This window comes from Xenopus laevis, chromosome 1L (assembly GCF_017654675.1).
Source record: "Xenopus laevis strain J_2021 chromosome 1L, Xenopus_laevis_v10.1, whole genome shotgun sequence".
NCBI lineage: Eukaryota > Metazoa > Chordata > Amphibia > Anura > Pipidae > Xenopus > Xenopus laevis.
Window position 1 is genome coordinate 12604187 of NC_054371.1, and position 68646 is coordinate 12672832.

The following is a 68646-nucleotide window of genomic DNA, read 5'->3' on the forward strand; positions in this document are numbered from 1 at the left end:
AGTGTGACTGTGGGATAGCATGTAGTACAATAGCGTACAGACAGCAGTAAGAAGTAACTGAATTATAGAATGTGTTTAGACTGCACAAAATGGCCTTGCAGCTGATATGTAGAGGACAGAATGAGAGAAGGGATTCAGTGATGTATATAATATAATATAATATAATATAATAGACATGCGGCTGTCTTGGAGATAAAAAGGAGGTCAGATAAGTCAGTAGGGAGGGGGATAGGTATTGTATTGTGTGAATCATATGTTGCACTCACAGGTTTATCATCCCTCAAAGACCACGAAAAAGCAGAGATATCTTTTAGTTACACAGGACACGCCGGGTTGCATTCATGTTTGGGCAACTATATTTTAGGAAATAAATGATGACATTATTATTAGGAAAACTTTCCATGTTAAAGCGAGTGGGTAAGAGCTACAGGTTATTTTCTTGCTGTGAATCAGTTCTGCAGGGATCCAATTAAATGATGGATTGTTATATTTTTTCCAAGCTGAATAACCTTAATTCTACTGCCCAATACAATAAGTGAGTCATAGATGGTCCTTCACGAGATCAGAATATGCTTTTAACGACCTAAATTGTCCATGAACTGCCAGTGATAGGCTTTAGGTTCTTATGTTTGGGCATGAGCACTATTTCTGTGGCACACAGGAGACTGATTTGCCTTGGGAGGAACCAGGAACTTGATACAGAACTGATTGGTTTGAGTACTTAGACCAGACATGCCAGTAAGATTGCAGTAGAATAGATAATGAGCATATTTACTCCAGATGTGCTAATAAGATCCCTGCAAGAAATGGGCATTAAACAAATGAACCCCAGACAAAACAGTAAGATAACTTCAGAAAATGAATACATTGAAAGCATTACCTGGCAGAATGCCACAAGCTTTTCTTCTTTCTTGGTGCTCTCGTGATGCTTTGCCGACTCCCGCATAGCTGAAACTCCCGCATGATGATTAAAGATGGCCATATGTTTCACAGTGGGATGCACATCCATCTTTAAATATTTTCATCTGAAAGAAAGAGTTTTCAGGAAGCAAATAGGCAGTCAGTGCAACTCAACAGAGCGGTAAGAGGGCGGTCAGCTTTCTAGTAGGGTAGTTAATAAGTGGGGGTCAGACATTCATCCCTATGACATCACATAAGTAAGCGTGACCATGCTCTGTGATGTCACCCATGGACCTGACCATTTTATTTAACCTCACATAATTGCCACGGTCATATTCATGACATTAAAGAATGGATACTTCTTATATTGCCAGACATGTACAGACAAACAGCCAATGAATAAATAAATAAACGATAGGTATGGTATTTACTTGTATCATTGAGCTGTACCCAAATCTTATCCCTTTTACCTGCTGATTGTTCTCAGAGCAGATAACATTTTACAGTCACTTTCTACAGTCATTTTTAGATGCCTCATTTCCCCCATAATAAAAGTTCTGTTCGGCACATGAGTCATCTCGTTTCGGCCAATCACGGGGTGTTAGAGGAACAAAGCAGGCAGACATCTGAGATACGTGTGAGTGCACTATACCGAGTACAATCAGTACATGGCATTTGCAGAAAGAAGGCCCTGCTGTGATACAAAACAATAGTTATTTTAGGATTATTAATGGCTGAGTCCTACAGAAGCTTTTAACAGCCTCCCTCAATGTTCTTTTTTGTTACATTAGTGCCAGTGCTGCTGAGAGGGACTCATAACAAGGACCAGAATGGAAGGGGATATATTTCACTCCCCACGGATAATATAGCAGTGCCATTAGATTTCTGCTTGAGATAAGTAGGGGAGAAATGAACCCAAGACAGGCCTCTTCCTACTGAGGAACATATTGCAGAGTTATTAGGTATATATATATTATAATTATCATTACAAGATAAGATATAGCGCCACGGAGTGAATCATCTGTGAGATGCACTATTAAAGGGCAACTATTGGAAAATGACAATTTAATATAAGCTTTAGAATACTGAAATAAGAAGTTTTCTAAAAATTGTAAATTAAAAATGTTATATTGTTTCTAAAATAATCAAGTTTATCTTCACTATCCCACACTGAGTATTTGTTTCTCTTCGTTCTGTCTTCATGCAGGAGTTGGGTGTCAGATATTCATTGACAGTTAGATCCAATATATCTTATAGGGGGGCTCCTTTTGCCTAGAAGATGTATTAGAGCTCACTCTATTAAAATCACCAGACATCATGTCACTCTACATGCAGAATTTATGCAAAAGGCAGTTATTTTGTTTGTACTGGAATCCATTATTTGAGTGAGCTCTAATACATCTGAACCCCCCTATAAGATATATTGGATGTAACTGTCAATGAATATCTGACACCCAACTGCTGCATGAAGAGAGAATGAAGAGAAACAGATGCTGAGAGAGGGATAATGAACATGAAGTTGATTATTTCAGAAGTGATGCAGAATGTTTAATTCATTGTATTTAGAAAGTTTCTTATTTCAGTATGATGAAGATTCTATTAAATTATCATTTTCACAATAGTTCCCCTTTAGAGTTTAGGTGGGAGCTGTCCATGGTACTGAAATAGGAACCATGCATGCCCTAACACAGGAGCTAGCCCTGGTGCTGAAACAGTAACTCAAGAAGCTATTAAATGCCTGTACACTTCTATGTATGTATGTATGTATGTATGTATGTATGTATGTATGTATGTATGTATGTATGTATGTATGTATGTATGTATGTATAATACACAAAAGCCATGAATATCCTGTAAATTATATCCTTATAAACGGTGAGTTCTGATGTCATCAGTTATAAACGGTGAGTTCTGATGTCATTTCTGTCACATGACTCACTGAAACTTGTGTATTATAATAAATAAAGTACCCCCAGTTGTAAAATATGAGGATATTAGAAGTTACCTCGGAGTTCCATGACCTGTATAAAAACACTCGGCCTTCGGCCTCGTGTTTTTATATGGTCATGAAACTCCTCAGTAACTTATAATATCCTTATATTTTACAAGAGGGGGTACTTTATTCACTATTTATTAGTATTTATATAGCTCTATGCAGCAGTTTACAGCAGAGCAATGAATTAATATAACAAACAGGGGGCATTACAATTATAGATATAAAAAAATACAACGTACAGTTGCCTTAAAGATTAAGAGCTTAGTGTCCAAGAGACAAGAGCATGGAGGTCCCTGTCCCATAGAGCTTACAATCTAAGTGGGTAGGGAACCCAAAGAAACTGAGGGAGGATTCTCTCTGAAGGAATTCAGGGATGGGATTCGAAATGTATGGAGCAGCAGGTAGAAAGGGTTAAGTTGGAAAACAGCAATAGTAGTAGGGGGTGTGAGCAAGTGGTTGGCAAGGAACTTATAGAGGCACAGAGAATTAAGGGCTTTGAGGAGGAGGAGGAGTTTTTCTGAGTTATTCTTTGCTTTATGGAAGCCATGATAATAACTTCAGCAGTGGAGGGACCTGTACACTCTTGGATGAGAGGAGGAGAATTCTGACAGCAGTATTTAATACAGACTGTAGTGGGGAGAGATGGGAGTTGGGGAGTAGAAGGTTACAGTAGCATAGGTGGGATAGGATGAGAGCATGCATGCCCTTAGCTGTTGCAGGTGAAAGAAACAGACAGATTTGGGTAATATTGTGTAAGAAAAAAATGGTGTTAATAAGGTCAGAGAAGGAGAGAGAGGAGTCAAAGATTATCCCCAGACAATGTGCCAAGGTGACAGGGTTAATAATCATCAATACTGATAGTAAATGGGGAGTAGGACCAGATTTAGGTGGAAAGAGGATTCATTTCGTTTTTTGTTAGATTCAGTTTGAGATGGCGTTGGTTCATCCAGGTGGAGATTGCTGGGAGGCATTTAGAAATCTTAATGAAGGGGCTGAACAATATATTTGGGTATAATCAGCATACAGATGACATTTACAGCCAAATGAGACCTACAAAAGACAGTGAATAACAGGGAGAATAGCAACAGACCAAGTACAGAGTCTTGCAGCACCACTACATTAAGTGGAACTAGAGATGAGGTTCTAATGATTGCTTAGAAAGCTTAGAAGAAAGCAAGGATACAGCCTGAGTAACCAAGTAAATACAGAATTTAGATCAGGAGAGGACAGTCATCTGAGGATAAGTCAAGGATTAGCATAGTAATCTGGAAAGTGGGAATCCAGAGCAACTGCCATGTCTGCCCAAAACTCAAATATCCGTATAGGCTCCTAATAGTCACATACGTGTATTTGATTAATGTAGAACAGACCCTTCTGCTCCGGGAAAGGATATAGTGGCAGAGAAAACTTGTGAGCAGCAGTGATTAACATTGATTTTATGTTGTCCAACAGAAGCGCCCAGTATACTGCCCATTCCCAGATGATTGGCATCATTACAAAGAGTTGTTTACATTAGGATTCACTTCATATTTTCAAGTGCATCCAGAAAAGGAGACATAAAGATCCAAAATTATGTCTATTTAGGATCTGTTGGTTAGTAGTAGCACAGGGAGGGACCTGTGTATGTATATTTGTAACTCTGTCCTTGCCATTTTAGTATATGATAGAGCTTGTATAGCAGAGTCTTCAGAAGTACAGCAAATAGTGAGGCTGCTGGAATTCTTTATGCCAACAGCTGGGTATCTTCTGAACGAAAAAACAACACATATTCTTCACATCTTCACTATGGGGACAGGACCTGTAATAGATGTGTAAATAACAGCTTCCATTAAGTGACCTTGTCTCTCAGACAGAATGTCTAGCAGTGTGAGATGGTGCCTATAGTATCACTTACTATAGGCACCATCTCTCCCTACTATACCTGCTATCCCACAGTCACACTCCCTTCCCAGAGACTATTATCCACTGTTACTATAGACACCATCTCTCCCTACTATACCTGTTATCCCACAGTCACACTCCCTTCCCAGAGACTATTATCCACTGTTACTATAGGCACCATCTCTCCCTACTATACCTGCTATCCCACAGTCACACTCCCTTCCCAGAGACTTAGCCCCTTACTATAGCACATCCTCCCTACTTACCTGCTATCCCACAGCACCCCTTTCCCAGGACTATTATCCACTGTTACTATAGGCACCATCTCTCCCTACTATACCTGCTATCCCACAGTCACACTCCCTTCCCAGAGACTATTATCCACTGTTACTATAGACACCATCTCTCCCTACATATACCTGCTATCCACAGTCACACTCCCTTCCCAGAGACTATTATCCACTGTTACTATAGGCACCATCTCTTCCCTACTATACCTGCTATCCCACAGTCACACTCCCTTCCCCAGAGACTTTATCCACTGTTACTATAGGCACCATCTTCTCCCTTACTATACCTGCTACTCCCACAGTCACAGCTCCCTTCCCAGGGACTATTTATCCACTGTTACGTATAGACACCATCTCTCCCTACTATAACCTGCTATCCCACAGTCACACTCCCTTTCCCAGAGACTATATCCACTGTACTATAGGACCACCATCTCTCCCTACTATAACCTACTATCCCACAGTCACACTCCCTTCCAGAGACTAGTATCCACTGTTACTATAGACACCATCTCCCTACTATACCTGCCTATCCCACAGTCACACTCCCTTCCCAGAGGACTATATCCACTGTTACTATAGACACCATCTGTCCCTACTATACCTACTATCCCACAGTCACACTCCCTTCCCAGAGACTATTATCCACTGTTACTATACACACCATCTCTCCCTACTATACCTGCTATCCCACAGTCACACTCCCTTCACACTGTTACTATAGACACAGGACATAGTAGCAGTGGGAAAATAGCCTCAGGGAATTTCCTATAGAAGGGGGCATAATTCACTCATATCCTATTGTATAATTTATAGTATATATTATAATTCCTGTTTCATAATTGGACCCCCTTTGCCCTAACCTTGACCCGGGATGGGGCCACTATACTTTCCGCTCTTCAGTAATTGCTATTTTCTCATCATTATTCTATGACTGCAGCTCCTCATTTTCTTCCGAATAAAAATAACTCACTGTCAGGTGTCAAATATAGCAGAAACGGGAAATTGGAATTAAGCGTTCCATTGTTCATTTAGCAAAGGGACATGCAAATCTGAGGCACATTTATATAGTTTTATATTCAGTTCTTTAGGTTTAATCCTAGATAAATTCTAAATGTTTCTGAATATTCATCATCTAGATACTTTATGTGAATGGAGATTTGCTGAAGCCATTATAGTGAGACTGGAGGTATAGTCTGCAAATAATGAAATCATACAAAAATTAATTAGATCCATAAAATCCGATGCAAATGCGCACCTCTGTATCTAACTGGTGGTAAAATCTGCAGGTACCAAGGTAAATAGCCATAGTACAGGTGTAGAAATCCTTATAATTAGTAATATATTAGAATATATATATTATACATACCTCCTAACATTTTGGAATAGAAAGACTGACTTGCAGCTTAAAGGGCAAAATTGGATTTGCCATGCCGCCACGGCAACATTTTTGACCACGCCCATTTTGTGGCCACACCCTTTAATTACCATGTTCATTTTACAAAATTTGGCAGGTTATGAATGTTTGAACACATGTCTGTGGTTTTTATGTGTTATTACAATTTTTCTAATGAAGGTGAATTGCCCTTTAAGCTGCAAGTCACAGTTTCCCCAAGAGACCTGCTTATCTTAAATAGTTTCTTTGCTTATCTTGAATTTTTTCAAATGTATCTAAGTGCACCTGCCATGTATTCTGGGCTCTACCAAAAGCCAATTAAGTTAGTATCTTTTTTTGGCTCTTCAGTGCAGGAGATCAAAGAGACATTCGGGACATTTCAGTACAAATCCTGGACTGAAGGTTGAGCTGACAAAATCAGCACTGCCCCTCGAAAAATGGGACAGTTGGGAGGTATGATATTATAATGTTATATTTATGTCTACTTATTCCAGAGGAAGGTGAGACAGCCCCTCTGAAGGAGTCATTTTGGCCCCAGAAGGGCAACAGAGAAAAGCGAAATAATTAAGTCTCCACACTGACTTTCTACTGTTGGAAAAATGAGCAATACATTAGCAGCCGCTGAATTATGCTATTTATATTAAAGATATTATTATAACTAAGTATCCTCAAGTCTTTGCCTTTTATGTTTGCAGCAGGATGGCAACAACCCATGGGGTATATTTATTAAAGAGTGAAGTTAGAGATCGCCACAGTCCCCTAGAGTGAAATTCCACCACTCTCCATTCATTTCTAAGGGATTTTGAAAGGCGTATTTATCAAAGGCTGAACTTTCACTTTCACTCATTGATAAATACAGGTATTGGCAGTGGCGGAACTACCGGGGGAACAGGGGGTGCGAGCGGTCCTGGGCCCGCACCCCTTCAGGGCCCCCCGGCAGTCCGTGCGCCACGGACAAATGCGGCCAAATGCGGCCGTACGGAGGGGGGCGGGCCCGGCTGCGCGTCACACACCAGGGCCCGTCCCCCTCTAGGATCACTACTGGGTATTGGACCTGTTATCCAGAATCCTCAGGACCTGGGGTTTTCCAGATAATGGATCTTTCCATAATTTAGATCTTCATACCGTAAATCTACTAGAAAATCATGTAAACATGAAATAAACACAATAGGCTGGTTTTGCCTCCAATAAGGATTAATTATATTTTAGTTATGATCAAGTACAAGCGACTGTTTTATTATTACAGAGAAAATGGAAATCATTTTTAAAAATTTGGATTAATTTATTAGAATAGGGTCTATAGAAGACAGCTATTCCTTAATTCAGAGCATTCTTGATAATGGGTTTCTGGATAACGGATCCCCTACCTGTACTGTTTTAAAAATCCAATAGAAATGAATGGAGAGTGGCAGAATTTCATTCTAGAGGACTGTGGCGATATCATTATTAAATAAAGGAGTCATCATCTGATTCATTACATAAGACATTCGCTACTATAATTGTTGGCCCCAGGGGCCACACTCTTTACAGCTTCCAGACTACAACTTCTAAACAGGCTCCATGGGTAAAGCTAGGGCAGGAGAGAGAGAATTAAACAGGTGAGAATATGACACAGACTCTTGTCAAGCAGCCCCCTTGGGTTCTATAAAAATGCACAGATTATTCTTGGGAGTCATCTGTCGCTGGATTCGAAGAGCCAGAAAGAAAACATCAGATGGCTTGTGGGTACTCAGAACACAGCGCTTCTGCCAAGAGAAGTGTATGGCGCCTTATCTGCTCACCGATCTGTCGTTCTGCATTTAGAAGGGACCTTAAAAGCTCTACATTCCCTCCCTGCTTTATGCTCGGCACAGCGGAACCCACGACTGCACGAGACAAGGCAACTGCAGACTAAACATCTCACTGAAGCCGATGTTGTTACTACTTAAGACTGTTAATATGTTCACAAGAGCTTACAATCTGAAGAAGAAGGGAATTAAGAAGTGGGGGGGGCTGTGAGTAGAGGCCCTGTCTATCTAGAAATTGCCAGTAACTCTATAGAGAAAATATGTAAACCAGTAATTAGCCTGAGTGCATGGGTGAAGGGTTCAGGGGTTAGTAAAGATGATCATTATAAGCTTATAAATGTGGGTAGAAGAGTTGGAGGCTTTGGGAATGTCTCAATGGCTTTGGGGTGGATTTAAGGGAATCCCACAGGGCGTATGCAGCATGTAAACAGACATGGAAATGAGAAGAAGTAATAAGGGAGGACAAAGAAGGCGATCAACTGCATTAATAAGATTAAAGAAAAACTATACCCCCAAAATGAATACTTAAGCAACAGATATAGTTTATATCATATTAAAGAATCTTACCAAACTGGAATATATATTTAAGTAAATATTGTCCTTTTATATCTCTTGCCTTGAGCCACCATTTTGTGATAGTCTGTGTGCTGCCTCAGAGATCACCTGACCAGAAATACTGCAGCTCTAACTGTAACAGGAAGAGATCACCTGACCAGAAATACTGCAGCTCTAATTGTAACAGGAAGAGATCACCTGACCAGAAACACTGCAGCTCTAACTGTAACAGGAAGAGATCACCTGACCAGAAATACTGCAGCTCTAACTGTAACAGGAAGAGATCACCTGACCAGAAATACTGCAGCTCTAACTGTAACAGGAAGAGATCACCTCTCAGTATTTTGGTGCAACATTTTGCTTTGTAGAGAGGGCAGCACTTTCAGAGCAGAAGGAGAGCTACAGTATATGGCTGCATCACTGGGGTTTGTGATGGATTAGAGTGGATTGTTTCAGTAATCCACTGGTTGATTTATTTGGTTCCCCTTGGAGGATTAATCTTTGCTCATAATAAGGTTAAAAATACTGGAAATCATTGGTGTTTAAGACATTCAGCCATAGCCCCAAGAATATCTAGGACAGCAACTAGGTCTGCAACCCAAATTTCACCCTAATTGACTTTTGAACAAGAGTGTATAGATAGCACACAGACATCAGATCATTGGCTACAGGTTCATACTGACCCCAAAAAAGTACAAATGACACTTCCTTAAAGAGGAACTATCACAAAAATGAAAATTTTATATAAGCTTCAGCATACTGAAATAAAAAACTTTCTGAATACCATAAATAATACATTTTTACCTGTTTCTGAAATAACCAAGTTTATCTTGACTATTCCTCTCTCAGCATCTGTTTCTCTTCATTCTCTCTTCATGCAGGAGTTGGGTGTCAGATATTTATTGACAGTTAGATCCAATATATCTTAGAGGGGGGTCTCCTTTTGCCTAGAAGATGTATTAGACCTAACTCTATTAAAATCACCAGACATCATGTCTCTCTACATGCAGAATTTGTGCAAAAGGCAGTTATTTTGTTAGATTTTGCACTTGAAAGTAGTTATTTGAGTGAGCTCTAATACATCAACTAGGAAAGGAGCCCCCCTATAAAAAATATTGGATCTAACTGTCAATCAACATCTGACACCCAACTGCTGCATGAAGAGAGAATGAAGAGAAACAGATGCTGAGAGAGGAATAGTGAAGATAAACTTGATTATTTCAGAAACAATGCAGAATGTGTAATTTGTTGTATTTGGAAAGATTCTTATTTCAGTATGAGGAAGCTTATATTAAAGTTTAATTTTTTCCGCGATAGTTCCCCTCTAAGTATCTTAAAATTATCTTTGTCTGAATGTCCCACATTTCTTTGCAGATCATTAGATTGTCCCAACTTATTAGAATCACAATATTGGGCAGTAAGTGCAATTGCCAGTTCCTAGCACACAGCAGGTCGCTACTGTTTCCAGCGAGACAACAAAAAAGGAACAAAAGTATTTGTCATTGACGTCTCACTGTTACTTCCATAGAGCCTTAATATTGTTCTTTCCTTCTGATTGCAGCCCACAGATTATCACTGGTTTGTAAGAAAATCCACAGGAAGCTTCTTTGCCTGAAACCTTATGCGTGTGATGAAATGTCAGGCTCTCTGTGTTGCACTGTATAATTGGAAGTGGCTGCCGGCTGAAATCAGCCTAGTGACTGAGAAATTCAGAAGAAGAAAGTTTACAGATGGAGACACAGTAACTGGCGTCCCTTCAGGCAACTGAAACTGCAATGTAGAGATGTCTATACGGGGCGACTGCAATGTGCCCCCACAAATAATGTCCCACAGCAGCTGTCATTAGGAAGAATAGAAACATTCCTCCAGATATTGGTCTCTTTACTCTGAAGCCAGCACTGCAGAGCCTATAGTAGCAATAGGAATAATACCATCAAAAATACAGATTGTAGGATAGTAGGTATAGTAGGGAGAGATGGTGCCTATAGTAACAGTGGGATAATAGTCTCTGGGAAGGGAGTGTGACTGTGGGATAGCAGGTATAGTAGGGAGAGATGTGTCTATCGTAACAGTGGATAATAGTCTCTGGGAAGGGAGTGTGACTGTGGGATAGCAGGTATAGTAGGGAGAGATGGTGCCTATAGTAACAGTGGATAATAGTCTCTGGGAAGGGAGTGTGACTGTGGGATAGCAGGTATAGTAGGGAGAGATGGTGCCTATAGTAACAGTGGATAATAGTCTCTGGGAAGGGAGTGTGACTGTGGGATAGCAGGTATAGTAGGGAGAGATGGTGCCTATAGTAACAGTGGGATAATAGTCTCTGGGAAGGGAGTGTTACTGTGGGATAGCAGGTATAGTAGGGAGAGATGGTGCCTATAGTAACAGTGGGATACATTTGCCATATGATTTACTTAATTTCTGAAGAACTTATAGGCATTTTTGTTCTGGTACAGTTATGGGACCTGTTATACAGAATACTCTAGACCTGGGGGTTTTCGGATAACAGATTCTTTTGTATATTTGATCTTCATGCCTTAAGTCTACTAGAATTTCATATAAACATTAAATAAACCCAATAGGCTGGTTTTGCTTCCAATAAGAATTAATTATATCATCGTTTGTCTACGAGTTACTGTTTTATTACTACAGAGAATAAGAAAATCGTTTTTTAAAAATTTGGATTATTTGATTATAATGGAGTCTATGGTAGACAGCCTTTCCGTAATTCGGAGTTAACTGGATGATGTGTTTCCGGATTACAAATTCCATACATGTACTCATGGGATTTGTACTTCTTTATGAATTCAGGATTGTCTTAAGTGTCTCAGAAGGACCAGGGCTGCATCAATTATTACTTAGTCTGAGCCTTATTTTGCATTTACAGCACTGCTGCCTGGAGACGACTGTGGCTGATTTAGCCATGAGTATTATAAGAGATGAGAAGGCTAAACTGAAGCAGAATAAACAGACTGAATACAAACTCTGAAATTAATTTTACTTTGGAGGACATACATAAATACAGGTAAAGGATCCCTTATCCGGAAACCCGATATCCAGAGAGCTCCAAATTACGGAATGGCTTTCTCCCATAGACTCCATTTTATCCAAATAATCCAAATTTTTACAAATGATTTCCTTTTTCTCTGTAATAATAAAACAGTCGCTTGTACTTGATCCCAACTAAGATATAATTAATCGTTATTGGAAGAAAAACCAGTCTATTGGGTTTATTTAATGTTTAAATGAATTTCTAGTAGACTTAAGGCATGAAGATCCAAATTACGGAAAGATCCATTATCCAGAAAACCCCAGGTCCCGAGCATTCTGGATAACAGGTCCCATTCCTGTATATAGGTTTTATGCAGAATAATTTGCCAGTACAGGTATGGGACCTGTTATCCAGAATGCTCGGGACCTGGGGTTTTCCGTATAACAGATCTTTCCGTAATTTGGATCTTCATACCTTACGTCTACTAGAAAATCATGTAAACAATAAACCCAATAAGATGGTTTTGCTTCCAATAAGGATTAATTATATCTTAGTTGGGATCAAGTACAAGCTACTGTTTTATTATTACACAGAAAAAGGAAATCATTCCAAAAAATTTGGATAATGTCTATGGGAGTCTATGGGAGACAGCCTTTCCGTTATTCTGAGCTTTCTGGATAACGGGTTTCCAGATAAAGGATCCCATACCTGTATGTGAATATTTCAAACTCTAGACACAAATAAAGAATATCATTTAATGAAACTTTCTCATTTATACCGTGCCATATGGTATCAGGGAAACAAGTAAGAGCTGTTCTATGACCTACTTATCATTATAAAGCTGAACGTTGGCAGATAAGGAGATTGTGACTCACAGATTTGCTTTTGTCATCCAGACGGTCGGAACTTTCTATATTTTTTCTGATCTGAGGGAAAGAGATGAGTGTTCTGTTCCCAAACTCCGCTCATTGTATTAAAGTGCAAATCTGTGCCATTTCCTATCCAATTTGGGAGGTACATTTGTATAACAATGACGGGGGTAAGTCTAACTGGGTTCTTATCATTGAGTCATTGGGGGAGCTGTGTCAATCAGTCCATAATACCCCCAACCCGGCAGGGACCTTTATTTTTAATGAAACAGAATTATTTCTATATTTTCATTATACTAAAAATATATTTGTGCTGTACAACCCTATACTGTCTGTCAGAAAAGCCTTGCACACATATTTCACTGCAATTGTAATAATTCTAACTATCTGTATAACAAAACATTCTGTCCCAGTGGCTGCACAGATCCTATCTGATCCCCATTGTAAGCAGCAGTCCTGTCCTGCTTTATGGCAGCTGAGATTCTAGCTATCTGTATAACAAAACATTCTGTCCCAGTGGCTGCACAGATCCTATCTGATCCCCATTGTAAGCAGCAGTCCTGTCCTGCTTTATGGCAGCTGAGATTCTAGCTATCTGTATAACAGAGCATTCTGTCCCAGTGGCTGCACAGATCCTATCTGATCCCCATTGTAAGCAGCAGTCCTGTCCTGCTTTATGGCAGCTGAGATTCTAGCTATCTGTATAACAGAGCATTCTGTCCCAGTGGCTGCACAGATCCTATCTGATCCCCATTGTAAGCAGCAGTCCTGTCCTGCTTTATGGCAGCTGAGATTCTAGCTATCTGTATAACAGAACATTCTGTCCCAGTGGCTGCACAGATCCTATCTGATCCCCATTGTAAGCAGCAGTCCTGTCCTGCTTTATGGCAGCTGAGATTCTAGCTATCTGTATAACAGAGCATTCTGTCCCAGTGGCTGCACAGATCCTATCTGATCCCCATTGTAAGCAGCAGTCCTGTCCTGCTTTATGGCAGCTGAGATTCTAGCTATCTGTATAACAGAACATTCTGTCCCAGTGGCTGCACAGATCCTATCTGATCCCCATTGTAAGCAGCAGTCCTGCATAAAATGATATAAAATAAAACATTCCAGGATTAAGGTGCGGTACATGGATGCTTATGGATATGGATCTCTGCAAATGCAGCTCAGAAGTCTTGGAGTATCTACATAACCCAGGCAGTGAATTATTCGGATAATTGGCACATTAGATGGAGAGCCACTGGCTGTGAATAATAAAGATTACATGCAGAGCTGGTTGGAACTGGCACAAATTGTTTATTTAATTCTGACAATCATGTCTGACTCCCAGAAGCTAATGGCTGCCATATAATTGTGTTCTTGGTCCAATAAACTGATTCCAGTGCAAATCAAGCAAGTTGCAATGTCCAATTCCCAACAGTAAACTATTTACTGTCTCCAAAACTCAGCCTTTTGGCGGTTCCCCTTCATGTATTTTAAATTGTGTGTCCCAAAGGACGTCTCTGCATTGCAGGAAAGTTGATTAATTGATGGATCTAATTAAGTGTAAGAGCATTTGAATGAGTAATTGTGTTGTGCAAGTTCATTAGCAGCTCCCGTGCATCTGCCTGGTCTGAACTGCTCCCCATTCCTCTTATAACCTTAAGAACAAGCTTAAAGGGGTGGTTCACCTATGAGGTAACTTTTAATATCTTATAGAATGTCCAATTCCTAGCTACTTTACAATTGGTCTTCATTATTTACTGTATGTGTTATACTTATTGAGTTATTTGCTTTTTTTTCTTCAAATCCTTGCCAGCTTTCAAATGGGGGTCACTGACCCCATCTAAAAACAAATGCTCTTTAAGACTACAGATTTATTGTTATTGCTTCTTTTTATTACTCGTCTTTCTATTCAGGCCTCTCCTGTTCATATTCCAGTCTCTTATTCAAATCAATGAATGGTTGCTGGGGTAATTTGGACCCTAGCAACTAGATGGCTGAAATTGCAAACTGGAGAGCTGCTGAATAAAAAGCTAAAAAAAAAACCCACAAATAATAAAAAAATGAAAACCAATTGCAAATTGTCTCGGAATATTGCTATCTACAGTATAAAGGTAATTTAAAGGTGAACAACCCCTTTAATGGCAGCACTGATACTGAATGTTGCTTTGGGTCCTTAATATGCTGCTGGCTGGAAAAAAAACTAATCACTAATTGGTTGCTATGGGTTACTGCAGGTTACTACAGGTGTAAATTTACCCAGACTTTTTGTACATGAGCCCCAGTCTCTGTAATCTTCAAGCTCTCCTTTAGCATGTGGTCACTTTAAATGGTAATACTCACTCCAGAAGTCTATTTGGGTGTTTTACAGATATGCAGTGCAATATACCAGATATAATACACAAAAGCCATGAATATCCTGTAAATTATATCCTTATAAACGGTGAGTAGTGATGTCATCAGTTATAAACGGTGAGTAGTGATGTAATTTCTGTCACATGACTCACTAAAATTTGTGTATTATAATTAATAAAGTACCCCCAGTTGTAAAATATGAGGATATTATAAGTTACCTCGGAGTTCCATGACCTGTATAAAAACACTCGGCCTTCGGCCTCGTGTTTTTATATGGTCATGAAACTCCTCGGTAACTTATAATATCCTTATATTTTACAAGAGGGGGTACTTTATTCACTATATACCAGCATGTGCAGTACAGATATACCAGCCTCTTTAGAAACTCTGATGGGGATCCTTCTGCAGGTGGCTGTTCCTCCAGTCAGGACTCCTCTCAGGATCTCTCTCTCCCCTGTATCAGCCTGATACAAAGAACTGCTTCTGGTGGGGCCTTCCAGCTCTCTGGGCCACATGCAGCTCCCTGAACTCTGGAACCTTCTGTCTCCTCCTCTTGGCTTCCTCTGCCAGGTTTTCCAGCTTCCTCTTCCTTCAGGCCACTCCCAGGCTGCTTTGCAACTTCCTGCAACGCTGTGATTGCTGTTCAGCTGGTTGCTAGGCAGCTGCTGTTATTATTACTATTAACATGTTTTTTAGAGGGCCAACATGGGCCAACATATTGTGCAGCACTGTAAAATGCTAACAACAGACTCTCGTAGGAAGACACAGGCTCCGTGCTAGTGTTGCTATCTTTTCTGAAAGTAGGGTTGCCACCTTTCCTATTGGGAATCTGGGCAGTGGGCGGTACCTGTGATGTCAGAGGCAGGGCCAGTGACATGAAGAGGTGGGCCTGTGACATAAAGGGGCGGGCATGTGATGTAAAGGGCGGACCTGTGATGCATAGGGTTGCCACCTTTTCTGGAGAAAAATACCGGCCTTCCTATATATTTATCTTTTTTCCTTATTAATAACATTGGGATCAACTATCATGTTTACCAACCAGGCCGGTAAAACAACTAGCCAGGTGGTAACCCTAGTGACGCGTTCGGTTGCCATCTGGCCACTATTTTACCTGCCTGAAAAATGATGCTTGACCCCAATGTTACTAATAGGGAAAAAGGAAGGTCAGTGAGTCAGTGATCACTAGGAAGGTCGTGATCATGTTATTATAGGAATAAAGATAAATATATAGGAAGGTCAGTGATTGTCCAATGTTATTAATAGGGAATACAGATAATATATAGGAAGGTCAGTGTCCCAATGTTATTAATAGGGAATAGAGATAATTTATAGAAAGGTCGTGATCCCAATGTTATTATAGGGATAAGATAAATATATGGGGAGTCATGTGATCCCAATGTTATTAATAGGGAATAAAGATAAATATATAGAAGGTCAGTGATCCAATGTTAATTAATAGGGAATGATAAATATATAGGAAGGTCAGTGATCCAATGTTATTATAGGAATAAAATGATAATATATAGGAAGGTCAGTGATCCTAATGTTATTAATAGGGAATAAAGATAAATATATAGGAAGGTCGTGGATCAATGTTATTAATAGGGAATAAAAGATAAATATATAGGAAGGTCAGTGATCCCAATGTTATTAAAGGAATAAAGAATAAATTATAGGAAGGTCAGTGATTCCCAATGTTATTAATAGGGAATAAAGATAAATATATAGGAAGGTCAGTGATCCCAATGTTATTAATAGGGAATACAGATAAATTTATAGGAAAGGTCAGTGATCCCAATGTTATTAATAGGGAATAAAGATAAATATATGGAAGGTCAGTGATCCCAATGTTATTAATAGGGAATAAAGATAAATATATAGGAAGGTCAGTGATCCCAATGTTATTAATAGGGAATAAAGATAAATATATAGGAAGGTCAGTGATCCCAATGTTATTAATAGGGAATAAAGATAAATATATAGGAAGGTCAGTGATCCCAATGTTATTAATAGGGAATAAAGATAAATATATAGGAAGGTCAGTGATCCCAATGTTATTAATAGGGAATAAGATAAATATATAGGAAGGTCAGTGATCCCAATGTTATTAATAGGGAATAAAGATAAATATATAGGAAGGTCAGTGATCCCAATGTTATTAATAGGGAATAAAGATAAATATATAGGAAGGTCAGTGATCCCAATGTTATTAATAGGGAATAAAGATAAATATATAGGAAGGTCAGTGATCCCAATGTTATTAATAGGGAATAAAGATAAATATATAGGAAGGTCAGTGATCCCAATGTTATTAATAGGGAATACAGATAAATTTATAGGAAGGTCAGTGATCCAATGTTATTAATAGGGAATAAAGATAAAATATAGGAAGGTCAGTGATCCCAATGTTATTAATAGGGAATAAAGATAAATATATGGGAAGGTCAGTGATCCCAATGTTATTAATAGGGAATAAAGATAAATATATAGGAAGGTCAGTGATCCAATGTTATTAATAGGGAATAAAGATAAATATATGGAAGGTCAGTGATCCCAATGTTATTAATAGGAATAAAGATAAATATATAGGAAGGTCAGTGATCCCAATGTTATTAATAGGGAATAAGATAAATATATAGGAAGGTCAGTGATATGATCCCAATGTTATTAATAGGGAATAAAGATAAATATATAGGGAAGGTCAGTGATCCCAATGTTATTAATAGGGAATACAGATAAATTTATAGGAAGGTCAGTGATCCCAATGTTATTAATAGGGAATAAAGATAAATATATAGGAAGGTCAGTGATCCCAATGTTATTAATAGGGAATAAAGATAAATATATGGGAAGGTCAGTGATCCCAATGTTATTAATAGGGAATAAAGATAAATATATAGGAAGGTCAGTGATCCCAATGTTATTAATAGGGAATAAAGATAAATATATGGGAAGGTCAGTGATCCCAATGTTATTAATAGGGAATAAAGATAAATATATAGGAAGGGTCAGTGATCCCAATGTTATTAATAGGGATAAAGATAAATATATAGGAAGGTCAGTGATCCCAATGTTATTAATAGGGAATAAAGATAAATATATAGGAGGTCAGTGATCCCAATGTTATTAATAGGGAATAAGATAAATATATAGGAAGGCCAGTGTCCCAATGTTATTAATAGGGAAAAGATAAATATATAGGAAGGTCAGTGATCCCAATGTTATAATAGGGAATAAAGATAATATATAGGAAGGTCAGTGATCCCAATGTTATATAGGGATAGGGATAAGATAATATATAGGAAGGTCAGTGATCCCAATGTTATTAATAGGGAATAAAGATAAATATATAGGAAGGTCAGTGATCCAATGTTATTAATAGGGAATAAAGATAAATATATAGGAAGGTCAGTGATCCCAATGTTATTAATAGGGAATAAAGATAAATATATAGGAAGGTCAGTGAAATGATCCCAATGTTATTAATAGGGAATAAAGATAAATATATAGGAAGGTCAGTGATCCAATGTTATTAATAGGGAATAAAGATAAATATATAGGAAGGTCAGTGATCCCAATGTTATTAATAGGGAATACAGATAAATTTATAGGAAGGTCAGTGATCCCAATGTTATTAATAGGGAATAAAGATAAATATATAGGAAGGTCAGTGATCCCAATGTTATTAATAGGGAATAAAGATAAATATATGGGAAGGTCAGTGATCCCAATGTTATTAATAGGGAATAAAGATAAATATATAGGAAGGTCAGTGATCCAATGTTATTAATAGGGAATAAAGATAAATATATGGGAAGGTCAGTGATCCCAATGTTATTAATAGGGAATAAAGATAAATATATGGGAAGGTCAGTGATCCCAATGTTATTAATAGGGAATAAAGATAAATATATGGGAAGGTCAGTGATCCCAATGTTATTAATAGGGAATAAAGATAAATATATAGGAAGGTCAGTGATCCCAATGTTATTAATAGGGAATAAAGATAAATATATAGGAAGGTCAGTGATATGATCCCAATGTTATTAATAGGGAATAAAGATAAATATATAGGAAGGTCAGTGATCCCAATGTTATTAATAGGGAATACAGATAAATTTATAGGAAGGTCAGTGATCCCAATGTTATTAATAGGGAATAAAGATAAATATATAGGAAGGTCAGTGATCCCAATGTTATTAATAGGGAATAAAGATAAATATATAGGAAGGTCAGTGATCCCAATGTTATTAATAGGGAATAAAGATAAATATATGGAAGGTCAGTGATCCCAATGTTATTAATAGGGAATAAAGATAAATATTATTAGGAAGGTCAGTGATCCCAATGTTATTAATAGGGAATAAAGATAAATATATGGGAAGGTCAGTGATCCCAATGTTATTAATAGGGAATAAAGATAAATATATGGGAAGGTCAGTGATCCAATGTTATTAATAGGGAATAAAGATAATATATAGGAAGGTCAGTGATCCCAATGTTATTAATAGGGAATAAAGATAAATATATAGGAAGGTCAGTGATCCCAATGTTATTAATAGGGAATAAAGATAAATATATAGGAAGGTCAGTGATCCCAATGTTATTAATAGGGAATAAAGATAAATATATGGGAAGGTCAGTGATCCCAATGTTATTAATAGGGAATAAAGATAAATATATAGGAAGGTCAGTGATCCCGATGTTATTAATAGGGAAAAAAGATAAATATATAGGAAGGCTGGTATATTTTTTCCAGAAAAGGCCAGAAGGAGGGTTTAGGGTGGTGGCACACGGGCAGATTAGTCGCCCGGAATCTTCTCTACTGTAGGCAACTAATCTTCCCAAATGCCTTCCCACTAGCAAGAATGCGAATCACTGGCGGGATGGAATATGTATCACTTCTGTTTTCTGAAGTCGCCCATTGTTTGCTCTTGAGGCAACTTCGGAAAATGAAGTGATACGTATGCCTTCCTGACGGTGATTCTTGATTGCGGGAAGGCATTTGGGGATATAAGTTGCCCACAGTAGAGAAGACTTGTCACTGGGCGACTAATCTCCCCATGTGCCACGACCCTTAGGAGCAGATTCCTAAACAAATAAATAGGGATGCACCGAATCCAGGATTCGGCCAGGATTTGGCCTTTTTCAGCAGGATTCAGATTCGGCCGAATCCTTCTGTCCAGCAGAACCGAATCCTAATTTGCATATGCAAATTAGGGGCGGAAAGGGAAATCACGTGACTTTTTGTCACAAAACAAGGAAGAAAAAAATGTTTTCCCCTTCCCACTCCTAATTTGCATATGCAAATTACAGTTCGGATTCGGTTCAGTATTTGGCCGAATCCTTCGTGAAGGATTTGGGGGTTTGGCCGAATCCAAAATAGTGGATTCGGTGCATCCCTACAAATAAAGGTAACATTGTGGTGTATCAGGGGCAGGTCAAGGGCTAATCTTAAGGGTATTCAGGGGTGCTGTGCCCATGAAGTCAGTTGGAGAACCCGCCTCAGGCAGCAGCGCCGAACAGGTTGCCAGGAGCAGCAGAATGTCAATCGTGGTAACTTTAAATAACAAATTTCTGTTTTTTAATAGGAAATTCAGCTGTTCTAGTACGAGAGAGTGCAATTGTGCTGTCTTTGCTGTCTGGACCCCTCTGGTGCAGTAAAGGTAAGCATTGGGGGGCATCACATACTGGTTTAAAATCAGAAATTACAAATTTGTTGGCAGCACATTTTGGCCTTGGTGGGTGTTTTTACCATATACCAGCCAGGTGGCAACACTACTCAGTGCCTGTTACACGGCAATTCCTCCCTAAATTCAATCTGTAATAACGGCTCTGGCCTTGGCTGGTAGCAACCCTAGTAGTAGAGAAATTGATGTAAAGAATCTCTCTCCCAGGGTGACCAGAGGTTGGCAACATGCTGCCCCAGTGATTCTACCTTTCCTTGCCCTTTACGGGATATTTTGGGTAGAACTCTTTAGAAATAGGGCAAAGCCGGACATAGTTGAAAAAAAATGCTTAAAATCTGAGAACTTTGACCTCCTACTGCCTATAGGTCAACTTATGTTAACACTGCACACCCCCTGAGCACTTGCAGTTCGTAAGATTATCTACTTTATATGGGAAGAATTCTATAAGGCCAGGTTTTCTTTCTGCCCTATTAACCAGCTCTGCTAAATCAGATTTAAAAGCAGGGCTGCAACGAAAGGGGGCTCCCCAACTGTAACAAAATCCCTGTTTGTGCTGCTATTATCTGGAAACCGCTGCCCCATTATTACTCCGAGAAGAAGGCTGGCCATGTCACTGATATATCCACTCAAAAACCAAATGGATCTCCCTGTGACAAATGCACTGTGCAGCCCTTATTTGTACCTTGAGAACGATGAAAATTGACACTAAAATATTAAGTGAAAATCATTTGGTCCTAGTGAGAAAAAGGGAGGTTATCCTCTCTACCCCCAGCCCACTGCTGAGTGGTGATTCCAGTATTATTGGGCGTACAGGGGAGTAACACAGAGAACACAGATCTCATTTGGCTTTAATGATTTCTTCTACCCCTATGGCGTTGCCTGGCCAACCTCCCTCCTCCTGAGAAAATATTAGTTATTTTCTGTATGATTGTGACCTCCGGGACCTTGATGGTTGCTGTTAGTGATTTCTTTGAATTTGTACAGAATCCCATTAAATAATAGGAACAGGGTGGATTAAAAATATGTCCTTAACCAAGATGGTTTTATTTCTCAGACATCGATACTTGAACTAATGGAAATCATTTTATGGTTGGTGGAAACGAGTTGTTATAGGAATATTAGGACACCAGAAGGGATTTGCACCAACTGAAGCTGAGTTTGGGATAGTTTTTATTCTTCATCCTTCCCCCCTTATATCTAGTTATTTGTTTATACCATGTGACACATTCAGATAGGGCGTTAGGTCTATAACCAGTAGCTTGACAGGCTACATAACAGCCAATCAACCTTTTAAACAGGTGAGACCAGAATATACTCTACTGTGGGGTATTAGTGTGCCCAATATTGAGCTACCACCACCCTGAATGTGGCAGTAGCTTCAGAACAGGCCAATTCTATGCAACTTTTTATTTGGCTTTCATTGCTTCTTTTTTATAGTTTTTGATTTATTTGCCTTCTTCTAAGTCTTTCCAGCTTTCACATGGGGTTCACTGACCCCATTTAAGAAACAAATGCTCTGTAAGGCTAAAAATGTATTGTTATTGCTACTTTTTATTACCCATCTTTCTATTCAGGCCCCTCCTATTCATTTTCCAGTCTCTTATTCAAATCAATGCATGGTCGCTAGGGTAATTTGGACCCTAGCGACCACATTGCTGAAACTGCAATGTGGTCAAAAATGGCAAATAATAAAAAATGAATACCAATTGCAAATTGTATCAGAATATCACCTCTATATAATTTTAAAGATAATTTACAGGTGAACAACCCATTTAATTTATTTGCCATGCTTTTTACCCACAATGCAGCTTTTTCAGAATTCCAGCATAAGTGGGACGGCAAGGGGAGTTGCACTCAACATATTTGCTTTCAAGGTGGCAGTTTCAGGGTTCCCCTGCATCTAGGGTTGCCACCTTTTGCAAAAAAAATTTCCGGCTGTTGGGGGGCGGGTACAAAAACCCCAGGCCCACTCGTCCCAGCCACAAATCCCCCCTCTGTTCCCCCTTTCCATCCCCAGTTCCTCATTCGCTGATGTGTGTTTTTTTGGCTGCAATTGGAAGGGGGGAGGCCAGCAAGGAGCTTAGGTAAGAAGCAGCTCTGCCAGCCTTGGGCAGCAGTCTGGGCCACCAAGGTTTTCCAATCCGACCCTGTTTAACGTAAGTACCTTTAATGAATAGCTTCAATTCGCACAGCAACTGTGGCCAGTTTTTGTGTGATCACAACTTGTAGTTGCAGCCGTAATTGAACCCCAGGATCTCCATAACTTTTTTGCCCCAGATTGAAACCATATGAATCAGTTGCCTGCACTATGAGGTGGTGTTTAAAGATGCTTTGTGTCCCCTTTAATGTGACATGAATAACCTTAATGTGAAATAATTCTATACTGAAGCAAAGATTGGGCCCACAGTTATATTTAAACCTGAAACACACACACGTTCAGTTCCGACCTTCAGAAAGTCGTTTCCGCTCCCTCTGCCTCACAGGAATAAAATAGTCGGAGCAGGTTTGTCCTAGAACTGAAGAACTTCCTTCCCTAGGTTCTACACCACAATCATATCTCTCCATGGATCAATATCATGCCTGTGTTTAAATGAATCTATTTTTCATGTTTCATTCTCTCACTGTCAATAGCCCCTTTCTCCTTTCCTGTAAACTTGAGTAATGGTTTCCTGCTGCCTCCCCTCAGAGCAACATAAATGTCCCATGTCGTCCCTGACATTGACTACAGGTGCATCGAGCAGCTATAATATTCTTTATTGCAAAAGAGCACAGGCACCATGTGTATTCCCTTTATTAATTCTGTTGATTATCTCTGTCATTTCATAATAATAATAACAAAAAAACTTAATGTTTTGGATAGGGATCTGTTTTCAGACACAAATTTAATGGCAGTTCATTGAAGTTTGCTATGGGTGTAGTGGGTTGGTGACCTAAAACTGAATATGCGTTTGCTGTAAAAAAATGCTTGAGAAGCCCAGCCTAATTGAACAGCCCTGGGTGGTACATTCTATGACAGTGGTTCAGCTCAGCCAGGGTTTGTTCTTAAAGGGATACTGTCATGGGAAAAAACATTTTTTTCAAAATGAATCAGTTAATAGTGCTGCTCCAGCAGAATTCTGCACTGAAATCCATTTCTCAAAAGAGCAAACAGATTTTTTTATATTCAATTTTGAAATCTGACATGGGGCTAGACATTTTGTCAATTTCCCAGCTGCCCCAAGTCATGTGACTTGTGCTCTGATAAACTTCAATCACTCTTTACTGCTGTACTGCAAGCTGGAGTGATATCACCCCCCTCCCTTTTCCCCCCCAGCAGCCAAACAAAAGAACAATGGGAAGGTAACCAGATAACAGCTCCCTAACACAAGATAACAGCTGCCTGGTAGATCTAAGAACAACACTCAATAGTAAAATCAAGGTCCCACTGAGACTCCTTCAGTTACATTGAGAAGGAACAGCAGCCTGCCAGAAAGCATTTCTCTCCTTAAGTGCAGGCACAAGTCACATGACCAGGGGCAGCTGGGAAATTGACAAAATATCTAGCCCCATGTCAGAAAAAAAATCTGTTTGCTCTTTTGAGAAATGGATTTCAGTGCAGAATTCTGCTGGAGTAGCACTATTAACTGATGTGTTTTGAAAAAAAACATGTTTTCCGATGACAGAATCCCTTTAAGGGCAGGGTGAAATTTCTTCAGAATTCTATCTTCCCATTCTGGAATATTCCCACCATTTTGTTTCCCATTAAACCCTATTGCAATAGTGAAGACTGGGTCCTAATCTTTTGCGGCTTTGCTGGGTTCTGGAAAGTGTATCAAGAAGCAAGAACGTTTTAATATGGACGTGTTCAGTAGACTTTCTCAAATGGACTTTCTAAAAGAAGTGGAATATAATTGCGTTGTTACTGCACTTGACCAAAGGTTGGCACTGGGCAGCAGTATGTGCTTTTTGTTCTGCGGACATTACGGGGCAGATTTATCAAAGGTCGAGGTGAATTTTCTAATGAAAAAAAAGAGCTATTTTTGTGTACTTCGACTAGGGAATAGTCCAAATTTGATTTGAATTAAAAGAAAATTAAAAAATTTGAAAATCCAAATTTATCATTTAGTGTCTCTTTAAAAATTCGGGGGTGCAATGAGGGTGTGACCACAAAATACATAAAGACAAATACAAGATTCCTCTGCACTCAACCCATTATCAATATATTTAAGACAGAGACATTTTGTGCTACTGCTACTGAAAAATGCCTTACCCTTTAAACAAAACAGGGATTGTTTGTCCATATATTGCAATATATTTAAGCTGGCCAACTACGTCACAGTCATCCCATATCTGGCCAGTCCTACGCTTAATTTTCATCTGATTCATTAAGAATTCTATGGTTTAATTATACATTTTATAAAAGGGACGAATACGTTTTACCTGCAACTTACTAGCTGCTTTCAAAGTAAAACTCCCAAACTTGGCTGCCCTTTTATTGGACACCAGTGGGATCACCTGACTATAGTTGGAGGGGGTGGGAGCTACAACATGGAGCTGGTCACTGCTCTTGTAGAACTATAACAAACAAGGGAAAGTTGTGCTCACCACTAGTTTTTAAAATCATTAGGCGGGGGTGCAATGAGGCTGTGACCACAAAATACATATAGACAAATACAAGATTCCTCTGCACTCAACCCATTATCAATATATTTAAGACAGAGACATTTTGTGCATACTGCTACTGAAAAATGCTGCTACTGAAAAATGCCTTACCCGCCTAATGATTTTAAAAACTAGTGGTGAGCACAACTTTCCCTTGTTTGTTATAGTTCTACAAGAGCAGTGACCAGCTCCATGTTGTAGCTCCCACCCCCTCCAACTATAGTCAGGTGATCCCACTGGTGTCCAATAAAAGGGCAGCCAAGTTTGGGAGTTTTACTTTGAAAGCAGCTAGTAAGTTGCAGGTAAAACGTATTCGTCCCTTTTATAAAATGTATAATTAAACCATAGAATTCTTAATGAATCAGATGAAAATTGAGCATAGGACTGGCCAGATATGGGATGACTGTGACGTAGTTGGCCAGCTTAAATATATTGCAATATATGGACAAACAATCCCTGTTTTGTTTAAAGGGTAAGGCATTTTTCAGTAGCAGTAGCACAAAATGTCTCTGTCTTAAATATATTGATAATGGGTTGAGTGCAGAGGAATCTTGTATTTCTCTTTAAAAATTCGACCATTCGCCATTTAAAACCTGACGAATTGCTATTTTAGCCTATGGGGACCTCCTAGAACCTATTTGGAGTCAATCGGTGGACTTTGAAAAATCTAAGTTTTTTTTTTCCGAATTAGATCGTATGTGATATTCCTTTGATTCGAATAATTTGAATTTAGCCGAATACAGACCTATTCAATCGAAAATGGACATAGTCAACCCAAAAAAACATTCAACTTAATTTCAGTTGGTCTCGAATTTCTAGGTTTTTTCAATTCGAAATTGGACCCTTGATAAATATGCCCCTACATATATTCCTCAAAAGCATGAGTCTCTTTCCATTCCATCCTGGGGCCAAATCATGCCAAGGAGCAGTGGATGCCTGTCAAGGATTTTGAACTGTTTTTGGTAACTCGAGCTCTTGCACCAACCACTAGCCACCTTCTTCATCTGAGCCTGAAATATTTACATCACAAATATTAATATTACCCCAAGGCCACTTACAATGCTGGCTTATTTTAAGGAAGTTATAATAAAACAGGAGGGTCATGTGAGATGAATAGACAGGCTTGAAAGGGGAAGTAAAGTCTAAGATAGAATAAGGCTAGAAATGCTGTATTTTGTATACTAAACATAAACATGAACTTACTGAACCACAAGCCTAATCAAACAAATGATTTATGTTTACAAAGTTGGCCACAAGGGGTCACCGTCTTGTAACTTTGTTAAACATTTTTGCAAGACCAAGACTGTGCACATGCTTAGTGTCGTCTGGGCTGCTTTGTCATAAATGATCAAAACAGCACAAGTCACATAATATCTGCCAGAAGCCGAAACAGCAAGAATATATATAATCAGAATATACAGACTGCACTGGGTCCTGTGTTATGTAATCTAATGTGGATTTTATAGTTTTTGTATTGTTTAATACAAACTTTCTCCAACTCTGCAGAACCAGTGGCTGCAGCAAAATAATCCTCCAAATAGAATCCCAGTTTATCTGTTTAAATCTGACTCCATGATCTTTGTCCCTGCAGTTAAAAACAGTAAAGGGGATGTAAAGGCAAAAAAAAAAAATCCAATAGAAATCTCTACACAGTCGCCAACTGCTCTACAGGGAAACAAACAAAGCTGCTTGAGTTCTGCGTGGCTGGGAAGTAAGGCGGGGGCTCCCCCTGCTGTTCATAAGTAGGATCGTTTCCCTGCAGAGCAGTTAGGAACTGTCTGACAATTCCTATCTACAGCAGTCAGAGCAAGTAAATAAAGGGAGAATTTCACTGCATACAGTCAAGTTTCTTATAAAAATGGTACACATTTTTAAATTAAAGTATATTGGCGATAGATTTCTTTTTCATTAAAGAAAGTAAAAATTGGATTTTATTTTTTTACCATGCGACCTGGAAATAATGGAGGCATAGGTAAGGCTAAACTGCAAGCTGGTTTGGTAGCAATGGGAAATGGTGACACATTTACTTATTTTTTGATAAAATACAGTAACTCATTAGCCAGGTAGGTGGGCTCTATAATACCTCTTCTCCTCTTTTCTGTCAAAATTTCCAAGGACGTCATCATTAATATCACCCCCCCATGACCCTATGTAAGGGCAATCGCTCTCGCTTTCAGCTACAGTTACCAATGCTACAGGCACAACATGGTGCCCCTTGAGGTGCATAGGGTGCCCTCTGAGCTACAAGGACAACATGGTGCCCCTTGAGGTGCATAGGGTGCCCCCTGAGCTACAAGGACAACATGGTGCCCCTTGAGGTGCATAGGGTGCCCCCTGAGCTACAAGGACAACATGGTGCCCCTTGAGGTGCATAGGGTGCCCCCTGAGCTACAAGGACAACATGGTGCCCCTTGAGGTGCATAGGGTGCCCCTTGAGCTACAAGGACAACATGGTGCCCCTGGGGTGCATGCACGTTTGCCTGTAGTATTGCTTTGGCAGAGGGCAGGTAACCCAAGGTCAAGGTCAGTCATTGGTTCCTCCCCTTTCCCCGTGTTCCCCAACTTACATGTTCCAAAGGGTGAGTAGGGATGTAGCGAACTGTTCGCCGGCGAACTTGTTCGCACGAACTTCGACCGTTCGCGTCCGCCGAATGTTCGCGAACGTCGCGCGACGTTCGCATTTTGAGTTCGCGTTCGATTCGAATACAAATCGTTCGACCATTCGAATTCCTTCGGCCGCTAAAAAACGAACGATTTCCATTCGTTCGAACGATTGTAAGCATTCAAATGAATGAAAAGCATTCGATCGAATGCTTCGATCGTTCGATTCGAATGAAAATCGTTCGATCGAACGATTAAAATCCTTCGATCGTTCGATTCGAATGATTTTAGCGGGTGTTCGAAGTTCGCGAACTGTTCGCGAACGTTCGCATTTTTTGCCGGTGTTCGCGAACGGCGTTCGCGAACACCAAATCGCCAGTTCGCTACATCCCTAAGGGTGAGTAAGCGAGGAAGTCTCCCACCCATTGTAAGAGTGAAAAGAGTGTCATAAGTGTAACCAGCACAGGGCGACATTTTTTAAACTCTGTTTTTTTTTTGTTTTTTTTAATGAGCCCTGACATCAGTACAGTATAATAAAAGGGACATGCAACGTGTTTACGTGATAATATTCCATTTTACTTGTCGACAGTATATACAAATGTACATTTATTTTGTTCTTTCGCTTTGTGTTTATTTTTTATATTTTTCCATTTTCAGCACAAGGGAAGTCAAGGGAAGTAACAAACTTGGTGGTGGAAGGTATTTCTAACATTTCCCACTCTCACATTCCCATCCACGAGCCAATCACTGCACAGGGAATCTTCAATGTAGAATTCATTGTGCCAACCAACAACAATCAGGATCAGTATTCCAGAAATGAGCAGATCTCTAGTGTGATCAGTGCAAATCAAGCCGTTCATACCAACAAAGTCTGAAATTAATGAGATATTTGTTCATGTGAAGTGATTCTCCCACTGTGAGATTTCCATTGGTTCTTGTTGGAACAACGGGTCAGATGGATTCGAAGAACTGACCACTGATTGACTCTGTGCCTTAATTTGAGGAATCACAGTGATGTCCAAGTAGGATTTACTAAATTGCAAAAAGCATTGTATTTGAATTTTACATTAAGGGGGTTATTTATTTAAGGTTGAGTTGGGAAATCTTGAAAAATTCAAGTTTTTTCACTAGTAAACTTGTTTTTTTTACAGGGAAAAAAAACTAAATTTTTTCGAGATTTATTATACCCCAATGCTGCAAAAAGCATGAATCTGAAAATCCGCCATCTCACACCTGTCGAGGTCCTGTATAAGTCAATGGGAGAGGCACCTATCTCAATTTGAAGTTCTCGTGGTCTGCGATGGGTTTAGTCCAAAAACTCAAAATTAGCAATTAGCAATTCTGGAAAAAGTTCAGAAAAATTTGAGTGATTTGGGTTTTCAGTAATCCAAAAAAGTATTTTTTATTAATAATAAGCTAAAATCAGGCATTGTAGTTTGGTTGTGTTTTTTTTTTTAAATAAAATATTTGATAAATTCAGATTTTAGTAAATAACCTCCTAATTGTTTTCATCATCTAGTACAGAACCATGTTCCTCAAGTGGTAAAAGAGAACCTTCTAGAAAAGGCAAATCTTTGGCCGCTATTTGTAAAAGCACGGACGTTAAAAATACATTTAGTTGAAATTGACAGATTTCTGATGATTCTGAAGAATTCAGATGATTTCTAAAACTCCAGCGGAAACCATTCTGATGTGATTCAACGTTGATATTTTTTGACTGTTGCATATTTACAAAGGACTGTCATATTGAGTTTGACCAAAAATATCCCCAACATTTGTTTGGCAGCTCAGCAGTGTTGAAATTCCATTTTTTTTCTTATATTTGGAGATGTTTTGCTGTCCATTATTTTCTTTAAGTTATTGAAATGCTATTGAAGTGATTTTTTTAAAAGTAATATTTTACTACTGTAACAGAATTTTCCCTGTGACTTTCCCTATAACATCAACGTCACTTGAGATATTTGCCATGGGCCAATGGCTTAGGAGGCCTATGGGCAGATTTATCGAAGAGTGAATTTACCCCTCTCGCCAGTATATAAGAATTTCTATGGGATCCGGGTCCAACTGGAGCATTGGGAGCCAACTGGGGCTGCAACATGAAGGGCCCTCCTGGCAGTCACTGGGGGCCTCCTCCCAACTTCTAAGCCACCAGTTGTGCATGCAAATCAATCTGGGGAGCAGGTCTGGGCCTGTTTGGGATTTTAGAAGCATATTCAGAAAATGGTGAGCTCTTGCTTTCACCCATTGACAAATATGTTCCCAAAACTCCCAGAAACATTTTAAATATTTGACTCTAGTGGACTGCGGCGAACTCTAATTTCACTACTTGATAAATATGCCGATAAGCCCCATAAATCAAAATCAATGAATTTCTCTTCAGCAAATAAGATAGAGGATAATACAGGTGAATACCCATAGGCATTTATCCTGCTATATGTTCTGGGGGTTATTTTACATAAAATTAACACTGTAATTATACTACTAGGTGTTCCAGGGGGAAATATATGTTGAATTGCCACTGTATTGACCCTGCCATGTGTTTTGGGGTATTATATATGGAACTGGAACACTGTAAAAGGTCTTTAATCAGCTAATTACACACCCCTCCCAGTGCCTATGGGTAATAACCTGTACTAAACAAAATTCAGCAGCAATATTCCAGGTAGAGCAGCTTTTTAAATAGGGGTTTTAACCCCAAACCTTACACATTTCCTAGCTCAAAGCACTTATTATCTGAACATAGCAGAATGCTAGAGTTTTACTGTACAGGGTTTGCATCCTTTTAATCAAAATCACAAACGAAAACACAATACTCAGTTCAGTGTCTGTTTCAGTTTGAGTTCAGTTGTAATCACGTCTATTTACATGAATGTTCTTTATGGTCCCATAAAACCCTTTCTGATTCTGATCCTGATCAGGGGAAGCGATATTCATTTCCATGCATTCCCATAGCTCGTGGTGCTAATTATTCACTGTAGACAGGGAACAGATTTTTTAAGAGAAATGCGCTAAGAAAACACAGATGTATTGCCGGAAAAAAAAAAAACACTTTGGTGAAGATTTTCCTTATGTAAAGTCTATATGTGACTGGGTTGCTTTCCTGTACAACCGCAGCGATGAAGGAAAGTAACGAATCCAATTAATTTCCCAAGAATTGTCGTGAATTTGGAAAAAAAATTGAATTCAAGTAAATATTGCATTTCTTTGTACTGCAAAAAATTTTCACATTTCAGCGGTATAGTTTTAATAAATAATTCAAAAACATTTTTCATTGCCCCCTCTCATGTGCGCTGGGCAGTAGGTGGATATCTTTGTAGGCTTCTTGAGGTTCCTGAAAACTTTCCCAGTCATGTTAGTGGGCTACAGAATGCCCTCATGCCTCTCTGTGACCTTCAGTGCTTCATGCATGCTGGCCGCCGAAAGCCTCCTGTTTATGTTGGTGTATTTGCATCTCAGGAGGTTCCAGAAGGTAGTCCTCAAGTCCCTGTTGAAGAAGGCATAGATCAAGGGGTTTATGAGAGAGTTGGTGTAGCCAAGCCACAGAAGAGTCCTCTCCAGTCTGAGGGGCATGCAGCTGCACATGATACCACAGATGAACGGCCGAGCAGTAGACAACAAGAAGAAGGGCAACCAGCAAAAGGTGAAGGCCCCGACTATAATTCCCAGTGTTCGAGCCGCCTTCTGCTCTCGTTTGAAGATGGAGATATTTTTCCGATCTTGGCGTATGAGCTTGGACAAGGTGGCAAACTCTTCAACTGCTTTATTCCTTTTGGAAATCTTCTTAGGTGGGAGCTTCTCCTCTAAGCAGTATATCCCTTCTTGCTCATAAAGCCGCGGGATGTTCACAAATTTGTGCTTCTCGGCACTGATTTTGGCAGCCACAAAAATCCTCTGGTACATGACAAGCATGACCGTCATGGGGATGTAAAAGGCCACCGCAGTTGAGTAGACGGTATAGCCAAAGTCTTGGCTTATCAGACACACCCTTTCCACGTTTACGTTTTTTGCCCACCCAAATAATGGCGGAAGAGTTATGGAAGCGGACAGAAGCCAAACAATGAATACCATCTTAGCCATGAGTTTCCCATTTTGTCTGGCGGGATACGTCAAAGGACGAGTTATTCCAAGGTATCTGTAAGATAAAAAAAAGACAGAGATAGAATTGCTTTAAATGTATAACTGAGTGTTTTCTATTATTCAGCTTTGAACAGCTCTGTTAACTGTGAGAACTGTGCCAATTGTACCAACCTATGCCAAATGTACTACTAACTGTACCAGCTGAGCCAACTAACAAGGCAGAGAACAGCCCAAATGCAAATAGGCTTCACTTGTTGTACATCTCAGATACGTGGATCTTGCATTTGCTCCTGGATACAGTGGGAGTAATTTCAACACTGGCCAAATTTGTCCATGAGCAGTAACCTATGGCAAACAATGAAATTGATTCATTGATCTAGCTGGCTAAACAAAGCCCATCACTGATTGGCTGCTATGGGTTACTGCCCATGCATTAGGGTTGCCAACTGTTTCAGCCTTGTGAAACCCAAACAATAATCTAGCCAATAAGCACCTGTCAAAACCAAATGTCATAACCCCACCCCCATATTGTAATGCTCCACCCCAATACCATCATCCCGCCCTCTTGTTCGGTTTTTGCTTTAGTCAAAGGTGGCAACCTTACCATGCACAAGTTTGACCAGTGTTGATAATTGCACCACAGTGTTTTCAGCTATAAGATTAGTATAGACAACATTGCCACTTACCCATCATTCTAAGTGCATAGGTCACATAGTAAAACACAGCTAGATATGAAGTACCCCTCCTACAGACCATTACAGGCCCCTTCCACATACCCATATAGTATGGTATAACTGAATCAGTCATGGGAAAACATCTAGATATGAGGAGCCTCCTCATATCTCATATAAACTTCCTGAAACTGATGACAATGGTGCTCCCATATTTATAGCATCTGAAACATCATTTCTTCATGTCTGAGATCCTTCACTCCCTTTATCAACTTAATCGGTCATCTGTGTACTATCTCAGTTTCAATAATAGTCTTCCTTTGTCGTGGAGACCAAAGCAATGACCCATATTTAGTGAACACTGCATCATACAGAAAAAGTAATGCCTCTAGGATAATTCATTAGCTGGTAGCCCTTGACAGGCTTTCAATTATTGTCTACCAAAAGTCAAAAACAAGCAAATAAAGTGGCAACAACAAATGAGTGAATGAGACCTACTGTTATCATTTAAGGCTAGTAGTTTCTTTAATGACTTCCCCTTTAATTATGTTAAACCATTGACATAATGTGTAATTTTTTACCCTGCCTAGATCAGTAAGGGGCACCAAAGCACTTGTGTCCAGGATCTGGCTGCGCTCTGCACCCAGCACCCAGTTGGATATTAATTATCACTGTAATGCATTGTGTTATATCTTTGTGTTATATTTAAAATTTGTTGAATTAGAGACATTTAGAGAAGCGAGTCAGACTGTGAAGAACGAAGAGAATGAATGCAGGCTCATGGGCTCCGTGAGGTCACTTGGTTTTAAATATAGAATTCCGAGTGAAAAGTCAATAATCCCTTAAAGAAGAGAAACAAGATTGATAGACAAGATTTGCTGTAATGACTTCAATAGTCAAGCATTCATCTGGCCTGCGTTGGTGAATAGGAACTGATTGGTCCATTTCCCAGCTGTGATTTGGAATGGGATATTTGAATAACTCTCCGTAATAACTTCCTTATCTGAACCTCTACATATTCAGCAGCAGCGGCCTGCCAATCTGCATTATGGGCTGAACGGAACACGAGATTCACAGCGACATAAAAAGTCCATTATAGGAGAGAGTGAGAGAGACGTGAGACAAGCAAATGTACAATGGAAATAGAAGAAGAACCATTGATCAGCTTAAGAGTACATGCTCAAGATCTATATGAGATGGAGTGAGAATAACTGAATGCAAATATACTGTCCACTGAATAGCATGGCAGGAATAAGTGCATAGAAGCCTGTTGCTTGGCACATACCTGAATCAACTCCAAACAAATTACCCAGTGATTGGTGTGTGTGTGGGCTCTTACTGTGGTTGTTTCCAAGATTTTGGACCTAATTATAAAACATATTCTGGTAGTGAGATGAGCTCTCCCTGGTCATTCTACTTTGGTACCTTCTTCTTTCTCTTCTTCTGCCTCTACTCTTCAATATTCTCTTTTTATAATGTTCTTTTACTTTTCATGAGTTCGATTGTTTTCTCCAACAGCCATTTTTTCTTTCCTCGACCCAAAGCTTTTACATTACCGATGTGTTCCACCATGTTCCTCTATGAGGGGGCTGCCATATTTGTGCAGCAGTAGACCGTGTTAGCATTAGAAACTCTAACTGGCACATTGAGACGTGACAGTTGGGTTGACAAAACACCTTTTTCTTCTTTATTCTCTCCTCCATCATTATTATTCTTCTCTTCTCTCCTTTTGATATAAATTTGCCCTTTCCTTTTTTCTCCTTTTCTCACCCCTGTTCCCCCTGTATTATATTCTGCATTTCTCAATCCTAACTTGTGTTGCTACCACGCTTGCTTTAATCTTTCCTTACCCCCAACCCTCCCTTTAAATAAATTCTACCACTTAAATTGCAACTTGTCCTATTTAACCTGTTGTGAAAATTCAGAACTTGGAGATCACTTCAAGTAAAAAGACAAAAGTTTGACACAACAAGCTCCATAGATTCTGACCTCACAAAGAGTCAAACCCCAAACAAAGGTCATGTAGAGCCTTATAGACTTGAGAACATATGACATGAGTCTGTATAGGAGTAAAAGGGAGTTACCAGTGAAAAAGTATAGATATATCACGGAAGAACAAAGAGCTGCTCTTACAACCAAGCAGCAGGTTCTGCTTTAAGACCAGGGTACTAGGAACCAAGGCTAACTTAAGAACAGAATCCTTCCAAGTCAACAGGGGATTTTATAAATGACCCTGTAGTCTTTTAGTCTCTCACCTACTCCTGGTGCTGTTCATAATCTGCCTCTTTCCCAATGTGCTCTTCTTACTTGGAGCAGTTAGCAGAGGATTTAGCACTGAAACTACCTTTGTCTAACCAATCGCAATGCACTAAGATATATATATATATATATATATATATATATATATATATATATGTACCCAGGTACCTTACATGAAGTGCAAATCTCATATGCCAGAACGTAACACATTATTCAGATTCATGGGAGGGACAGCCAAAAACATGCCATGTGCCGCTTGCCTCCAGGGTCGCTACTTGATTATTTATTCCCCCAAAAACTTTGTGTTCCTATTAAGGACTTGCTGGTTGTGCTAACTGTGACTCATGCTGCTATTTTATTACTGAATTCTATTTATATAGTCATTTCTGATCTATTTTTGGTGACTCATCTGGTACACTTATATGCCTTTTAAATTGAAGATAAAATGTCTTCTTTTCTATTCCTGTCAAAATTTGTCTCAAGGATTAGCCCCCGCTTTCAGCGCCAGTCAATTTCAGTCTGTTGCTGTCGGGCATCATTAGCCCCAGCCCCTTTGATAGTTCTGCTTATGTTACTAACAGCCTGGGGCAGGGGATTTGCATAGTTAATGTTCTAATCAGCCGCTATAACAAGCGCAATTTAATAAATTCTGTCCATTATAACTGTCTTTTAATATGAAAACAAAGCGGCTGATGGCAGTAAAGGATCTGTCGTTCCAACTGGTCTCATTTAATGCAGTTTCATATTTAAAGCTTCCATTGTGCTAAGTCCTTTGGAGACCCACTTGGCAATCACATTGTCTATATATATATATACGTATATATATATATATATATCCCCTAACTTTGCTGAAATGAGAAACACATCATATTTATATATTTATGTACATACAGTATATTGAATAAAATATTATTATATGGGATTGTACAAACCAATTGTCGTTCTTTTCTATTTATTTACTTTTCAGTGGGGAAGATAGACGTCTTACCTCCTTTGTGAGGGTTATCAGTCCCTATTAAAGAGGTGGTTCACCTTCAGGTTAACTTTTATAATGTTATAGAATGGCTGATTCTAAAAAAAAAACTCATTATTTCTTTTTTTATAGTTTTTGAGTGGTTTGCCTTCTTCTTCTGACTCTTTCCATCTTTCAAATGGGGGTAACTGGCCCCATATAAAAAAACAAATGCTCTGTAAGGCCACACATTTATTGTTATTGTTACATTGTATAACTCATCTTTGTATTCAGGCCTCTCCTATTCATATTCCAGTCTTTTAAAAAACCAACTGTAAATTGTCTCATATCACTCTACATAGTAAAATATAACTCAAGGTGAACAACTCCTGTAAGGTATGACCTTAGGCAGGGCACTGGTCTAAATAAGCATGGATGGGAGGAGGTGTAGCCCCATTCAGGTGTACACAGGTGATGGGTAAAGTTATCCATCCATATGCCGATAAAAGTTGACAGCTTATTGACACGTTTATGGAGCCCTCCAACGGGCTTCCCTAAACAATATCTAGCAGAAAATCGGCCACATAAAGTTCAAACGGGTTTTAAAATCCAGAGTAAGGACCACAATAATTCATTGATGCAGCCCTCACTCTAACCATCTGTATCTCCTTTGCTGTCATCCAACTCTAGGGCCCAACAATTGGATCAGCCCAATATTGCCCAAGGGCCCAAGGTGGGTATATTGGGGAAATATCTGCTCCTTAGGTGACCTCGCCAAACGAGCAGATCTTCAATTGTACAGCCAGCTTAAGTCAGATGGAAGGTCAGAGGTATGGTGGAGGCCATACTTCTTTTTATAAAGATTGTATGCTCTGTCCCTTTGAGTCCCACTAAGGTTGCAGTTGTGCGTCCTGTAGCTCACTTTGTCTTTTTTTTTTTTACTATATAGGTTGTGAATGGTACTGAAAATGCTCAACTTTCCAAATTGACCAGATAACATTCCACAGTGAGGTTTTCCACTTTCAGCTGTCTACTCTGGAATCAATTCATGCTGCCTATGGACAGGTTAATGGTCAAACTACTAAAATGATCTAACCTGGTGACGTAGTTGGTCCATGATGTGAGTAGAATTAATAATTGCATCTGGCACCTATTAAGAGGATTTATCGGCCCATTTTGTAGGAATTTAAAGAGGCTTCCAGTTGCTCTTTTGGAACAAGAGCAACAAGCCTACCAAGCAAGTATTAAGATTAAAACAAGTTGCTTTTGTGATAACACAGGAGTTCTTATCACATATAAAACAACATGGACTTTGACTGCAGATTAGAAGCAACTGATTTCATCTCTTTTTTTCCTTCTATTTTCCATCTGTATCCTTGTATGTCGTTTCCCACAGTTCTGTTACCCTAGTTATCCAACCGCAGGTGCTGAGAAACAATGACAAGCACAGGCAACTGCTGGTATCTAATAAATGCACCATTTAATTAGACGTGTAAAAAGATTATCACACACCTATTGTATATGGGTTATGTTATTTTTGTCCATTTGCACAAAATATTTTCTGTTTAAATTGTACAGGCAAGTTTGTCCATTTCTGTGACTGTTCTAATGGTCTTATTGGTTACAGGTTGCTCTAGTTTTGGGAGTGTTGCATTGCTCCAAAGAGACAAAGTACATTTTGTCGAGCCTAGATAGTGAAAATTGGCAATACTTATAGGCCAGTCCTGCAAGTTCTGTAAAGAGTATGGAATTGGGTTAGCCTAGATATAAGCAGAACCACAGAATTGGGTTAGCCTGTGTAGCACACCCGTGAGTGTACTGTGACCAAAGGTATGCTGCTTGCCCAATGCCACTGACCTGTTTTATCTATGGGATGAGGGTTTCAGCCAACTAATTCCAGAATAAACCCCTGTTGGCTCTGTACCATCCAACCCTTAGTGATCCAGATCACAGATATTTATTGCAGCAATAAAATAATTTTATTACCGTTACATAACAGCTGAAGAATAAAAAGTCAGTCGGCACTCCTTTGAGATAGATCAAGTTTAGCTTAGAACATTGCCTCCCAGAGATGAGAAAAGGGTCAAGACCAGTGATCCCCAACCAGTAGCTCGTGAGCAACATGTTGCTCTCCAACCCCTTGGATGTTGCTCCCAGTGGCCTCAAAGCAGATGCTTATTTTTGAATTCCAGGCTTGGAGGCAAGTTTTGGTTGCATAAAAACCAGGTGTCCTGCCAAACAAAGTATCAATGTACAATAGGTTGGCAATCCACATTGGGGCTACTAAATGGCCATTCACATCCTTTATTTGGCACCCCAGGAACATTTTTCATGCTAGTGTTGCTCCCCAACTCCTTTTACTTCTGTGTGTGTTTTATAACTGTATTACTAGTGGGGGTCATCCGTAGGTGCATTCCTGGATCCCACTAGGTGGAGGCACTGCGCTAGTAAGAACCAGGTACCCAGTCTCTCCCAATACCACTGTGGAGTGGCTAAGGTTTGTCCTATGTCATAAGGTAAGAGTCACACATGGGGTGTAACATAGACAAAGGGGTGTCGAAAGGCTGAGATTACGGCTGGGACCTGGTCACAGAGAAAGTGAGACAAGATGTCATTATCTGCTGAGAGTCCCCAGAGTGTTCTGGAGTGGTGCAAGAGTTTGGGCCTGAACCTGAAAAGGACTGCTATAGTAGGCCCTGTGATACCCAGAACAAAAGATGAAGTTATTTACAAGATCCTAGATGTGGATGGATCTATTTAAAGGCCTAGAGTGGTAGCTTCACAACGAGACGCAAACAGTGTCCGGTTATACATGCTTGTGGATAGTCCAGCTGAGATTAACAGAGAGTCCAGTGCATGTGGTGTTGAAGCAGAAGAGGACAGTTATTGGCAAATTGTCTTGCCGTGTGTTCCAGAGGAGAAGGAACTTAGTGACAGTGAGGATGAAGTGGGAGATGATTTGGAGGAACCAAACCCCCCTTGCATTGGCGTGCCATAGCTACCTGCCACTGGTTACAGCTCAGTGACTAAAAGACTGTTTGAAGTGACGCCTGAGACACACTGCATCGTGTGAGAGTTTGAATTCTTCAGGGAGGAACCGACCCTTAAGTGATGTCTTTGAAGCAGCCCAGCTTGTGGAAGTATTGACACAAGTCAGTAAGAATTTAAGTCAGCTGGCATATAATGGCAATTATAAGAGACTAAACATATTTTCAGGTGTTGAACCCACTCCCCCGGGTGAAGAGACCTTTGAGGTCTGGTGAGATTCTGCTTTGACCACAGCTGCGGATTGGTCTGGGTCTGGACCTGCTTTGTGTCGAAAGATTCAAGAGAGTTTGTGAGGGCCTGCATTGGACCTCATTAACCTACACAGAGAGGTGTGCCCACAAGATGGTCCTGAGAAGTTAATAGAACTGTTGGTAGATACCTATGGACCAGTGGAAAATGAAATTCAGATGCTATACAAGTTTCAGTCATGCAGAAAGACAAAGATAGTCTATCTGAGTATGTGAAGAGACTGCAGCAGATGTTAAAGTTACTTGTTTGCAGAAGGATCATTGCTACTGATCGTGTTGATTCTATGGGGAAAATTTATGTACTTCCGAATTTGCGCTAGCGTTGCCTTCGCTGCACTTTGCCGCAGGTACCCTAAAAAAAAAAATTCTCTATTTTTCAGCCTATCACCCTTAAAAAAGTAAAAGACGCCAGCGTTTTTTGGCACTTATAAAAAATGTCAACTTTTTTTGGAGCAATCCCTATCTACTCTATTGCACTTCGCCGAGTCTGAGGTGGCGAAGTAAAGTCTGGCGCAATAGGTAACGTTCACGAAAATCCGCAACTTAGTGAATTAGTGTAGGTAGGTCCCTTCGCCATAGCTGAACTCCGCCTGGCGTAAGGGTGCGAAGTAGCGCTAGAGTAGGTCCCCTTCGCTAGCGAATTTACACCAGCACCTGTTAGTAAATTGGCAAAGTAACGAAATGACGTCACGCTGGTAAATTTTCACTAGCGTTAGCCACTTCGCCCCTATAAGGCTGCAACAGTTATTCTGAGGGGCTTTGTCTATGGACCCCACTGCTGTGATGTTGAGATCTTTCTACAGAGGAAAGAAAGAACCCACTTTTCAGGAGTTAATCTGAGAGATCTGAAGTTAATGTTCCATGTCGAAGAAAAATCGTAGTTCTGAAAAGACTTCCAGTGATTCCCTAAAGGAGAATGAGATTACTGAGTTGAAAAAAGAGATTGCAAAGCTCAAGGCTCGAGTGTCTGAAAGGGATGAGATGCCAACTATGTCTAGACCGGCTCCCTCTCCTAAAGTAAGTGGTGCTATCAGAGAACCACCCAATTGTTTCCTTTGTGGTCGGTTGGGCCATATACAGTATCTACAAACTGCAATAAGCAACGTGAAGAAGTTGCGGCTGCAGAAGTGACTTCATCTGGATGTGATGTGAAGAAGTTACCCCAAAAGAGATCAGAAAAGACGTAGCCAGGTGAAGTGTTACACCTGTGGTTGGTACGGTCATACTTCCCGCTCCTGTGATTGGGGATTAAATGAAGAATCTTATGATGGATATGTGACCATGTGAAGTGGATATTCCTGAGGAGAAGTCCTGTGGCAGGAGGATGGTCTCTGAGCACTCTGGCACCCCCGATAAACATGAGAGTCTGGGCCTGGGAGAGCGCAAGCCTTCAGTCAGGGGAAATGTCAGGGTAGTTAGCAATAAAGTTTTTCCCTGTGATTTTTCCCCAGTGGTTAGGGAGAATGAGGAAAGGCAAGCGAGGACGTTGCCCATTCAAGCAGGGGGAGAATGTAGGGAATCGTTGCAAAAGCATTGCCCTTATCCCTGAAAGAGATCAAGTACAGAGCCTGTGTCTGTGTGGTGTAAGCTGTTACCTAGCAACCAGCTGTTCAGTGCTATTAGTGCAGCAGGAAGTGACACAGCAGCTAGTGCGATACCTCCCAGCCCTTTTATACTGAAATCCATATCTCCCAACTGTCCCGTTTTGAGTGGGACAGTCCCGCTTTTGACGGCTCAACCCGCAGTCCGGGATTTATACAGAAATGTCCAGAGTTTCTCTTTGATCTGCTGCACTGAACTGGCCAGTGCAGAACTACATTATCCACCCGGGGAGTTTTAATCAGCCTGGCGAACTCCATCCCGGCAGTGAGAAGCGGCGCTGACAAGAACTCACAGACCAGATACCCTCAGGCTCATTGCTGTCACTCAGTCAGCTCTGCCACACAGAAACCCTGCAGCTCCTGCTTCCTCCCAGCGCAAGCGCCACCACCGAGCCGGAAGTTTACAGCGCCAAGGCGGAAGAGGCGAAATTCCTTTGCTCAGTGTCAAAGATCATGTGTCCCCACTCACTTCTCAGTCAAGAATACTAATGTCTCCGCGCACCCCACACGCAAGGCCTCACCCCTGCAATCTTCAGACCGTCATTCATAAGTTATTCTTCAGACCGTACACTCATTATACACGTTGAAATCAGTATTATTTATTCCTTTAAAGGAGAAGGAAATTCCCTGGGCACCAAAACCCTCCCTCCTCCCCTGTGTTGCCCCCCTCCCTCCTCCCCCCTGGCCTACCTGTCCCCCCGGGCAAATGCCCCTAACTTGTTACTCACCCCTCTGCGCAGGTCCTGTCCACGGAGCTCACAGGCGCCATCTTCTCCCAAGAGGTCTTCTTCCTGCTTTGATCAGCGTTTTTGGCGCATGCGCAGTAGGAGCATTTACCGGTACGGATCTACTGCGCATGCAACGAATGTCACAAAGTGAAATCGGAAAACTTTGTGACATTCGGCGCATGCGCAGTAGATCCGTACCGGTAAATGCTCCTACTGCGCATGCGCCAGAAGATGCCGATTAATCCAGGAAGAAGAGCGCTTGGGAGAAGATGGCGCCTGTGAGCTCCGTGGACAGGACCTGCGCAGAGGGGTGAGTAACAAGTTAGGGGCATTTGCCCGGGGGGACAGGTAGGCCGGGGGGAGGAGGGGGGGCAACACAGGGGAGGGATTTTTGCATCCAGGGGGTTTCCTTCTCCTTTAAGCTCGCTGGGTCTGAAACAATATTGCTACAACACTTTTTAACCAAAAAGCCTTCAGTCCCCTGCAAAGGCTTTGCCCAGACCCACATGTCGTTGAGTTTTAAGTTAGAACCAGCCCTAAACTGTCAGTTTTTGGATTCTGGCAAAACTTTCAAAACCTGCCAAATTTTGTAAAATGAACATGGTAATTAGGGGTGTGACCACAAAAATGGGCTTTTGTCCTTCTTTCTGTTTCCAAAATGAAGGTATGAAATACACTTCCACCTACTGGGCATATCTTAGTTTAGAAATAAATGACACTTAACCCCAAGAAAGGGAAATAGCTGCCTGGGGAACGAAAGGACCACTTAAGGTGTCAAAAATAACCAAAAACTGCCTGAATGGAACACACTTAATTCTCAGGGTCTCTACACCAAGATATAAGCAGAAAAAAGTCAAAGGTCAGAATGGACAACAATAAAGAATGCCAAGGCAAGTATCAACAATCCAAAATCCAGCTTTAGACTACATGGGGCAAGCAAGGACATAAATAGTGACCCTAAGACCTTTTCCTGGAGGCAACTTGTAAGGGGTCATTTACAACTGCATCAATTGATGCAACCAACTGTAGGAAATAAAGAGCTACCAACACTTTTGATGGGGTGGTTGGTGCAGCTGAAGGGTTCCCTAGTGTCAATAGGCACGAAACACAACGGGAGGTGGGACAAATGCACCAGTGCAGCAGTGTTAAGAGCATGTTTGGATGCAAATACCCAAGTAATGAACTATGTCTAATTTAGCATGACTGTGATTGTGCTCTTAAATTACCCCTCATGTCATCAAATAGTTTGGCTTACAGGACTGCAACTGGGCATCACATGAGAGTCACAAAACAATTTTATGAAACTAATCATTTTCAATAATATTCAAAATTTGTTATGAAATAATGATTAATCCTCCTTGAATGATATTGGGAGAGTCATCAGGTCTGGAGAGAGTGGTCAGATCTGCAAGGGAGTGATTAATGGATGTGATTCATGTTGTGAGTCACTGCTGGCAGTTAGGTGGGTTAGGGGGAGCGACAGACGCCGCAGATCAGGCATATCCAAAGGTAAATTGATTAGTCATATTGCAAATAAAAAATCAGCCATGGGAAAATGTTATTATTAATCCCAAACGGGGGCTGACATTCATACGACGAGGGAAGTGCTTATTTCACAAGAAAATGCAATAATTATGGTAATCATTCAGGCCTGACGGCTGCTGTACAGCGCTCCATATAAAAAACATTGCATTCTGATTTCTTTTATTGTTCTTTCTGTCAAAATTTCCCCACAGTACCTTACATGCTTTTAGAAATCAGCTGGCCTTTGCTACATGGTTTCATTAGTCATAACCTGCAGTGCAGAGAACAGGAAGGGAAAGACCACTTTAAAATGCAATTACATTTACAAGTACCTTTAAAAACATTAGAGAGACACCATCTTGCCAAAGGTTTGGGAGGTTCGGACCTAAATTGATTAAGAGCAAGGCCCAATAAGTTACAGCCATTGCTGCAAATTGCTGCCGGTTCACTTTTACTGTACGTCTCATATTCCTACTGCAGAATCCCGGATACAACAAAGATTTGTGAAAAGGTTATTTGACCCCAATTAAACAGACAGGGATTGGGCTGACGTGCCCTTTGCTTTTCACTTACAAAATCAATTTAGAAAAGCCAGGGAAATGCATTTAGCCTGTACCAGTTATTGTCAGTGTAAGCAGTTTATAACCATCATGTTATGACAGTTTTGCTGCCAAAACAATATCAGCGGCCGGAATGTTATTTTTACAGGAACTGCAGCAACAAAGTACCCCAAATGCACACGCAGAGGCCTCTGTATTCAGCGCTGGGATTAGAAAAGTGCTCAGAACATTTCCAATTATTTCCAACTTCACCGATTTATAAATTGTAAAACTTCGACAGAAATGATTTTAGGTCTTCTGTGGCCCTGTGAATAGAAATGACCCCCAGGCTGATGGTGGACACCAGTGAATTTGCACCCCCAGTGAAGAAGACTTTCCTTTATTATCCTTTATTCTAATGAAGGTTTGGAGATGTTTTTACAGTTCAACTTCACAGCACCAGAAACGTTTTGAAGCTTTATAGACATGCAGAATAATTTGAGGTAGGGCTATGAGACACTGAAGGCGTAGGCAATGAGACAGTGTAGACGGTAGGCTATGAGACACTGAAGACGGTAGGCTATCAGACAGTAAAGGTGGTAGGCTATGAGACAGTGAAGGTGGTAGGCTATGAGACAGTGAAGGTGGTAGGCTATCAGACAGTGAAGGTGGTAGGCTATGAGACAGTGAAGGTGGTAGGCTATGAGACACTGAAGGCGGTAGACTATAAGAAAATGAAGGCGGTAGGCTATGAGACAGTGAAGGTAGTAGGCAATGAGACAGTGTAGGCGGAAGACTATGAGACACTGAAGACAGTAGGCTATGAGACACTGAAGGCAGTAGACTATGAGAAAGGGAAAGCAGTAGGCTATGAGACAGTGAAGGCGGTAGGCAATGAGACAGTGTAGGCGAAAGACTATGAGACACTGAAGACAGTAGACTATGAGACAGTGAAGGCGGTAGGCTATGAGACAGTGAAGGTGGTAGGCTATGAGAAAATTAAGGAGGTAGGCTATGAGACAGTGAAGGCGGTAGGCAATGAGACAGTGTAGGCGAAAGACTATGAGACACTGAAGACAGTAGACTATGAGACAGTGAAGGCGGTAGGCTATGAGACAGTGAAGGTGGTAGGCTATGAGAAAATTAAGGAGGTAGGCTATGAGACAGTGAAGGCGGTAGGCTATGAGACACTGAAGGCGGTAAACTATGAGAAAATGAAGGAGGTAGGCTATGAGACACTGAAGGCGGTAGACTATGAGACAGTGAAGGCGGTAGACTATGATACAGTGAAGGTGGAAGGCAATGAGGTAGTAAAGGTAGTAGGCTATAAGTTAGTGAACATAATAGGTTATGAGTTGGTGAAGAAAAGCTATGAGGTATTGCAGGTGCGAGGCTATAAGGCAATAGTAGTAGTATGCTTTGAGATTTTGAAGGCAGTAGGCTCTTGGGATTTTTGCAGATAACAAACTGTGTAACTCTAATCAGTGTCATTCAGTTGCTACTAAAGTGTATAGTAACTGTCTTGCATAAAAAGTTTAACTGCCTCTTTATAGGTCCCTGTTGAGGCCTCATCTGGAGTATGGGGGCAGTTTTGGACTCCAGTCCTTAAGAGGGATATAAATGAGCTGGAGAGAGTGCAGAGACTAAGTGCAACTAAATTGGTTAGAGGGAGGGAAGACTTAAATTATGAGGGGAGACTGACAAGGTTGGGGTTGTTTTCTCTGGAAAAAAGGCGCTTGCGAGGAGACATGATTAGACTTTACAAGTACATTAGAGGACATTATAGACAAATAGCAGGGGACCTTTTTACCCATAAAGTGGATCAACACATCAGAGCCCCCCCCCTTTAGCAGACACTTACACACAATGACTTTCTACACAATCAGCTGCCTATGAGCTGTGGGTACACACTGACCCTGGAGTAAATATACAAATAATACATTTGATGTACTTTTACAGGTTACTGAGCAGCGACACAAGGCACTTTATCCGCACAATCCAATGTACTGCCAAGAAATGAACGAGACGAGCAGCCACTAAATAGAGCAGAAAATGTAAAAGCAAGATTCCCTGATTTATTTGCAGCCTATACATGTAGACAGCTCTGCCCTGCTGGTACCTGCAACTGCCGCTTGTCTCAGCACTAAATAGTTCACAGTTTACAGTAAACACTGACATTCAGGCATCTCATAGGTTAAATAAACAAGTAGGGGCTTATCAATTATTACTGATCAACATTTCTGTATGGGAAGTAAAAGAGAACCCCCTCCAACTCTTCTCCCTTATAAATGAATCTATCTAGTCCTATCAATCCCTATTTCTGTAGGGAAATGAGAGCAGACAGTAACCCTTCCAACACTTCCCTCTTGTCTCTATATATTAGGTACCTATCTAGTGCTACCAATCCCTATTTCTGTAGGGAAATGAGAGAGAGCAGACAGTAACCCTTCCAACACTTTCCTCTTGTCTCTATATATTAGGTACCTATCTAGTGCTATCAATCCCTATTTCTGTAGGGAATGAGAGAGAGCAGACAGTAACACTTCCAACACTTTCCTCTTGTCTCTATATATTAGGTACCTATCTAGTGCTACCAATCCCTATTTCTGTAGGGAAATGAGAGAGAGCAGACAGTAACCCTTCCAACACTTTTCAATTTCCTATATAAGGCACCTGCTGTATCTAGTGCTATTTAATGTGTAATAAATGACAACAGAGAAGGCAGTAACCATGTAGATGTGTATCTTTTCCTTCAATGAACTAATGGAATCCTTTCAGCTTTACAAGTTGTATGGGTTGTATGGGTTTTTCCTGTATTTTCCCTGTACACAAGTTAATAACAGGAGCAGATAATGGAGCTGGACCATTACTGACTCATGATGGGATAAGCTTCCCTATAATTAAGGGACGGCTGTAAATTTTACACATCAGAGACAGGGAGGAAATTACATTGACCTTGAACTGAGGAGAAAGCCTAAACATGTGTCCCTGTGCCTCTGGAGATAAGGGAGGGACCCAAGGAGAAAAGCACCAACACTTAATTAACAGTTAATTCCATCAGGTCAATTTATTTTCTATAAATGAAAGGGCCATCATGCTGGTAATGGTTTAACAGGGTATAAGCTGGAGTGATGATGGAAATGCATTGACAGGCCAGGTATTTACTGACCTAGTGAATGAACCAACAAAGAAATACATTTTAAAATGCATTTTTTTCTATTCTATTCTTTGGAGTACAGGTGTGGGACCTGTTATCCAGAATGTTTGGGATCTAGTGTTTTCCAGTTAAGGGATCTGTCTGTTACTTGGATTTTCACAGCTTGAAAAAAATGTATGTATATCAAATAGACCCGATGGGCTTGTTTTGCCTCCAGTAAGAATTAATTATATTTTAGTTGGGATCAAATACAGGTATATGACGAGTTTTCCAGAATGCTCTGGACCTGGGATAAGGGATCTTTCTGTAATTTGGATCTTCATCTATAAAGTCTACTAGAAAACCATGTAAACATTAAATAAACCCAATAGGCTGGTTTTGCTTCCAATAAGGATTAATTATATCTTAGTTGGGATCAAGTACAAGCGACTGTTTTATTATTACACAGAAAAATGAAATTATTTTTAAAAATGTGGATTATTTGGATAAAATTAAGACTTAAATTAAGTCTATGGGAGACGGCCCTTCTGTAATTCAGAGCTTTCTGGATAACGGGTTTCCAGATAACTAATATAGGCTGGAATAGCCCGAAACGTTGCTAATGGCATGAATAGATAATTGAATCACATATCGGAGTGCTGCTGGATTTATTGTTTTATTGGGTTTCCGGATAATAATCTGGATAATAATAGTCTATGGGAGATGGCCTTCCCATAATTCAGAGATTTCCAGATAACAGAGCCCATACCTTTATTTTATATGTTTTTTCAACATCTCCAAAGTCGGGGAACACACTCTGTAAGCCATTTACTCCAGTGGAATTTTGCTTAGTGCCGACACACTTGGAGATTCGTTGTTTCACTGGCATCAGTATAGCCGGAATCAATGGCGTTCATCTCCAAGCCAATTACCCGGAGCTACACATTGCCGCTCAGGGGTCAAGTAATTGTCACTCTAAAATGAGTTTGGAGTAAAGAGCCTCATAACACCGGAGAGGTGGGAAAATATAGAGAAAAATGAAATGGAAGCCTGTGGGTGGCAAGCAACTGTCACTTTAATTGTGGCATTTAGCAGAAATTCCTGCCATCGTTGCTGCCGTGACGTGATCAGAGAGACCTGCCTGTGCCAGTTAAAAGAGCAAATGGGCCTCAGAGGGTTGAACGTGATGGATATGTGTCATTATAGCTCCTATATAACTATCCCTATCCCTCCATTTATCTATACAAGTTCCCAAATATACCCCTGTTGGCTGCTTGTATAGTAGAAAGTAGGGATGCACCAAATCCAGGATTCGGTTCGGGTTTCGGCCAGGATTCTGCCTTTTTCAGCAGGATTCGGCCGAATCCTTCTTCCCAGCCGAACCGAATCCGAATCCTAATTTGCATATGGAAATTAAGGGCGAGAGGGAAATCGCGTGACTTTTTGTCACAAAACAAGGAAGTAAAAGATGTTTTCCCCTTCACATCCCTAATTTGCATATGCAAATTAGGATTTGGTTCGGTATTCGGGCAGATCTTTCGTGAAGGATTCGGGGGTTTGGCTGAAACCAAAATAGTGGATTTGGTGCATCCCTAATAGAAAGTGCAGGAGGGAGTCATTAAGATAAATTTTAGTATGTTATAGACCAGGGATCCCCAACCAGTGGCTCAAGAGTAACATGTTGCTCACCAACCCTTTGGATGTTGCTCCCAGTGGCCTCAAAGCAGCCGTTTATTTTAATCCCTGGCTGAGAGAAAAGTTTTGGTTGCATAAAAACCAGATGCACTGCCAAACAGAACCTCCTGTAGCCTGCCAGTCCACATAGGGCTACCAGTAGCCAATCAAAGTCCATAATTGGTACCCCCAGAAATTTGCTTGTGTTGCTCCCCAACTTATTTTTACATCTGAATGTGGCTCACAGGTAAAAAAAAAAGGTTGGGGACCCCGTTATAGACTATATGGGCTATTTTATATATAGGCTAATTTTAACTTTTCAATTGGTCTTCATTATTTATATTTTATAATTTTTTTATTATTCGCCTTCTTCGTCTGGCCCTTTCCAGCTTTCAAATGGGGGTCACTCACCCCATCTAAAAAAACAAATGCTCTGTAAGGCTACAAATGTTTTGTTATTTTTACTTTTTATTACTCATCTTTTTATTCAGGCTTCTCCCATTCATATGCCAGTCTCTTCCAGTTCAAACCGATACATGGTTGCTAGGGTCATGTGGACCCTGGCAACCAGATTACTGAAGAGCTGCTGAATAAAAAGCTAAAAACTCAAAAACCACAAATAATAAAAAATGAAAACCAATGACAAAGTGTCTCAGAATATCCCTCTCTACGTCATACTAACAGTTCATTTAAAGGTGAACAACCCCTTTCACTTTTAGTAAGTTATAAAATGGCCAATTCTAAGCAACCTTTCAAATGGTCCTCTTTATGTGTTTCATAGTTTTTTTTGTTTATTTGCTGTATATATAAATTCAGTGAGGGAAGACTCAGGGCTCTCTGCTGGACTGTAGAAGACCAAGTCTTATAGCTCTGCTGAACCTCTCGGCTCGTACTCTAAGTCCAGTACATGAATACAGTATTTCTAGCCAGATTTTGGTAAGGATGCACCGAATCCACTATTTGAGATTTGGCCGAATCCCTGAATCTTTTGTGAAAGATTCAGCCAAATACTGAACCGAATCAGAATCCTCATTTCCATATGTAAAGGAAAAAGTGGGGAAAACATTTTTTACTTCCTTTTTGTGAAGAAAAGTCACGTGATTTCCCTTCTGCCCTAATTTACATATGCAAATTAGGATTCGGTTTGGCCAGGCACAAGGATTCAGCAGAATCCAAATCCTGATAAAAAAAAGGCTGAATCCCCGAACCGAATCCTAGATTTGGTGAATTCCTAGTTTTTGGGGTTTGTTCTCCTTTAGGGTCAGGGCACATGCTCAGATTCGGGGAGATTCTCCTCTTCTTCGGGGTGACTAATCTCCCCGAACTGCCTCCTGACGGCTAGAATTTAAATCGCCGACGGGATGCCTCATGAGGAAACTTCAGACGACTACAGAAAACAAAAGCTCCGAGTGCCATGCAGCCGGCAATTTGTTTCCGAGCAACTAATCTCCCTGAATCCAAGCGTGTGCCCTGACTCTTAAAGCCCAAAGAAAGGGAGACCCACTAAGCAGCTACAGCTCAATGTGCAACTTTAATCAACTTCTCCGCTTGTCTCCTATCTCGGCTGCTACTACTGTAACTGAATTACGTTCCGACTGTTGCTTCCGTGGCTCCCATAAAGCCTCCTGTTATCTCGGGTTAATATTTAAAAACTGATCAGTGCACAGTCACCTACAATTCCAGCAACTTGCATTTTTTTTGTAGTGTTTCTACAACTGGGCCACAAATTGGCAAGAAAACACACAAAGAGGAAAAGAAAAACACCAATATTTCAGATATATAAGGTATATCTGCAGCGGCTGAAGCATAAATATGTGTCAGGTGAGCAATTGTAAAGCCCTTGCTGTTGGCACTAATTCCTCCGGTTAAACTTTCATTCTAATCTGCTCCATCTTCGCAGAGTAAGCGGAAAAGCCTCTTAAAGGGCAGTGATTTGGCAAAGCGATTTCTATTGTGTTACCGTTACGGCAGTGACGATACTTTTAGCTTTAACCTTTTTTTTATTGTCAGTTTTTGGATTAAAACATCCGCGGCACTTCATTAATATTTGATGTTCATTGTCACAGCAAATTAGTTCTCTCTGTGATTCAAAATTATTTCAATTGCTTAGGTATTTTATACTGCCAGCGCCACGCAAAGTCATATATATATATATATATATATATATATATATATATAATATATATATATATATATATATATATATATATTATATATATATATATATATATATATAAAAGTTCAAAGAAAGCACTCACGGCATTGATCATCAGATGAATTTCAAAGTATATTTATTCGTGCATGGTGCATCAACGCGTTTCGGCTTTCGTCGTCAGGATGAAAAACAGGAAGTGAGACAATTTTTAATATCATACTGCGCTATCCCAAAGCTCTAGAGGACAATCTATTTCTATTCCAATGTATCAATATCAGTCTAAAAGGATATTATATTCCAACAACTGGAAATCACTAAGTTCGCCCAATTCAAGTTACAGGAAACTAGCTAAAGAATACATTTCATTTTTATATTTTTTTTTTAATATATTCTAAGATGTTTTAATCTTAACACATGCTCTTTTCTATGAGATATTGTCACATGAGATGGGTTTTTAGACACCCAAGGGGGTGTGAATATATTTATTAACCAACACACTTGTGGGCAGGTGGTACTTGTTATTCACTTTATATGTTTTACATTTCGATGTGCTGATTGGATACTTTGACTATTTAATGAATTGTCTCACTTCCTATTTTTTATCCTGACGACGAAAGCCGAAACGCGTTGATGCACCATGCACGAATAAATATACTTTGAAATTCATCTGATGATCAATGCTGTGAGTGCTTTCTTTGAACTTTTATTGATTTATTGGTCAGCACCCGGCGAGAATATTTTTGAATGGTGAGTGCCGCTCCATCCTGCATATATATATATATATGTGTCTAATAAAAGGGCAGCCAAGTTTGGGAGTTTTACTTTGAAAGCAGCTAGTAAGTTGCAGGTAAAACGTATTCGTCCCTTTTATAAAATGTATAATTAAACCATAGAATTCTTAATGAATCAGATGAAAATTGAGCATAGGACTGGCCAGATATGGGATGACTTTGACGTAGTTGTTCAGCTTAAATATATTGCAATATATGGACAAACAATCCCTGTTTTGTTTAAAGGCTAAGGCATTTTTCAGTAGCAGTAGCACAAAATGTCTCTGTCTTAAATATATTGATAATGGGTTGAGTGCAGAGGAATCTTGTATTTGTCTATGTATTTTGTGGTCACACCCTCATTGCACCCCCGCCTAATGGTTTTAAAAACTAGTGGTGAGCACAACTTTCCCTTGTTTGTTATATATATATATATATATATATATATATATATATATATATATATATATATACACTGTATATTCCTTTATTGGTGGTTTCGTGCCTTTAAAAGAGAACTAAAGCCTAACTAAAGAATTCGGCTAGAAATGTTGTACATGATGTTTTGTGCTTCTGTACCAGCCCAAGGCAACAACAGCCCTTTAGCAGTAAAGATCTGTGTCTCCAAAGATGCCCCAGTAGCTCCCCATCTTCTTTTCTGCTGATTCACTGCACATGCTCTGTGCTGCTGTCACTTACTGAGCTTAGGGACCCACTCACAATATACAGTACACATAGGGGCAAATTTACTTAAGGTCGAATATCGAGGGTTAATTAACCCTCGATATTCGACTGCCGAATTGAAATCCTTCGACTCCGAATATCGAAGTCGAAGGATTTAGCGCAGAAAATTCGATCGTACGATCGAAGGATTATTCATTCGATCCAACGATTAAATCCTTCGAATCGAACGATTCGAAGGATTTGAATACAACGATCGAAGGAATATCCTTGGATCAAAAAAACTTCGGCAAGCCTATGGGGACCTTCCCCATAGGCTAACATTGACTTCGGTAGCTTTTATCTGCCGAACTAGGGGGTCGAATTTTTTTTTAAAGAGACAGTACTTCGACTATCGAATGGTTGAATAGTCGAACGATTTTTAGTTCGAATCGTTCAATAGTCGTAGTCGAAGGTCGAAGTAGCCCATTCGATGGTCGAAGTAGCCCAAAAACACTTCGAAATTCGAAGTTTTTTAACTTCGAATCCTTCACTCGAGCTTGATGAATCGGCCCCATAGAATAGAAATGTCACAATATAAGGCTGATTAGTAATTAATACAGATAATTACTACATGGCAGCAGAGAAACCAGTGCAATTAGCATCAGAATTGAATAATCAGCAAACCTGTAGCATCAGCTTATATTACAGCCAGGGAAGCTCATTTTCTGCTGCATAATTAGTGACGAGCCCTAAGCTTAGCTTCTCAACAGCCAATCAGAGCCCACTGAGCATGTGAGTGTCACAGACACTTTCCAAGATGGTGACCCCCTGTGACAAGTTTGAAGTCCTGGATCATTGCTGCTATTGACAAGCTGAAACTTTAAGCTGGTGCAATAAGTCCAGTACATAAAATATGCCATTTTTAGTCACATTCATTTTTAGGGTTTAGTTCTCCTTTAAAAGTGGGTAATGGTCTGGGCAAACTCTCTCTCTCTCTCTCTCTTAAAAGGCACAAACAGAGGAGGATTAAGCCTGTAAGACTAGTGTTTTGGTCTTGGCAGTAAAGGGGTGGTGCTCAGTGCTGTGCATAAAGGGAGCAGCGAAGCCAGGCTGCTGGCTTCTCTTCCCAGGCTCCTGGATCACTGACCCAGCCTTCTGTGGCCAGCTTGTTCCCCCTGGGGATCTATAACCAATGTCCCTTCTTGTCTTAGTGTCGCCATCTTTCCCTACTGTACCTTCTTGTCTTAGTGTCGCCATCTTTCCCTACTGTGCCTTCTTGTCTTAGTGTCGCATCTTTCCCTACTGTACCTACTTGTCTTAGTGTCGCCATCTTTCCCTACTGTACCTACTTGTCTTAGTGTCGCCATCTTTCCCTACTGTACCTTCTTGTCTTAGTGTCGCCATCTTTCCCTACTGTACCTTCTTGTCTTAGTGTCGCCATCTTTCCCTACTGTACCTACTTGTCTTAGTGTCGCCATCTTTCCCTACTGTACCTACTTGTCTTAGTGTGCCATCTTTCCCTACTGTACCTTCTGGTCTTAGTGTCGCCATCTTTCCCTACTGTGCCTTCTTGTCTTAGTGTCGCCATCTTTCCCTACTGTACCTATTTGTCTTAGTGTCGCCATCTTTCCCTACTGTTCCTTCTTGTTTTAGTGTCGCCATCTTTCCAACCTTGGTCCTTAGTGTCGCCATCTCCCCTGGTCTTCTTAGTGTCGGCCATCTTTCCCTACTGTGCCTTCCTTGGTCTTAGTGTCGCCATCTTTCCCCTACTGTACCTATCTTGTCTTAGTGTCGCCATCTTAGTGTCGCCATCTTTCCCTACTGTTCCTTCTTGTCTTAGTGTCGCCATCTTTCCCTACTGTCCCTTCTTGTCTTAGTGTCGCCATCTTTCCCTACTGTACCTATTTGTCTTAGTGTCGCTATCTTTCCCTACTGTACCTTCTGGTCTTAGTGTCGCCATCTTTCCCTACTGTACCTATTTGTCTTAGTGTCGCCATCTTTCCCTACTGTCCCTTCTTGTCTTAGTGTCGCCATCTTTCCCTACTGTACCTTCTTGTCTTAGTGTCGCCATCTTTCCCTACTGTACCTACTTGTCTTAGTGTCGCCATCTTTCCCTACTGTACCTTCTTGTCTTGGTGTCGCCATCTTTCCCTACTGTACCCTCTTGTCTTAGTGTCACCATCTTTCCCTACTGTACCTTCTTGTCTTAGTGTCGCCATCTTTCCCTACTGTACCCTCTTGTCTTAGTGTCACCATCTTTCCCTACTGTACCCTCTTGTTCTTACAGTGTGCAATCTTCCCTACTGTCACCCTCTCTTGTCCTTAGTAATCCGACATCTTTCCCTACTGTACCCTCTTGTCTTAGTATCGCCATCTTTCCCTACTGTACCTTCTTGTCTTAGTATCGCCATCTTTCCCTACTGTACCTTCTTGTCTTATTGTCGCCATCTTTCCCTACTGTACCTTCTTGTCTTAATGTCGCCATCTTTCCCTACTGTACGTTCTTGTCTTATTGTCGCCATCTTTCCCTACTGTACCTTTATATATATATATATATATATATGACTTTGCGTGGCGCTGGCAGTATAAAATACCTAAGCAATTGAAATAATTTTGAATCACAGAGAGAACTAATTTGCTGTAACAATGATCCATTTTTATGAGTTTCCCCTACTTGTCCTCAGTTCATTAATGTAAACTCTTCCTTTTAACCCAATATTCCTGGGGTCAATACTTTTAATTTAACCCCATGAATACTGAGTAACATATTTTGCTATACCAGCTGTGTCATTTGTTTCACTTGATAGGCCAGTATCTTGCTGTCTGATCTAGGTACAGTAAGTACATCTTTGCATGTAACCTTCTCTCCTATACTGGTAAAATGTCAGTTTCTAGCTGGCAGTTAGAACATTACTGTCACAGTCTTGCAAAGTGTAAACCATTTAATCCTAATATAATTATAATGTAATTATTGTAGTAAATTATACATGTTCCTAAACACTGCAGTGCTAGAAGGGTTCCATTTATTTATTTCACTGCCCTAAAGAAACAGAACAGCATCACTTGGAAACGAAAACAATATTGTGACAGAATTCTAATGAACAAGGTGGTTGTGAATTCCTACCTGAAGGCTAATTAATATGAGTGCTTATTTGCTGACTTGGAACCAGGCCCGGACTGGCAATCTGTGGGTTCTGGCAAATGCCAGAGGGGCTGCTGTAAGTTGCCATAGACAGTCACTATTTAGTGGGCTGGTGAGGTGCTATTTGGGCCTCTATGTAGCTGAAATGTCAGGGCCTATTTTGAATCTCAGTCCAGACCTGCTTGGAACTATAGCAGGGTGACTGTTACCCCAATGTTTCTATATATCTGTAACCTTGTTATGGGCTAAGGGGGCCCAGTCTGAAGGTCAGTTAGGGGGAGATTTGGGGGTGAGTGTTTATTTGTACCCTGGGTACCCCTGGAACTATAGCAGGGTGACTGTTACCCCAATGTTTCTATATATCTGTAACCTTGTTATGAGCTAAGGGGGTCCAGTCTGAAGGCCAGTTAGGGGGAGATTTGGGGTGAGTGTTTATTTGTACCCTGGGTACCCCTGGAACTATAGCAGGGCGACTGTTACCCCAACCTTGTTATGAGCTAAGGGGGCCCAGTCTGAAGGCCAGTTAGGGGGAGATTTGGGGTGAGTGATTATTTGTGCCCTGGGTACCCCTGGAACTATAGCAGGGTGACACCCCAATGTTTCTATATATCTGTAACCTTGTTATGAGCTACGGGGGCCCAGCCTGAAGGCCAGTTAGGGGGTTAGCAGGGTGACTGTTACCTCAATATATCTGTAACCTTTTCTTGATAACTGGACACATTGACCCTTGTTTATCATTCTTGCTAATATTTGTCAGTTCTTGCAGTGAATTTATGAATGTGTAACACTAAACAAACATATCATTCCAATCTGGTTATGAATTCTCTGCATCCCAAGTCACACAGTGGAACCCACTTGTCACTAGTTCATAATGTATTATACCAGCACTGCTCTTGATTAATCCTGCAGCAAGCAACCATCAACCCAATGGGTCTTCAATTAAAGATCAACCATTAAAATAGCTCAGTGGACGTCATATTTCTAAGGTGTTGACCCCAAAGCCCTAGATCAGTAGACTTTAAATGCTGTTGGGCATCACCATGCCAATTTCTCACAGTAGTTCACACTATAGTAAAGGTCCTACATGAGCAACTCTTACCTGTCCACGCTGATGACACACAAGGTCATAATGGAAGCCGTGCAGCACATTACATCCATGGCAATGAACACATTGCAGAAGACTTTCCCAAAGAGCCATTCTCCTCCTACCAGATCCGTGATGATGACGAAAGGCATAACCGCCACTGCCACAGAGAGATCAGCCGCTGCCAAGGAAACCACCAGGTAGTTGGACGGCTGCCTGAGTTTTTTGACTATGCAGACCGAGATAATCACCAAGGCATTGCCAGCAATTGTGAACAACGTTAAGATGGACAACACCACCCCGATGACTATTTTCTCTGTGTCGCCATAAAGTAAAATCTCTTTTCCACAATCAGCCTTCTCGGTGTGGTTAAGAGCAGTTAAGTCTTGTTCAGTTGTAATTAAAGGTCTCTCAGTCATGAATTCAGATGGCAGAAGGTTCTGGTGGAGACTGGAGGGTTTGGCGCTGTGCAAGGAAAGATGAGCATCTGTCAGATGGCTGGGCTGGACCTGGATCAGCATGTTTCTTGCTCGCAGGAGACAGAGGCAGCACTAAGGTACATGAGATGGTCTTCTGTCTGGACCCACCTAAAGAGGGAACAATGACAGTTTTTAGCTTTCTACCAGCCATCAAAATGATCTATACCTTTGCTAACCAGGATCATAAAAACACATTAACAATAACCATGTCTTATACAATAGTACCGCTGCTGTGTTATTCACCTCCAAAGCAACAACACAACAACATCCATGCCCATACTGTAAACACTCCACTGAGTGAAAGCTTAAGAAATATGAACCCAGATATATTCTCAAGCCCTTAAAAGGACAACATCCCTATCAGCAAACACCCACACACACATACACACGTAGCCACTCAGCTTGTCACCTTCAATAAACACACAAGCTCAAGTTGCTCTATGTGTCACCTTGGATAGACAATCAACCCTTCAACACAACGACACTTGCCTGAGCTCCTGGCTATTTCGACTTCATTAAGCAATTGTTGGATCATACAAATACGAATTAATAATAATTCATCTTCAATAAACACCCAACAAGGCAACATACACATCATCAATAAACCTACAAGCACAGAGAAATCCAACAAGAACTTGCTAAGTCATCTGCATTCAGTGCCTACTGTATTCATGATTTACCCTTCAATAGACACACAATGGGACAAACCACAGAGGAAAAGAGTAGTGTGTATTACATAAGCTCTACTAGAACGACTTTATCTTCTGCCTTCAGTAAGCACACAAACTAATCACCCGTATCTTCCACGAGAATTACAGATCGACGGCATTCAAGCAGAAAGAACTCTCTGGCTTTATCTTCAACAAACACCCACAGTGGCAACACAACAACACAAAGAACTTTTTTAATGAATAGTCCTAATGGCACGGCAGGTCAACAGATAAACCTGCAACAACACACGGACACATTACTACTCTACATTTCCCTCCATAAACACACAACCGGGCAGCATACACTCAATACACAATGACAAGCAAAACGAAGAAGCGCAAAGACCTCATTTGAAAATGTAGGACGAAAACTGTATTTAATATTTCATAAACATGCAGGAAAACTATTTATAAATAATGTATTTTCCACCTTCCAAAATCCGACTGCACAAAGGGCAGGCACGTCGCCTCTCTGTATTAATCACACAACAGGAACCTCTATAAAAAAATACATTTTGCATATTGCCTCTTCATTTCCATAATATAGAAAGTATGTTTCTAAAGCATGGCAACAAGCATGTAACAATTCTATGTGTGTGTATATATATAAGAATACACCTAGTAGCAGTTGCTAGTTGATATATATATATATATATATAATATAAGCAGCCCAGTATATATTCATACAGACATGTATATTCTCCGTCTTTTCTCTCCCAGGAGCTGCCACCATAGAGCCGCCCAGAGCAGGACTATATGGCTCCCCATTATGATTACTCATGGAATTCCTCAGAAGATAACAATCATTCGTTCTATTTTTATTTCCTTGTTTCCCCCAATAACAGCTCACATGGGACTTTCTTTTCCTAAGAAATCATCTCCACGCCACGGGGAACCTTGAAAGCTCAGACAATTTTGCAGCACTTAAAAGTCCTGTGTCAGGTCCCACTGGGCCACGGCAAACACGAGATCTCTTCCTTCCCACGGGTCCAGCCAGGTGCCCTTGTGCCGGATATTCCAATGTGCAGCTCTTTAACTGTCAGGGGCTTGGGATTTCCTGACTGTCACATATTCATTACAGTCAAAACAAACATCAGCACATTGATTTTCATTTCTGCCCCTCTCCCTTGGGTTTAAAAAATCAACAAAAATCACAAGGTGGATATAGTCTGGAGTGATAGAGCAAGTACTGTGCATATTATATTAGAGATGGAGGAACCCTCAGATGGGACATATATTGAGTTTGAGCAATGTATGGGGGATATGAGTGATACAGACACAAAGAAACACACATTTTACCTTTTAAAGGAACGCTGGCAAATAACTGGCACCTAATGCCCCTGGTATCTTTCACAGACATCTTCTCTGCTCCTGCCTGGATTCTCCAGCATCAGGACATCATGAATCTCCAGAAGGATTGGGGTATAAGGGGGTCCCCCCAGTCGTAGCCACCTGCACAGAAACCAGAGTGACTTGTAGAGGTTGGAGCGGGTTCATGTTCAGTCAGTGACCAGCCGACACCATCACCATCCTCCTCCCATCTCTCACTTCAGTTACTCTGTCTGTCTGAAGTCCCGGCCGTTACCCCATCTACATGGTACAAGGAATCAAAGCTCAGTCATTGCACCAGATCCTGCCACTTCTTATCCCCTGCCACTGAATCAGTACAACCCACCCCAGCAGGAGGCATAATCACCCCCTCTTCTCTCCCTACACTACACATTCCACATTCCAGCCTTCCCTCCTTCTTTGTACTCTCTCTTTCTATAACTCCTCTTCCTTCTCTCACACTTCTCTCTCACTCACTCTTATGTCTCACTCACTCTTCTGTCTCATTCACTCTTATGTCTCACTCACTCTTCTGTCTCACTCTTCTCTCTCACTCTTCTCTCTCACTCTTCTCTCTCACTCACTCACTCCCTTCCTTCTTTGTACTCTCTCTTTCTATAACTCCTCTTCCTTCTGTCTCACTCACTCTTCTGTCTCACTCACTCTTCTGTCTCACTCACTCTTCTGTCTTACTCAATTCTTCTCTCTCATTCACTCTTATGTCTCACTCACTCTTCTCTCTCACTCTTCTCTCTCACTCACTCTTCTCTCTCACTCTTCTCTCTCACTCACTCACTCCCTTCCTTCTTTGTACTCTCTCTTTCTATAACTCCTCTTCCTTCTGTCTCACTCACTCTTCTGTCTCACTCACTCTTCTGTCTCACTCACTCTTCTGTCTTACTCAATTCTTCTCTCTCATTTACTCTTCTGTCTCACTCACTCTTCACTCTCAATTACTCTTCTGTCTCACTCACTCTCAATTACTCTTCTGTCTCACTCACTCTGCTGTCTCACTCACTCATCTCTCTTGCTTCTCCATTCTCTCTTTCATTGCTTCTTCTTTCTGTTTTCACACACTGATAGACTTATTGTTACTCTCTAGTCATTCCTTTTGTCCCTCATTCAGCACTCTATGTTATTTTCTCTCCCTGATCACTCAATTTCATCCACTCGACTACTTTCACCTTATGTGCTTCATTTTCCACTTCTCCCACATTCCTCTATTTCCAGTTTCCCTACTAATCCCTTGATCATCACTTATTCATTCACTAACTCACGCACATACTCTCACACTCACTCTTTTTCTCTCTCTAAATATGCTTCTCATGTTTTGTATTTCTTAATTCTCCTTTTCCCCCAGTCTCTCTTCCTTTTTTCAGCTATTTCTTGTTTCTCCCCTCAATATTCACAAACACACTCAATTCCCTGTGCTTCTTATGCTTAAATTCCCCTTGCGTACTCTCTTTCCCTAACATAAAAGATACTGTTACTCTCTCTCTCTCTCTCTTACACACACACACCTTACCTGTCTCTCTCAGTGTCTCTCACTCTCTGTGGCCGCCAATTGGTGTGGCTGTGACTTTAACCAGTGAAACTGGAGCGGAGCAGCCTGAGCACAGGGAGGAGTGTGAGGAGTTAACCCCCGAGCAGAATTTAATTCCTTGTGCAGATTAGAAGCGAAGGGTCTGACTTACTTTATGTTTCCCAGTCCCCCAGCACCAACCCAGTGCCGAGTCTGTATGTGTGTGTGTGTGTGTGTATGTGTGTGTATGTGTGTGTATGTGTGTGTGTGTTTGTTTGAGTGTGTGTATGTGTGTGTGTGTGTATGTGCCATCCCACTAGGTGCTAAATATAAACCTTCTCTACAAGCCTGGCATTGAGCTGTGGGCACACTCACACACCTCCTTTCACTCAGTCATGGCTGGCAGTTAGAGGGCCACAAGCTGCCATTTATGTATATATATAATATATAATATTATATATATATATATATATATTTATATATTTATATAGGGATGCAGGGTTCACAAGAGATTACAATCTAAATATATATATTTCTACTGTCAGAGTTGTCTTTTGGGGTATCTACACAAAGCAGACTGTCTATGTAGGAAGCTAGATGATATAATAATAATAATATACTTAAAGGAGACATATAGGATATGTAAAAAACCCTAATTTGAACAATACTTAGGGGGTTATAAACTAAACCTTGAATTTATCTGGTCAGGCTTTTTGGGGCAAAAATCTAAAATTTCTCGAGATTTATTATGCTCCGATGCTGCCCGAATCCTGAACATCCGCCATCTCAGACATGTCGAGGTCCTGTATAAATCAATGGGAGACTCACCTGTCCCAATTAGAAGTTATCATGGGTTAACTCCAAAAATCTAACCTTTTTGTGTTTTTTTGGGCAAAAACTCAAATAAATCAAGTGATTCCAGAAAGAAGCCCAAACAATTCATACAATTCAGGTTTTCGCTTGATTTTATCTAGTTTTTTCACGATCTGATTAAATGAAGTTTTTTATTAATAAATAAGCTAAAATCGGGCAAGGGAGTTTGGTCGAGATTTTTTTTAATCAATATTATGAGATGAATTCAGATTTAAGTAAATCAGCCCCTCTGTGTAGGTTTTACTTTTGGGTTTAAATTAATATTGTCTTAAAATTAGCCCCTTTATTTGAGCTCCCCATACATGTTCTCTGCTCCCTGTTTCAAATGAGGAGTGGGCGTGTCCTAATGGTCCCTGCCAGAAGCACAGTAGGAGGGGGACAGCCAATTACAGCCCTGCAGTCACACAAGCAAAGACAGGCTTCAGTTCCCCTATGAGGTCCTGCTAGCTGCTGATTGGTCCCTTTCCAATGTGGCAGTGAGCTGAGTGCTGCCAGCTCCCCTGCACAGCCTGGGAAAGAAGGCAGCAGGAAGTGGATCAGATGGACAGGACTAGGAGGCAGCAGGAAGTGGAACAGATGGGCGGGACTAGGAGGCAGCAGGAAGTGGAACAGATGGGCAGGGCTAGTAGGGTTTTTGCAGAAATTTACAATAAATCAACCTGAAACATTGCTTCTTTAAGCACATTCCTTCTATATTTAAAAGAGTATAATGCATACCTCCCAACTGTCCCTTTTTAGGAGGGACAGTCCCTCTTTTGACAGCTCAACCCGCAGTCCCTCATTTGTACTGGAAAGTCCCTATTTTCTCTGCACTGAACAGCCAGAAAAAGAAACAAAGTTTCTCACTTAATTGGCTTTTAGCAGAGAGCCCAGAACAGCTAACAGGTGCAAATAAGATACTTTGTAACAATTTTGAGACACAAAAAAACAGTTTAGATAAGGAGAAATATTTTCAAACTTTCATAACTTGCCAAATTTTCAAATATGAACATGGTAATTAGGGGGTGTGGCCACAGAAAGGGGCATCGTCAAAAGATTTTGCTGTTCTACGTGCAAAAAAATATTTTGTCCCTCTTTTCACTTCTAAAATGTTGGGAGGTATGATAATGCACTGGCACATTCCTGTTTCTCACACAAAATGTCTCCTTTAAGCACCTTGACATTCAGAAGGAATAAGGACATTAGGTGTTAGGAAGGGATCACAGGGTTAATTTGCTAAAATAGGTGCTACAATGCATAAAAGCAGTAGCACAGCGACCAATTAGATCTGGTGCTTTCATTTTCTAAAATGCAATCGGTTGATTGGCCGCTGTACTGCTGCAATTTGGTGAACAGACTCCAACATGTGCCCCAGGCCATCAGCAGTTGAGCAAGTATAACTGACACTCCCAACAGGACCCATGCACCACCCTAGATCCCTAAAGAGAATCTGGTCCCCTTACATTACCCAGAGAGCTTGATTCAATTTCTGTGGATCCCTAACCCTAATTTACTTACATGGTGCTAAAAACTACAGCTAGTGTTGACCTCTGTAATGCAAATTTAATTGATGAATCCTGCTTTATAATACACTGCATACAGATGCAGGGCCCAAAAAGCAGGGTCCCAGCATTCACTCCTTCTTTTATCTCACGTTAAAGGAACAGTAACACCAAATCATTAAAGTGTTTAAAGTAATGAAAATATCATGTAGTGTTGCACTGCACTTGTAAAACTGGTGTGTTTGCTTCAGAAACTCTACTATAGTTTATATAAATAAGCTGCTGTGTAGCCATGGGGGCAGCCATTCAAGCACAGGATACACAGTAGATAACAGATAAGTACTACTATAGTTTATATAAATAAGCTGCTGTGTAGCCATGGGGGCAGCCATTCAAGCACAGGATACACAGTAGATAACAGATAAGTACTACTATAGTTTATATAAACAAGCTGCCGTGTAGCCATGGGGGCAGCCATTCAAGCACAGGATACACAGTAGATAACAGATAAGTACTACTATAGTTTATATAAACAAGCCGCTGTGTAGCCATGGGGGCAGCCATTCAAGCACAGGATACACAGTAGATAACAGATAAGTACTACTATAGTTTATATAAACAAGCTGCCGTGTAGCCATGGGGGCAGCCATTCAAGCACAGGATACACAGTAGATAACAGATAAGTACTACTATAGTTTATATAAACAAGCCGCTGTGTAGCCATGGGGGCAGCCATTCAAGCACAGGATACACAGTAGATAACAGATAAGTACTACTATAGTTTATATAAACAAGCTGCTGTGTAGCCATGGGGGCAGCCATTCAATGGTGAAAAAGGAGAAAAGGCACAGGATACACAGTAGATAACAGATAAATACTACTATAGTTTATATAAACAAGCTGCTGTGTAGCAATGGCGGAAATTGGAAAAAGGCTATATGGCACAGGTTAAATAGTGGATAACAGATAACATTATTTTCTACAGAGCTTATCTGCTGTCTGCTGTGTAACCTGAGCCTTTTCTCCTTTGAATGGCTGCCCCATGGCTACACAACTATAGTAGTACTTATCTGTTATCTACTGTGTATCCTGTGCTTGAATGGCTGCCCCCATGGCTACACAGCAGCTTGTTTATATAAACTATAGTAGTTCTTATCTGTTATCTACTGCGTATCATGTGCTTGAATGGCTGCCCCCATGGCTACACAGCAGCTTGTTTTTATAAACTATAGTAGTACTTATCTGTTATCTACTGTGTATCCTGTGCTTGAATGGCTGCCCCCATGGCTACACAGCAGCTTGTTCATATAAACTATAGTAGTACTTATCTGTTATCTACTGTGTATCTTGTGCTTGAATGGCTGCCCCCATGGCTACACAGCAACTTGTTTATATAAACTATAGTAGTACTTATCTGTTATCTACTGTGTATCCTGTGCTTGAATGGCTGTCCCCATGGCTACACAGCAGCTTGTTTATATAAACTATAGTAGTACTTATCTGTTATCTACTGTGTATCCTGTGCTTGAATGGCTGCCCCCATGGCTACACAGCAGCTTGTTTATATAAACTTTAGTAGTACTTATCTGTTATCTACTGTGTATCCTTTGCTTGAATGGCTGCCCCCATGGCTACACAGCAGCTTGTTTATATAAACTATAGTAGCCTTTCTTACACAAACACCACTGTTTTACAGGTGCAGAGCAAGACTACATTATATTTCTATTCCTTTAAAACACTTTCATTTATGATGTTTCTGTTGCTTTGAGAGCTTTTCATTCAGACATGGCAGAAGCAGGAGGCTTTTGTTATCTGGAATCTTGTGCCCCTCCCCTCAAACATCCACACTCACAAGGCTGACAGTTAGTGCTGATAAACTGACAGAAATAGGTCTTGTTGGAATGAAGCTGCGCTCACACACTCACCTTTCCTTGGAGAGGGCACATCCGATGTTTATAGAGAAAAACATATCCAGGTACCAGGAAAAAGAAAAAAAGCCGATGTCTGTTATTGTGACATTTTTTATCTCTCCCCTGCGAGTAAAGAACATGTCCTGTAATATAATAATAATCATCCGTGAGACTAATCATTAAACATAATTGCTCAACAAATACAAAGAGGAAGCCGTGAAGTTTACTGCGGTCACACTCAGTACAAATACCGTAAATAACCTGTAACCCGTTTCCTCTGTGATGTCATCATATACAGGCATGGGACCTGTCATCCACAATGCTCGGGACCTGGGGGGTTTCGGATAACAGATCTTTCCATAATTTGGATCTTCATACATTAAGTCTACTAGAAAATCAGGTAATCATTAAATAAACCCAATAGGCTGGTTTTGCTTCCAATAAGGATTAATTATATCTTAGTTTGGATCAAGTACAAGCTACTGTTTTATTATTACAAGTATGGGACCTGTTATCCAGAATGCTCGGGACCTGGGGGTTTTCTGGATAAAGCATCTTTCTGTAATTTGGATCTTCATACCTTAAGTCTACTAGAAAATCATATAAACATTAAATAAACCCAATAGGCTGGTTTTGCTTCCAATAAGGATTAATTATATCTTAGTTGGGATCAAGTACAAGCGACTGTTTTATTATTACAAGTATGGGACCTGTTATCCAGAATGCTCGGGAACTGGGGGTTTTCTGGATAAAGCATCTTTCTTTAATTTGGATCTTCATACCTCAAGTCTATTATAAAATCATGTAAACATTAAATAAACATAATAGGCTGGTTTTGCTTCCAATAAGGATTAATTATATCTTAGTTGGGATCAAGTACAAGCGACTGTTTTATTATTACACAGAAAAAGGGAAATTATTTTTAAAAAATTTGATTATTCGGATAAACTGGACTCTATGGGAGATGGTCCTTTCAGTAATTTGGAGCTTTCTGGATAACGGGTTTCCGGATAATGAATCCTATACCTGTACTGACTTAATTCAAATTCCTAAGAACAATAAAAAAAGGATGACTTTAAAGTAACAGCCCTGCAATTGCAGCAAAGCAACATCACCCATAGTAAATCTCATAGTAAGTTCTTGTGGGAAGTGTCAATGACTTGTAGCCAGTTATAGCACTATGGGGGCTCCCCGGGGAAGAGACAAAGCCTGACTGGGAGTTGTATGGCAGCTTCCCCTTTAAATATATAAGTTCACAACATTGTTATGAGTAGGCGTTGGTTTGTAATCAGCTAGTTCTGCCTCAGTACATTCTGTACGGTCCTATTGTCGCTGTATTTTATATTTCCTGCCTTACAATTGCTTGTCATCGCGGGAAATGCCATACAGCACACCATTGTTTGCCTTTACATCCTGCGGCTTTGTGCACAACAAGCGAATGAGAAAATAATGACTAAGGTATGGGCTAGCACAGTTGTACAGTCAGGTAGAAGAGCTTGCAATCTAAAAATATATCCTAAAGCTTCATTTGCTGCTTAGGTTGTTGATACTGTGATGACTTATTGTGGTGTAAATATCTTCCTTACTATACACAATACCAGTGTGGATTTATGCAGCTCAGACCTCCCAACTGTCCTGTTTTTCATGGGACAGTCCTAATTTTGACAGCTCAGCCCGCAGTCCCGGATTGTTACTGAAATGTCCCGACTTTCTCTTGGACCTCCTACTGAACAGCCAGAAAAAGATACAAAGCTTCTAACTTAATTGGCTTTTGGCAGAGAGCCCAGAACACGTGGCAGCTGCACTTAGATACATTTGTTACAATTTAAGATATGCAAAGAAACAGTTGTAACTATTTAAGATAAGCAAAGAAACAATTGTAACAATTTAAGATAAGCAAAGAAACAATTGTAACTATTTAAGATAAGCAGGTCTCTTGGGGAAACTGTAACTTGCAGCTTAAAGGGCATTTCACCTTCATTAGCAAAACTGTCATAACACATAAAAACCACAGAAATGTGTTCAAACTTTCATAACCTGACAAATTTTGTAAAATGAACATGGTAATTAGGGGGTGTGGCCACAAAAATGGGAAAATCTTTTTGTCCCTTTTTCCAATTCCAAAATGTTGGGAGGTAAGTAGCTCTGTATCCACCAAGGCATCAGGGTACTGGTTACAGAGGGGAAAGAAGAGTTGGATAGGGATAGTTCTAGGGTCAATGCCAGTATTGTATTTCGGATCATTCTGGATAATGGGTTTGTCAAAGAAGGGGGAGATGACACCATATAATAGAAATATCCGGCCTCCATGAATATAGAAGTAGTACAACAGTAACAGAAGCTTCAGGGCAGACCATCATTTGTTTAATTTTAGGAGCTCCCGGTTTACTTTCCCTATCTTTCCCTACTTTCCCCTCCAAATGCTGGGTGTAAACACGCTCGGCGCTTCTGCAAGTTGGGAGCGTAATCACGCTGACGCGTTTCGCCTATCGACTTCGCGCACGCGTCAGCGTGATTACGCTCTCAACTTGCAGAAGCGCCGAGCGTGTTTACGCCCGGCATTTGGAGTAGCGCCGCTCATGATTTTAAAAAACGCACAAAGTTCTATACAAGAGTGTGTTTGTGAGTGTGATTTTACTATTTTTATTAAAATATTTAAAAAGCGCTTCTGCACAGTAGGGATGTAGCGAACCGCCGCCGATGTGTTCGCGAACGCCGTTCGCGAACACCGGCATAATTTGCGAACTGTTCGCGAACTGTTCGCGAACTTCGATCATCCGAAAATCGTTCGATTCGAACGATCGAAGGATTTTAATCGTTCGATCGAACGATTTTCGTTCGAATCGAACGAAAATCGTTCGATTTTAGCGATCGAATGGTCGAATGGGCGACCGATTTTGACGCGAACGCCTATTGGCGAACGTCGCGCGACGTTCGCGAACTTGCGGCGGACGCGAACAGTCGAAGTTCGCGCGAACTAGTTCGCCGGCGAACAGTTCGCTACATCCCTACTGCACAGCATATCTGTTTTTATCTCCCTACTAAGAGAACCAGGAAGAAGGAGCCTGGATGAGAGATGGTTCTTTCTGTTTCACATTGGTTGAAACTCACCAGTATATAATACCACCGGAGAGCAGCAATCCGGAGTTGTGTTGCTAACCTCACTGACCCTTAGTTACGGATCCACCCACCCATGTCTTGTTTCTTGTCTAAAATAAGGGTCAAAAAGTCATAAATGTACACACAGGGTGAATAATTTATTGCAATACACAATTGCACATTTCTTTGTGTCACATTGAAGGTGTTGTTTTAATAAGAATTGGAGGACACTAAAGGGTGTGTTTTATTTAAGATTGAAATTACTACACTATATAAACTTTCTGTTATTTTCCCATACAGCAACATCGTTTTTTCTGTGAAACCTATTATTTGAAACATGACTTGCAACTGCCATACTGCTTCCTCCGTGCAGGGGAAACTGGAATATTATCCATGGACTTCAGTGAAACAGTGCCCCCCAGTGGGCACATTGTGATATCACTGCAGTAGAATCCCTGCTGATATGTATGAGTGTAATAAGCTTCTCTCAGCCGAGGCCTTGTTTAACCCCTGCATGTGCATGTTGTTATATTGGTTATTGTGAGGTTTTCCATCCCTTCAGTTAATTAAACTGTGTTCCTAACTAGTGGCTGCTCTCATTACTGTGCTTCTCTGTAATTAAATCTTCCCTGATGCAAATGATCTGAGCCAGTCCAGAGGGAATGTTTAAAAATCTATAACAGGCTGTAAATGCTGATTTTAATCAAGATATTGATTTGTCTTTAAGAGTGTCATGCTTGGGGCTTCCCTCTGAAATATCAAAGTTTTTTTTCTAGGATATGAGCAAATGGAGAAGGCTGTTCCTGCTGAATTGTGCTTAGTACAGGGGAATACCTATGCTGCCATAGTTTTATGGGATCTCTCTGTACAGACTATGAGCAAACTTAGGGGACTGTTCCTGCTGAATTGTGCTTAGTACAGGGGAATACCTATACTGCCATAGTTTTATGGGATCTCTCTGTACAGACTATGAGCAAACTTAGGGACTGTTCCTGCTGAATTGTGCTTAGTACAGGGGAATACCTATGCTGCCATAGTTT

At 40.5% G+C, this 68646-nt stretch overlaps 2 protein-coding genes across 6 annotated transcripts in view; both read right to left on the reverse strand.

Annotated features, from left to right (window-relative positions):
• LOC108697204 (P2X purinoceptor 7) overlaps positions 1-1851 on the reverse strand; it is a 12945-nt gene extending 11094 nt beyond the window's left edge. Inside the window, exon 1 of the mRNA XM_018227123.2 lies at positions 881-1851. The gene's annotated coding sequence lies outside the window, so the exon portion shown is untranslated. The remainder of the gene's footprint in view (positions 1-880) is intronic.
• A 27505-nt stretch (positions 1852-29356) lies between these two features.
• On the reverse strand, positions 29357-60517 carry htr7l.L (5-hydroxytryptamine (serotonin) receptor 7, adenylate cyclase-coupled like L homeolog). 5 transcript variants are annotated; one of them, XM_041587098.1, is made up of 4 exons: positions 60247-60517; positions 58692-58844; positions 56219-56790; positions 29357-32064 (listed from the first exon to the last, which is right to left on the reverse strand). In XM_041587098.1, exons 3-4 carry the CDS (start codon positions 56722-56724, stop codon positions 31293-31295), a joined length of 1278 nt encoding a protein of 425 aa, XP_041443032.1. In that variant the 5' UTR covers positions 56725-56790; positions 58692-58844; positions 60247-60517; the 3' UTR covers positions 29357-31292. The 5 variants fall into 5 exon arrangements, with proteins under 5 accessions (XP_041443032.1, XP_041443026.1, XP_018082604.1 ...); XM_041587092.1 differs by having other exon boundaries at positions 58692-58982; XM_018227115.2 differs by lacking the exon at positions 60247-60517 and having other exon boundaries at positions 58692-59144.
• Positions 60518-68646: the final 8129 nt, after the last annotated feature.

What these genes read in the sequence shown, in the direction of transcription:
- htr7l.L (XM_041587098.1), bottom strand. Translation starts at nt 56,724, where the DNA reads ATGCTGATCCAGGTCCAGCCCAGCCATCTGACAGATGCTCATCTTTCC. An exon ending in TGTGTCATCAGCGTGGACAG is followed by an intron (nt 32,065 to 56,218) that starts GTAAGAGTTGCT and finishes TTTATCTTACAG; the next exon opens with ATACCTTGGAATAACTCGTC.